Source organism: Corythoichthys intestinalis, chromosome 3 (assembly GCF_030265065.1).
Source record: "Corythoichthys intestinalis isolate RoL2023-P3 chromosome 3, ASM3026506v1, whole genome shotgun sequence".
NCBI classification, from domain to species: domain Eukaryota; kingdom Metazoa; phylum Chordata; class Actinopteri; order Syngnathiformes; family Syngnathidae; genus Corythoichthys; species Corythoichthys intestinalis.
In genome coordinates, this window is record NC_080397.1 from 51282035 (window position 1) to 51336936 (window position 54902).

Here is a 54902-nt window from a genome sequence, read left to right on the forward strand (position 1 = left end):
TCAACGCCGCGAGCCGCCGCCTTTCCAGTTTCACTGTCCCGCTGCCCAGAGTATGGCCCCTCCTTCCGGGTATTCCCCACACGCCGTCGCCTCTACACTGCCCTCTGCTGAGCTCCGAGCCCATGCAGCTAGGGAGAGCCAGGCTCACTGTGGAGGAACGCACACGTAGGCTCGCTGCCCAGCTATGCATCTACTGTGGCCAAGCGGGGCATTTCCTCCACCATTGTCCGGTGCGTCCGGGAAACGGGCAGGCTCACCAGTAGGTGAGGAAATACTGGTGAGTCATGCGTTTAACAATTCCTCAGCTCGGCTCCAGCTCCCCGCCACACTTACTTGGAAAGACCAGTCCTGCAGTGTGAAGGCTTTTGTTGATTTTGTGGTGCTGATGAAAGCTTTATTGATCGCAGGTTGGTGAAACAGCTTGGCGTCGGAACGCGCTCGTTACCTGTCCCGTTAAAGACCATCGCACTCAATGGACAGCTGCTGTTTAGTGTGGGGGAGCAGACCGACCCTGTCCAACTTCTATCGGGTAACCACCGAGAGGTACTCAGTCTATTAGTAATCAATTGCCCTCACACGCCGCTGGTTCTTGGCCTACCCTGGCTCAAGACTCACAGCCCAGCGGTGGATTGGACCCACCCCAAGCTCACTGCATGGAGTGCCTTCTGCCATAAAAATTGTTTATAATCTGCCCTAGCTCCGGTCTATCCTGTCCAGAACACAGACCAGCTAGACTTCTCATCAGTCCCTGAGTGCTACCATGACCTGGGCCTAGTCTTCAGTAAAGACCGTGCAGTGCCCCCCCCCCACCGCCCTTATGACTGTGCCATAGACCTCCTTCCTGGCGCCGCCCTGCCAAAGGAGCGAATTTATAAGATCTCGGAAGCTGAGAGGGAGGTGCTGCAGTCCTATATCACAGAGTCCTTGGCCACAGGTATAATTCGTCTGTCCTCATCCCCGGTCGGCGCCGGCCTCTTCTTTGTGGGGAAGAAGGATGGCACATTGAGGCCCATCATTGATTTCCGTGGCCTCAACAAAATCACCATTAAGACACGTACCCACTCCCCCTGATGGTCTCGGCGTTCACACCCCTCCATGGCGCGCGTATCTTCACAAAGCTCGACCTACGCAGCGCTTATCTGGTCCGTGTCAGAGAGGGAGATGAGTGGAAGACCGCGTTTAACACTCCCCTGGGCCATTTTGAGTATCTCGTCATGCCTTTTGGACTTACTAATGCCCCCGCGGTTTTCCAGAACCTGGTCAATGACGTGCTGAGAGACATGATCAACAGGTTTGTTTTTTTTTATCCTGATGACATCCTGATTTTCTCTCCCAACCTCACAGAGCATGAGCAGCATGTACGCCAGGTGCTCCAAAGACTCCTGGAAAACCGTCTGTTTGCTAAGGCAGAAAAGTGCGAGTTCCACATCCCAGAGACCAAATTCATTGCCAAGGGCGAACTCCGCATGGACCCTGGTAAGCTAACCGTAGTGGTAGAGTGGCCACAGCCCACCGATCGGAAACAACTGTTTCCTCGGGTTCGCAAACTTTTATCGGTGGTTCATCAGGAATTACAGCAGGGTCGCAGAACCACTAACGGCCCTCACATCGACCGCTTCACCGTTTCGCTGGTCTGACTCTGCTGACGCTGCCTTCAGTGACCTTAAGCGACGCTTTACTTCAGCCCCCGTGCTGGCACATCCTGACCTTGCCTTACAGTTCATTGTGGAGGTGGATGCCTCTGAAGTGGCCGTGGGAGCAGTCTTGTCCCAACGACAGACTGGCGATGGCAAGGTGCACCCCTGTGCATTTTTCTCCTGCAGACTAACCCCGCCGAGCAAAACTATAGCATTGGGGACCGTGAGTTGCTGGCGGTTAAACTTGCCCTGGAGGAGTGGCGACACCTGCTGGAGGGAGCTCGCCAGCCTTTCATCGTTTTGACCGATCACAAAAACCTGGAGTACCTCAAGGCCGCCCGGAGGCTCAACCCTCGCCAGGCCAGGTGGGCCATGTTTTTTGAACGTTTTAATTTCTCTCTCCTATATCCCAGGGGCCCGTAATATCAAGCCAGATGCCCTGTCCCGTCAGTTCCTGCCTAGCGAGATCAGGGTGGACCCAGCCCCCATACTCCCTTCCACCTGTTTTCTTGCTGCAGTGGAATGGGAGGTGGAGTCTAAGGTTAAGGAAGCCCTTGGGGAGCACCCGGACCCCCGGCTGGGGTCTCAGGCTAATTTGTTTGTTCCCGCATCAGTCCGGCAACAGGTGCTGGAGTGGGCCCACTCGTCTCGCCTGTTCTGCCACCCGGGTATCCGCAGGACCCTCGCTGTGTTGCGCCAACGGTTCTGGTGGGCCACAATGCCTGAGGACACACGGGCTTTTGTCACGGCTTGCCACGTTTGCGCCCGCAACAAGACCTCGACCAAACCCAGCTCTGGCCTTCTTCGCCCTCTTCCCATCCCTAGCCGCCCGTGGTCCCATATTGCCCTGGACTTTGTCTCTGGAGAGCTGCTGGTCCAGCATGTCTTCCGCCTGCATGGCATCCCGTCTGACATTGTGTCTGATAGGGGTCCCCAATTCACCTCGCAGGTATCACTGGGCTACCAGCCCCCCTTGTTCCCATCCCAAGAGCAGGACATAGCGGTTCCCTCGGTGCAAAGGCACATCAACCGGTGCACCAAGGTTTGGAGACAAGCACGCGCTGCACTAATCCGCTCGTCCGAAAGTTCCCAGGCCCAGTCCAACCACCGCCGTACACCAGCCCCTGTCTACTCTGTGGGGCAGAAGGTATGGCTCTCCTCAAAACACTTGCCACTAAGGGTTAATTCCAGGAAACTGGCCCCACGTTTTGTCAGCCCCTTTGAAGTAGAGAAGGTAGTGAATCCCTGCTCTGTCCGCCTGAAGCTCCCTAGGTCTCTGCGTGTCCATCCCACCTTCCATGTTTCCCAGGTAAAGCCGGTCTCGTCATGCCTGTTGTCCCCCCGGTGCCGACTCCCCCTCCTCCATTGTCAATTGATGGGCACCCGGCCTTCAAAGTGAGACGGCTCTTGGACGTCCGCCGCCGTGGGGTACAATACCTCGTCGACTGGGAGGGCTATGGGCCTGAGGAGCGAAGCTGGATCCCAGCCAGGCAGGTGTTGTGCAGGTCCCTGATACGCAACTTCCATCGTCCCCATCCCGATCGCCTGCCTCGGGCGCCCGTAGGGGGGAGGGGTACTGTTAGGGCTCCTTGATTGCAGGCTGGAGACCAGACAGGCGAAGACGCCGACAGCTGCAAGCCATCGAAATCAGCCGCCTTTATAAGCCAGCTCGTCGTTGCTGCACGTCACCAGACCAAACTTTCAGTAATCCCGTCAGTGAAGTCCAGCATTCAGGTATTTACCACATAAATTCTCACCCGGCTAATCAGACCTGTTGTTCCGTCCCAGGATTCCCCGTGCCTGCTCCCAGAATTGTACCGACGCCTGATTGATCTCCTGTCAACATCTGCCAGCTACACGCCAAGTACACGTGCGGTGCTGCGACGTGTGCTCAAATAAACTTTTGAAAATCACCACAGCCACCCTTGTCTGCTTTGGGGTCCACTTCCCAGCGCTCCCTAACAATGGTATTTTCTCAGCAGATATTTATTTGAACTGTTATTATTATACAGTACTATAACATGTTACATAGCCGCATTAAGCCAGAGATTTTTTTTTTTTTTTTTTTTTAAATCATTGCATTCCGGCAAGAAAAAAGATTTATAGAACTGAAGCCTCATTCGTCTAAAGAGCATGAGTCCCCTTTAATGGAGAAAATAGCTCCTAGTTTGAATAGTTCCTTCATAATTCCTATTGAGGAGTTAAAAGGATCCTATCTCTGGTTTTCCGTGGTCAACCGGTGCCAAATAAAAACTGGGAGGGACGTGAAAATCCACACTTTGGAGTCATTTTGACGGCAGCACTTTATGTCAAATATTAAACTTTTTACAGTGCTTTACAGACGCCATGTTATTGAACAGGCCGGCGTGATCATATACTGTAGAACGGCAAGCTTGAGTCGGATTGGTATAATGGAGTCATGTGATGATTATTGTGACGTCTCAATAGTGAAACTCGTAGAGCTACCGTAGACATTGCTGGCAAAAAAATATATATGTTGAATAAAGTGGGAAAATATAAAGACGGGTGTAGGCCAAAGTAGCGGAGTACGAGTAGCGTTTCTTCTTCACGAATCTACTCAAGTATAAGTACAAAGTATGGCTTAGTAAAACTACTTATCTTATAGAAGTACATTTTTCCTCAAAAAGTTAACTCAAGTAAATGTAATGGAGTAAATATAGTGCAAATCGCTGGATTTATTATTAATTTAACTGTTGTCCTTTCTTATGGAACAACCTCAACCAAACATTTTCTGTAGTTTTACATCAGACGTTTTACAATAAATGGCATGAATTTTGGACTATTTCTCTTTACCCAACTGTTGTAATTCAGCAAGATTCCTGTGATGTCTGATATGAATAGTTCACTTGAAGTCATGCCATAGGACAGGGGTAGGCAAACTATTCCATAAAGGGCCGCAGTGTTTGTGGGTTTTCGTTGCAACCCATCAAGACGACAGATTTTTATCTGTAAAACCATTATTTTTGGCAGCCCTTTTAATTTTCGTCTTAGTCTTTTGGACGATAATACTTATTAGTCTTCGTCATATTTTAGTCATTTCAAATTGTGTTTGTCTTTGTCTTCTTTTACTCGACGTTTACTTAATATTTTCGTCTGTAAAATTTGAAATTTTCACTCAAAAAATAAACAAAAAGGTTTCCATTTCAAATGAACATAGACCGACCTGCACATATTGTAGCATGTAAAATTAAGCATCTATAAATCTATCACGTTATAATACACACTCAGCAGGAAAACAGTACATTATTTTCAATCAGCAGAAAAACAGTACATGATTTTCAATTAATTATACCCACTTAGACGCCACGAACTGTTAGTTAAAAAAAAAAAAAAATTGTCCGCAAGTTCAAGTGGACGTTCGCAGTTAAGCAGTAGCCTAATGCTAACGCGAACGCTATGCTTACGCTACGAGTTACATTTAGTGTGTGATGATCACTCAGCAAAGACCTTTAAAGGCTAAAGTAACACTGCATATTCTCTCTTGCCGAGATAAGACAAATCTAACCATGTCTCTCTCAAAACAAGCAATGGAGAGACACACTAGTGGGTGAGTTGTGTCCTGGAATAGTGTCATATGAGTGACACTATAGCAGACACTGCTAAGATGCAGGCTAACTACACATAAAGTGTCGCACATTTTCATCTAGTCTGACGAAAACTGGCATTTGTGTTATGTTTTAGTTTCCCAAGACACGTTTTTAGCTTGTTATTGTCTTCTCATCATTTTCGTCGACAAAATATTTTCATGATAGTCATCGTTGACGAAAACAACACTGCCCGGACAGCTCATTGGTTAAACTGCCTGTGCTGGATCAGTTGAAACAAAGACCAGGACCCATTGCAGCCCTTAATGACTGGTTTGCCCACCCCTGCATAGGATCTCCACCTGTTTAAGGTCAGGACTTTGAGCAGCCAACTACAAAACACATTTTTTTCTTTCCTCTGAAGCCATTCTGGTTTGATTGCTTATGTGTTTTGGTTAACCATTCTGAGTTTCAACTGTTGACAGTTCTTCTGTAAAATATCTTGATTAACTTGAGATATTTTTCCTTTGAGAATAGCAAGCTCTCGTGACCATTCAGATCACACCCATGCAACATTGCTCCCTGCTTCGTGCTTTACAGTTCGTCATTTTTTAAAACTTTTATTTATTAGTCAACAGTCCATTGTGTGCGGTGGCGGTCCTGGCTACTTTCGCGCCCTGGGCGAACCACCCCATCAGCCCCCCCCACACCGACATCCAAAATACCCCCCCCCCCCCCGCCGACATCAAACACAACAATGTGTTACATTTTTTACGTTATTTCATTAAAATAGTCTATCCCCCGCCCACCTCCTTGCTTTTCCTCTGAGAGTGAGTGAGACTCGTCCTGCTCACTCACTCTGCAGTTGCGAGCAGCTGATCCCCCTCCCGTCTCCCCCTGCCTTCTCTTCTGACACACACGACTCTCAGCAGCAGTTGACATGATAGTAAGGGGCGCCCAGAGGCGTAGCAAGGGTCCCAGGGGGCCCCAGGCAACAAGCAACATGGGGCCCTTTGAGCGTGTGCAAGTAAGGGGGACAGTTGGACTTGGAGCAATAGCATATTTAATAAAAGTATAATAACGCCTCAGTCTCATAGAGTGCTTTTTAGGACACTCATAAGGACATAAAACTACAGTAACATAGTACACTCACAGCTGTCTTGCTTCCTTTTCTCCTCTTCTGCTTTTTTTCTTTTTTCATTTCCAGACGGATAACTTCTCTTCATTTTGCCAATTAAAAAAAGGCCCGATCGCCGCCCACTCTCTCTGAGTCACGTGACATACATATTTGCGCAGTAAAATGAACACGAAGGGGGGGGGGTTCGAGTGCGCGCTGTCATCTTGGCCATAAAAGTGGCGAAAACTAAGCACTTTAAACTCATATGGATGTACATTGAAGCGGGATGCTTGTTAAAGAGTCTTTATTGCTCGAAATACTGTTTGCTCGTGCTACTCTCTGTGAAATCTCGTACTCTCTCTCTTGAACCGGAACGCGCGCGGCTCTTTATAATGTCTAGTCACGTGACTGTGACGCAGCCGGTACCGCGCTCGGCCAATCAGACACACAATTAAAGTGGGTGAATTATGTCAACAAAAGGGTCACCACAACATCATCATTTTAAGATGCTAAACTAACACCTTCCCTCTTAAAGAAAATGTGCAATGCAAATATAATGTAAAGAACGCTCTCCTCGACGCAGCGAGAACGAGTGGGATCAACCAGCCGACGTAACAGGAAAAACACGAAACGTTCGCGCTGATAACCGCTCTAACTTATAAGAACTTTATGGCATGAAGAGGAAATACTTACATTCGTTCATTGACGCACAGATTAATCCTCAAACAGGTGGGGTGGCCCCCTCTGCTTGAAACGCCTATTCTTTTTATTTATTTATTTAAAAACATACAAATAACAAATAATACAAACAACTAGTTCACATAGAATATAACCATGAACATATTTACATCATTATACATACAAAAAAATAGTAAATAAAAATAATAACTCAAGAGGAAATTAATTGCTAAACAATTTTGCATGAGCTTCTATAGACCACACCCACGTGACGTCACAACTCCGCCCTCCTGACTGGTGCCGCCCAATTGTCCGTCAACACATCGTGTTTACCTGTTACGGCTACGTACATTCCTCCTATTTACGGCGTGTTTTTCTGCTCGTTAACATTAATAATCAAAATGGTAAAGGCGTGTGTGGCGGTCTGTTGCAATAACAGAGAAGATAGACGGAGAGACTTGAAGTTCTACCGGATTCCGAGAGACCCGGAGAGGAGAGAGCGAGATGGGCTGCTGCAATTCCACGAGAAAACTGGGCTCCAAACGATTACCACAGATTATGTAGTAGTCATTTTATATCTGGTTAAGATGCATTTAATATATATTTAGAGGGTTTTGGGCTGACAAACACAATTAAGATCATTGCTAGGCTAATCGCCGACAACATACACGTATGTATGTAGTGAGAGTGCTATCGCTAAACCATATAAACATTAAAAGCCCTAGCTCCATTGACAAATGACATGAAATACATTAGACTTGACAGTGGATGTTAGCAAGAACAAAAGATTTTGAATTGAAAATTTCGTAACACACCTTTCCAAGCACAAGATAGATTCCTGCCGAATTTTCGTGGACGAGGACCTGTTTCACCCAACCAGCAACGCAGTATTTATAAGCCTCCAAGCTCTTAAAGTTTTTCAAACTTTCGTGAGAATAGGCTGATTTTGTGTGGACAAGATAGTTGTAAATATCAGGGTAGCTAGCAGATATCAGGCAAATACGGTGAAGACAGCGGGTCGAAAAACATCGATTTAGGCATCAAATATGGATCTGGCGAATGGATAAACTGAAGCTTTTCCACATAACGCCTTTTATGCAACGCATCAAGTGAGTTTACGGCATCCGAAAGCACCGGGTCTTCCATGAAATGCATTATAAATTGCTTGATCAATTGAGACCATTGATAATACAGACACAAAACGACGGACAAGGGGGCGGAACAATACAGCGATCACGTGATTTTGTGACGTCGGTGGATAGGGTCTATACTAGACGAGATTTACTTTTTGACTTACGCCTATTCTCGTTCTCAGAATATGCAGCACTTGTGACGTAGGACAATAACAGGACTGGTTGCTATGGGAACGTACGCAGCGGCATACCGCATACCCAAGGAACCTTGCTAAAAGGAGTATAAAATTGCTACTAAAATCGTTTAGGATTATTTTAGATGTATATATGTTATATTTTTCTCATAGAGTATTCAACGAGGAATACAATAGACCCATTAATAGACTTTCTTGGAAAAATCACCATTTCTTAAAGTAGTCACATGAATAATGAGGTGGCCTGTGAAAACCAATATTACAGTAAACACTATGATTAGAGATCTTAGTGAACCGCTTTTTGCACATACTTACAGTGTCAAAACCAACTGGAGTAGTATACACATGAATACTTTTTGGGACTGATAACAGCATTGATAGATAATCTGCTAAATACTTCCATGGTTTTTGATCACACCCAATACTTTTAGCTTCAACAGTTCGGGGAAGCTGAGTAAGCTAAATTTTTGTGTGCCAAATCTAGTGAACTTCTGGGGGTCCCTGCTGGCTGGGAGCCCTAGGCAAATGCCTGCATATGCCTAATGGGACGCGATGCCTCTGGGGGCGCCGTAGCGCCCACTCTATTAACTTGACGTGGAATTGAGCGATATTAGACTAGAAAACTAGCGGATTTTTTTTTTTTTTTTTTTTCCGTCTCGAGGGTGCTTGTGCGCCCCCAAATAGATTGCGCCCTGGGCGGTTGCCCACATTGCCCATAGCAAAAACCGCCTGTGATTGTGTGTTCTTCCCAACAATTCAACTTTGGTTTCATCTGCCCCCCAATAAACATTTTTCTTAATTAAAAAAAAATGTTGAAACAAGGATTTTCATAACTCGTTAAATAATAATTTGACTTGATTACTTCACAGTCATTGAATAGCATTTGTAACATTTCACATTATAAAAACAAAAAATATGCTATATTCTATAGTCAGTGGACTTTTTTGATGTGCATGTTGGTCCTGTACGTGTCAGTCTGGTAGTAATCTGATTCGATGGGCTCTTTGGAATCATTCAATGTGACGTATACGTTTTCGTTCACTTCGGTGACTTTGTGGACCCTCTGTTTGACACCCTTTGAACGCCAATGAATTCTCAGAGGTTTGACAGTGGGGTTGTCCACAGCTTGATAGAGCCCCTCGCCTTCCGTCAGCGTGATCTTGTACTTGTGCCATGGACACACTATGCACACACGCCCGTTAAACTCCTGATGGGTAAGAGAGAGATCGGGAGCTGAGATATGGTATTGACAACTAGATTATGCAGACATTTATCGCCTTACCTCAATGTCCCCTTGCTCTAAAGCACCGCCTGCATCTGTCAACATAAAACAATGTTACTTAGCTTTTATTTCACTGGATTCATTCGTCACACTGCACAATTCCTAACACATTGCCAACATTCGGAAATCTAAGTTTGCTAAAGAGGGAAATAAACTATATTCACAAGAGAAGATGCTGTAAGGTAACAGAATTTGACAATAGCTGATGAGAAACAAAAACATCTTTGCAGAGGAATTAGCAATTTTATGGCCAAATTAATTGCGAAAACTGATGAGTGAGCTTTGCTGGTGAAATAATCATGTAGGCCTATATGTTTAATGAGGGAATGGAAGATATGCTGCTCAAAAACAAACAAGAAAAAAAAAAAAAAAAAAGGAAAATGCTCACGTAAAGGAAGCTGCTGAAATTGCACTGAATGATATGGAAATATGGTGGTGTGGTTTTAACGTTTAATACGGCAGGTGGTCCCCGGTTACGAACGAGTTCCGTTCATACGCTGTGGACATACCCCGAATTTTGGCGCAAATCGGAAGTAACCCTTTAAATACCCCTGAATACACCTCAAATCTTAAAATAACTATCCAAAAACATGTATTATACGTCATTGTACTGTCCTTGCCAAGACGTTGGAGCTAAGTCCTAGCTAGACAGCGAGCTAAGCTCCGAAACAACTATGTCAGACATCCGTGTGGTTTGCTGACTTTATTCAGCTGCTCATGACATCACAGGGTTTCCCTTACATATATGATATTGTGGCGGCACGCCACACTAAAATAAAAGCCGCAACGCCTTGCAAATGAGATGTTTTTTTTTTTTTTTTTTTTAAATAAATTATTATTTAAAAATTTTTAAGACCGTTTCAAACTAGCAGCAGCTTAGTGAGAAGGGTTCAGCGGCAACCTATTCATTGTGTATTGCAATGTCCGTAATTATGCGAGGCCCCCTTAAAAGTCGAGCTGTGACATAGAGGGAAGCGAGAAGGAGAATGGGTGAGCTGGCGAGAGATAGCGGTCTCTTGTCGCGGCAGCCCGCTTTTATTTTGTAATTGTTTTTCTTTATTATTGTTACCACAATAAAGTGGGTGAGCCAATACAGACTTATCTCCTTCTTCCTCGTATCCGTGGCATTACAGTAGTTTGGATCGGACATTTCGGCGAAAGTGAGCAGTGGACGGCCGTCTTGGACAGAAGGCCAAGTTTGAATGAATTTGCGCCGAGAGCCTTGCTCGATTTCCAACTTCGACAACGAGGGGCAGGCGTACTTAATCTGTGCTAACTGGCTGTTTCGGCCGACGCAATCACGGCTGACGAAACAGTGATAAATGCGCTTTTTACAAGTTTTGCGAGCTCTGGGACACTCCAAAAATGACTGTCATGCCTATCCTTGCTAGGTTAATGGTACCTCAATGTGCGTTTGCGTGTAAATGTAGTTCACAAACAACAACAACAAAAAAACTATTCACCTTCTCACCGTAACTAGTAAAACTCTTTACACGGCTATTAGTTTTCCCCCTACTCCTTGAAATGGCTCCGTTGACAGAAGGACCATTATTGTCGTACTAATGTAGCACGTACTGTATTAGGGCTAAATATATGGAAAAAGGACTATGACAGGGGTCTGCAACCCGCGGCTCAAGAGCCGCGTGCGGCCATTTAGTGCTGCCCCAGTTGTCCCTGGAGTTTTTTCAAAGATTTTTGAGAATAGAAAAAGATGGTGGACGGAAATAGATAGATAGAAATAGATAGATTTAAAATATGGTTTCTGTAGGCGGACAAACATGACACAAACATTCAAATTATTAATATTGTAATTAAGTCAAACTTTAGGTGGCATCATACAACAGAGTAGTCAAATTGTGTGGCAATTTCTATTGGATCCACTGCAGGGAAATAAATATTTAATCATGAAGGCTAACTATGTATTTGAAGCCAACTTAGTCATTTTGACAGTAGGCTAATATCGATACATACAGCCGGTGTTGCTTTCATTATAAGTCTTATACAAGGCAATTTTTTTGCGGCTTCAGATACTCTGTATCAGTTTGCCTTTTTTTTTTTTCAAATACAGCTCTTTCAACATTTTGGGTTGCCGACCCCTGGGTCACTATGAGATGCAAGTCGTACTATTGCTACGAGAAAAAATGTATTATTACATAGGGTAACGTAGCTGTAATGCAGCCCACCACCACAGCTTCAAAAAATCCTAGGGGAAACCCTGCATCAACACTTGCAGAATGAAACTAAAATAAAAACGAAATTAATTCAGGTTCATCTTCAATAACAGCAATTCAAATTTGCGTTTATAACTGCCTTTTGTTACCGCAATAACAATCCACACAAACAATTAGCATGTATCAATTAGCGTCCGCACATCATAAAAAATAACCACATAAACTCGCCCCAGGTACTTAACCACAATTGAAAACGCACAATAAACAACAAAAGGTTTTATATACAGGTGTTGCCTCTGGATTCTTCACAAGCAACTTGCTTGCAGCTGTAAATCTATCGCCTCTCTATCACTCGGCTACGCAACTTCTTTGTGGGAGCAAATGTGCTCTTCCTCATGTGTGCGCTGTTTTTCGTGTGCGCAAATACTTTCTTCTTCATGTGCACATGTGCTCTTACTTGCGGGTAGAAGTACTACCTGCGCTATGCTTCCTGCGCCAAAATAAAAGCATGCATCACAAAACAAAAGTCAACGTGATTAAAAAAAAAATAATAATGACTGGAGACAAAATGGCGGACGTGAAATAAGTGACCTAAAAAATAAGTTATATTTTTCCAAAAGAATTTTTCTTACGGTAACAGCGCATGTCCATGGCGTGGAACTCCCCCTGGTGGTACACCACTAGGACGTCCCGGCATTTATTCACCAATGTGGTAATGCGGCCGCGTCTGATTATGTCGTCACGTTTGCCGACGAAATGAGAGGAAGCTTGGGGACGAAGAGGAAGAGAGGGTGGGTGAAGAGGTGGAGATGATGAAAGCCGAGAGGTCTTCCAAGTCTCATCAGAGGAGGACATGATGGGCACCTGCTATCGTGTTATTCCTGCAAAAGAAAAGAATTACACGGGTTACTCATTCATTTAAAAAGACCCCAAGAGATTGTTTGTAGTGTGCAAAGAGGGAAAACGCGGACTGTGATTTTCAGTGATGTGGGCTTTCTCAATATGAACAACTGGAATGGATTGGATAACAACGCACTGTAGGGGCTCTCTGCCTTACTCTATGAAGTGAGGGGATACCAACAGATTTATGATCATATTTAAAATGCCTGTGACAGCATAAAAAAATCTAAATATAGCATTATTTTGTGAATTAGAATCATATTTTGAGACAATTCGACTATATACAACAATTTGGCAAAGCGCAGATCACAGGAAATTAGTTTTTTAATCTGCCATTTAGCCCCTGCCTGTCATTATAGCGCGCTAGCGTCCCCAGCTGGAGGATGACGTTGGCAGGGTCACGGATTCATCTGATTTAGTATTCAGCCCATTGAAGGGGAATTATTCAAAACGAGGAAAATGTGACGAAGAAAGCAGCAAAATGTCATTGTTTCAATCTCTCAACTCCAATATTTTTACAGGATATTCTTTTTATCCAAGTATTTTTCCCCAATTGCTAAATAAATGGTATGGTCATGACAAATAACAATCTTGTGCTAAATGTAATATGTAATATTCAAAATGCATTTATTCCGTACGACATGGCAAAATTACTCCATGATGATCAAAACTGTCGACTTCTTGCACCTCCCAAAATATATTTTATGCCACCGGAGTTAGTCCGGCTTTTGTCATTTCCCTGCCCCGGCTTCGGAGAGTGTAAACAGACCAAGAGTCGTAACAGCTAGCCGACATGCTAACCCGAACCGAGTGGCGTTTGCAAGTCCTATTCTCGTCTTCGAAGCGAAAAATCTCAAAAAACTCCCCTGGATCATGTCACAAGACAGCGGGGTTGTCGATTGTCTTCACGGATCGGCAAACCCCCGGCGGTGAGTAAGTTACAGTTCGTGGTTCCCCTGCTGCGGGCAGGAGAGCCCATTTGCCGGGGAAGCAGCTGGAGAATGACCGCCAGACAAACCGGCCAGCGTAGGAGTGGCACATAGCTGCCCAAGCCCAACCCGAGGATAGTGGTCTATTGCCGGGCAGACAAAGAGGGCAGATGGGGCTGGAACGTTATGGAGAACCGCACAAGCATGAGCCGAGTATAGCGCTCTCCCGGCAGGCATGCGAAGAGGACCAAGGGGGGTGGGCGACAAACCGCCGGTCGTCGCCCGAGTGGCCTTCTCGGTGGACAAGGAGCAATGTCAGCCACAAAATGAAAGCTACCTCCGTATTAAAATGTGTGCCATGATCCCAGTATTTGACATGATACAATACATGATGTTTACTCACTTCCCTGTAAGCTGATGGTCCCACAGTTGTCGGACTTGTTTTGGCCAATCTCAGGGTGAACGGGAACTTTTTGAAACCCGAAGGGGCTCACACGCCTCTCCCTGGTGCAGCAACAGCACCCTGCAGCACATTTGGCTGGCGTGATGCGAAAAATAAAACAAATTAATCCACAAAATAAACTGAATCCGCAGTCCATCTGCATGCTATAAAGCAATGCTGTATAATGAGATGTTTCGCAGTCCATCTGCATGCTATAAAGCAATGCTGTATTATGAGATGCTGACCCAGGTGACGTCAAATTTGCATTCGTCCTCAACCCAAGAGTGGAGCCGGAAGTCACTCATTTTCATGGCGTGGGATTAAAAAAAATTGAAAAAAACGATCGCTTCCACACACATCCAAGCGGTCCATTTCATTCAGGAGCACAAAATATGTGTGAAATATGAAATAAACATGCTTTTTGCTGTCATAGGCACTTTAAGACAGGCTATATGATTATTGATTAAACTAAAATTCTGGGAACTTCATAATGAATATGTCAGCATTTTTTGTAATATTTTTTTTCTTTAAATATAACAACAACAAATTATTTAGAGGGCCTTAAGAATATTTTTGGGAGCTGGCGCCCCCCCCCCCCCCAATATAGGCCTAATGACGACAATGAAGAGAACGCAACAGACGGATGATCACATGCTGGCAAAAGATGAAAGAAAATAAGGAAAGATGCAAGCCAAGAAATATGTTGGTGCAAGAAGCTTCAAAATGACGACCAGGAAGCGCTAATATGTCAAATATGAGAAGAAAGGAATGCTGCCGAACTGTCAAGAGGCGAAAAGGCAAATATAGCAAAAAATGTTAATGGTTGAAATGGAACCAAAAGCTGAATTCATACAGGACCTAAACCCAATGAGACTCTGATTGTAAGGAGCTTGTTAAAAGCTAACAAACACCATCTGCCAACAGTGTTGTTAATATTACTTTTTTAAGAGTAAGTAGTTACAAATTACTTCTCCCAAAAAGTAATTGAGTTAGTAACAGTTACCTCAAGTATATAGATATGGCGGGAAACACTCAGGTGACTTGAAGTTTCGCTCGGATACTCAAATTTAGCCAACTTTCAAAATTGTCCGATATGCATGTGTGATACTTCAATAGAAAGCTTAAAATCTCCATTTTCTGGGGTAAGAAAAATTTTGAACAGGAGGGCATTAAAAAAAAAATAATAAACAGCAAAACCCTATCTGGAAGTGAGAGCACGCGAGAACAGAAGTACCGATGCCATGACTTTAACGAGATATTATCGTGTACTTACCTTGTTTCGATCCATAAACTCCATGTAGCATGTATCACTAAGTGTCAAGACACAGCTGTGAATGGCCACTGCTGGATTTTTTGAGGGATTTTATGGGTGAAACATGGTAATATAACAAGGGTCGCAACGCAGAAATCGCAGACATCAAGGAGTGGTCGAGATATTCTTTTTCATATATTTACCCTTTTAAATGTTTTTTTTTTTTCAATTTTTCTTTGTTTGGATTGATTATCATCTAACATATCGGAGAAAATGCGACAGTAACAAAACAAATACAATTAAGCGATAGTTATAAAGTAGATATCCGTGACTTTTTTACAAACGCCATTTTTTTCATTGTGACATAATTTGTTTAAAAGTTTAAAATATGTGAGTGAATAATTTTTTTGAGTCGTTTTTTTTTTTAAACGAAATATGAGTCACCAATTAATGATTCTAAGCTAAAAACATTTTTTGAATAATAAATATAATTAATTACCTTCGTTTTATGGCTGGGTTGAAACAAAAGCGGTTATGCGACTTCTGTAAACGGGGGTTTTCAGGGTAAAACGGACAAACTAAAAATAGTTCGGGGGCTTAATGCGCCATGAATCTGCTATGACAGCATATAGACATATTGTTCGATCAAACACAACAGTTGTTTTGTCCTAAAATACAGCAATTTCTTTTAAATAGGAGTGCAAGAGCAGAAACTGCTTTTTCAGTCTTGTCTGTGTTTTCCGCCACATATAATATGTAGGTGAGGCTCTGTATCTCTTTCCTCCTCTATCTTTACTCTAGTAGTATTTTTAATTTTTTTTTAATCACACAAGGGTTATGGATACGTCATTCAAGAAAAGTTTAGGGCAAGTGACCATTTTTGGTAGTAAAAAACAAAGAAATTATTATGTTGTAGCATCTACAAGGACAACGGCCACTTAGTTATGTTAATGCATACTCAACAGGAAGACTATCCATTATTTTCAATGTATTAGGCTCGAGCGTTTACGTCACAGCAGCACGGGATCGTGCGAGATTTGCGACAACGCAACCATTGCGGAAGCACGTCTGCATCACGGGACATTTAAACTTAACGGCAAATACAATTCAACTACGAGTGCCAAAGATGGAAAAATGTAGGGAAAACTTGCCAGTTCGAAACAGAGACAAACTTGTTACCACGGCGAAGGACAGATATGTGAGCAATTTTAAGGATGTGAACAATGTTGACCCTCACGAGCAAGCCGAACACAAATGGAATAAAGATGTCGACAAGCTTCCACCACTACGCGAAATGGACATCATGCTGTATTTAGTGTTTGGTATATGTTACTACACTCATCAGCAATTCCGAAACTACAAATCGCTACAAAGCTACGAACAGTTTTGCTGCGGATGGGTGCAGGATCTTCACTTTATGACCATAGTAAACGGCAACACCATCTTTCTAGCAAAGGTAGGCAATGTGTGTTTACATTAGTCTGTGACCACGGATGTACAAATCTTTTGCTGCATAAAATGTAGCCTGTGTACAAATTCTTTGCCACTCTCTCACGTCAAAATATTACAGCTTTTTCATTCAGCAACGACAGGAATTATGTCTAATGAAGACAATGCACATGTATGCATGCTAGTTGTTTAGCTGTAGCAATAGCTAACAACAGGCCGACTTAGGGCGTAAAGTTACTGAAATTTGCGTAAACAAACGAAATTAACTTACCGGAGTGGAAGTGCATAGAGCAAACTCAGTGTGTAACTGGAGAATCAAACGTTATGCCCTTCCTTCTGATCGAGGCCACCCATGCCATTCTTCGACGTTTGGTAAGTTCAGATATGAGCTTTCCCTCGCCTTTTCTCCATGTAGGGATCCGGAAGAAACTCAATGGTGTTCTGTCGAGCTGTACATTCTCCTTTCTATTCGATCGGTTGTTGCAATTCTTTAGCGCACAATAATTTCCAACCATTTTAAAAGAGCGACCTGTGTTGAAATGCCTCAGTTTATGTTTCTCGCTTCCACAATGGCGATAGCGGCGGAAACCTCGCGAGTGCCACGTCATACGCTCGAGCCTAATTGTATCTACCTGAACGCCACGAAATAAAAAAGTTGCACGAGTTAAGATGACGCTCGCCATGCTAAATGCTAATCCGAGCGAGAACGCGAATGGTATGCTAACGCTCCTAGTCACCTAGCAAATTGTAGTGACGCGCGCCTTCACATCCCCAGTAACGATAACTGCATTGCAAAGATGGGAAAAGAAATAATTACATTACTCACTACTGACCTAAAAAACGCCGTTATTAACAACACTGTCAATGGACAAGAAGTGAGTGGGCGTTGCCGAGTTAGCAAACTCGGTGCCTAGCATGTCTAAATCTGGTTGACCTAAAATCAACGTCTGCTAGATAGTCAACACAATTAGGTTTGTACATTCAATGCGATAGTGCGTATATAAGTCTATGTTTAGTGGCAACATCTCACAAAAAGATACCTTAACTGCAACAGCCGTGGCGTTTTGAAAATAGATTAGCATTAAGTTGCCGGTGTTGTGTGTTACCGCTAAATTGTGCCGTGGTGAAACGCGTCCCAACGCTCCAAATTGTGTATGCCACTTTCATTATCGTCCGTCTGAATATTTTTTTCCACAATAAATAAATTTAAAAAAAGATAACACACACATCACTGGCCACCACAGTTCTGACTTTGTTCGTACACTGAGTACTGTACAGGAATGTATTTTTTTTAACATCGTAATTTGCATCTCCTTAAACTACTTGGCTGATTGATGTAATCTTTTTTATTGGATTATCTTCTTTTTCGCTCGTCTCAAAGACGGGAAAACCGTCGCCATAGAGACCAAATGATTAGAAATAGTTTTTCTTGTCAACACGCATTGTCACAAGGTGGCGATTTTATGTTTCTTTGACTATGTAATGTGCTACCTTTACAATTTCGAAGTCAAAAGGCACGCATATCATAACGTGCCTCTATGTCGTCCAATGCACTTTTCGGACATCACCGGACCTCAAAATCGTGGGAACACTTTTTTATCGGCCTTCTTCCTTCAGTGTGTATGGGTTTTTTACATGAAGCCCACTCAGGTAAGGTTGTTAGTTTATGATTTTTGGTAATTTATGTATTCATGTATTCATACATTGAATTGATTAAGTGTCTGGACTGGGGCCAGAATTGAGTTTGCACCAAAAAAAAAAAATCAATAAATTAAATATTGGGAACAAATTCAATGACAGCATGTATGTTGTTTTGCATTTGTGAAGGAATTAAAATATATTATTAACGTGTCCAAATCTAGGGCAACTTGTGTGGTGATGTCCAATCTAAATGGATATGGAACAGTACCATTGGCAATAAAGTTTAACTTACATAAACAGCGCTATTGATTCTGAAGACCCAAGGCAGACTACAGTGACACAGTACCAAGTGGAAGCCGTAATTTAACTGGACTAATAAAAAAAAAAAAATGAATAAAACAAAAAAACATAGACGAATAAAATCCACAAAGACATGCTGGAATAATTGCAACTGAGGCAAAGAAAGAAAATGGCTTCTCATGATGGACATATAATCAGGGGCGTCGCTAGGTTTTAAGAACAGGAGTTGTACAAGATGTAAGTGAATGTAGCGTACTAGCACAAAACATCACAAACAGCTAACAAAGACTGATAATACACTAATAATACATCAACATATAATCGCTTAGACACATGATCTTTTCGACATCCGACGTAAAATTTGTCTTGCCATTTGTTTCTACATCCGATGATATGCTTGAAATTCGACGATTTATGACAGCTCCACAGTTTCTTCGTTTTCCCCCAAGACCAAGCCCGTCAACGGGGGGGGGGGGCGGGGGCAACTGGGTATGTTGTCCCGAGCCTCAGGACCATAGGGGACCCTGAATGACCTTTAATTTATTTTACTTGACATTCACACATTTCTTTTTTATTTAAATCATTGTCTGATTAAATATTATGTTCTACTCGATATATACTTAGAAACTTTAACAATAAATATTTCAAATATATATTTTTTTCCTTTTTTTAACCCCCCCCCCCCAACAGAGAATGGTTTGACCCCCGCTCTGGCGCACTCAGGTACTATGCATTTTCTTGTCTTTGCCAGTGACTGTAGCTGTAGGAGAGCAAGCTTTCAGTAAAATGAAAATATTAAAAAACACAGGCACAGGATGTTTAGTTATACTGTTTTGTTGCTTAGCAGGCAGGCATCGCACTCTCAGTTATATTGTACTGTAGCCTACATTGGACAATAGATGGAAATTGTTTATGTTGTGTCACATCACATTATGGTCGATTGAATTTAACTGTCCATCTCAAATGAAATAATTTGAAAATTTACAATGTCATTGCTTGCAAAGCGTTAAAGTACTGTGTATGTTGTCGTGACAAGCCGGTGCCAGGCATTGCCCCCGGGCCCCTGCAAGTCTGTTGACAGCCCTGCCCAAGACAAGACACATTGCAGATTTTCTTGTGAGAGAAATCAAAATGGGTTACAAGAATGTTAGTGCAGGTGGTGAAGAAACGGAAAAGGGTGAGGCTTGCCGTGGAAATGATAGAAAAATATGAGCATGGTGTGCGCGTCCGTGAATATCTAGATCTCGAGATCTCTACGGTCCTTCTCCGACCTCCGTTCGCCAGTGATTATAAGTTAAGGTGACAATTATTATGATTGTACGAGGGGTATTCAAACAGTAATGCACCCATTTTTATTATGTACAAACAAATTATAATAGCAACATGCATTATACATCAAAAGAAAGGTACAAGTGTGAGGATTACATTTTTACTTCTCCACATAATCTCCACCTCTCTCAAGAGCTACAGTCCACCTATGAACGAGGGCATGTATACCAGTGTTGTAGAACTCTCTGGTTGATCTCTAAGCCAATTCTTGACAGCAGTTTTCACTTCGTCATTGCCATATCGGTTGCCCCGGAGTCCTTCTTTCTTTGGACCAAAGAGGTCGTCTGACGGTGCCAAATCAGGAGACTATGGTGGATGTGGTATCACAGTCCATCCAAATGAAGTGATGACCTTCATGGTCCTGATGCTTATGTGAGGACGTGCATTGTCATGCTGGAGGAGCACATTTGCCAGGTCCAAGTTGGGCCGAACACGTCAAATTCTTGCTTTGAGCTTCCTAAGAGTCTCAAAGTACACCTCAGAGTTAATGGTTTCCCCCTTCGGTTAAAAAATCCTCAAGGACTACACCTTGAGAATCCCAAAAAACGGTGGCCATAATTTTGCCAGCTGACTTTTGGGCCTTGAACTTTTTGGTCCATGGTGAATTTGGGTGACCCCATTCCATTGATCTCCTTCATGGTCTTCAGTACTGTTTTTAAATGGCTGTACCCATCTTTTTATAGTACTATAGTCTATGGTAATCCTTGTAGACATATTCCAGCAGGTTGTGAATCCTCAGAGGGGTTTCTCCCTCTGCAACAAGGAATTCGATTACAGCTCTTTGTTTCTGACGAGCTTCAAGAGGGGCAGCCATTTTGGAAGCTAGTTTAAGCTTTAAAAATCTGAAAATAAGAAAAACACATATAACAATCGCAAAAATTTGTCTCCTATCATGTTTGTGCCAAATACAAACAAGATTGGTAAAATCCTGTTCGAGCACTGTACTTGAGTGCATTACTTTTTGAATGCCCCAAGTAACATCGCCAAAAAATCGCCAGCTTCGTCAGGTTTTTTATCATTTAGAACTTTTGCAACACAACATGCTTACTGTCCGGCGCAGCCTAACGTGAAAAGTGAAAGTAAAAAGTCCTCACTCACTCTGCCACGTCAGTCACGTGTTCAGGTACACCACGCAAAACACCCATCGCTACATTAGAATCCGATTCGTTACATTGTTAAAGGTATCATTACTATTATTATTGCTATTGTTATAGTATTATTCCTATTTTTATTAATGAATTATTTGTTTTGCTCCGTGTAATTGATATTTGCAATAGTAAGAGCAGTGTTTATTAAGGATTTAGTGTAGGTTTTCGGGCTTTGGAAAGAATTAATGGAATTATAATGCATTCTTATGGGAAAATCCTGCTCGACATACGACCATTTCGACTTACAAATGAGGTCCTGGAACAAATCAACTTAGTACTGTATGTAGATAAATAATAAATAACGGTCGAAACGCATGACGCTACACAAGCATTTTATTATGCTTGTTGTTAACACTCATGTATGGAAATCTGACGTTGGTGGATTGTTTTCCTCTCGGAGATGCCTGTGTAGCAGCCAGCCCGTTTGTTTATAGAATGGGGTTTTGACAGTTGCCGTCATATTTTCGAGATCAAAGCCGGAACGGCGTTCGAGCCCACTTTCCCCCCTGCATTTCTTCTTAATAAAGCTGCAACAACTAATTGATTAATAAATTAGTTGCTAACAAATTTGATAATTGATACAGTTGTAGACTAAAGTTAAGTCAGGAAGGTGTAATAAAATATTATTTTTGACGGAAATAGTAATCCATTTTGTTTTCATTGGTACTTACAACATGCCTAAAACAGCTTCAAGGTAAATTGTGAAGGTAATTGAAAAAAGCGACATTTATCCGATTACTCGATTAAATAATCAATCATCCGATTAATTTATGATGAAAATAATCGTTAGTTGTAGCCCTATTTCAAAGCTTTTCTTAAGAATATACTAATTTATTGCTTAAAATAAGTCTGTAAAACTACTTTTTGATGATAAATCATGAATTTATGGTTGACTTCCCAGATACTGCATGAGGTCTATGGGATCTATTATTGAATGCAGAGTACCTAAGATAAAATGCTTGTAATGGTCCTGTAATGACATGATGTGGTAAGGTTCATGTTAGGAAATGGATTGCTCATGTCTTGCTGTGCTTTGTGTCTAACTAGTTTTGTGATGACACCGTGGTCGACTTTATTAATTGACAGAAGGCACAAAGGAGGGACATCGGCAGGGACACATCACCTTAGCAACGGTACGTGGCCTTGAATCATTTGGATTCACCATCGCTTATGGACAGATGTAGTAAACAATTTGTTATAAAACATAATTTTGCTATAAGTGCTATAGATGCAAGCGAGGAATCGCCATGCCACTCAATTGGTTCATTTTTTTGAACAATCACTAGTAATCAAAGTAAGAGATTTCCTCTCGCCAGGGTCCCTGGAGGTGAGGTGAAGACCATCCAGTCATGTTACTGAGCCTATTTGACTGCCTCAAGTTGGTGGGCCTTCAGCGCCTTCACGAGCGGTAATCATATTATCTTCAGTTTGAACTCAGACCATCTTGCACTCATTCCCCCGTCTACTTTTCAGCTTCATTTCCCAGGGAATACGCCATGCAATCCACCTTTTAGCCCTCACGTCGGAGAACCTGCCCCTCCTGGAGATCCATTCAGCTGAGGACAAAAGGCGACTCTTCAAGCTGCTTCACCTGGTCAGAACACTACAGAAGGAGGGGCTGCCAATTGACGATGGGGCAGACGATCAAGATGTGCCCCGCAAGCGTCCTGCGCAGCACAGCAACCAAAAAGCAGGAAACACCAGGCCAGACATTAGTAAACGATTATTTGCATACTCAGCACCGCCACCCCTGAAAAATGTCACGCACCAGCCCGACAGTCACCAGCAACCGAGACACAGAACTGCATTTAAGAGGCACACGGACAAAGCAAGTCATCCGATGCCTGTTTACGAAGCCAAGAGAAAACCAGGGTACAACTACGGGCTACCTCTCCAGACTGCTTCCACAAAAAAGTGAGTCCTTGTGCAGTCAAATAAATGCTCTATGACCCATATTAAATGTGTGTTTGTGCACTGCAGAAACAAACCTCCTTAAAACTAGTTGAATTCCCTTGTTTTCGGTGTAAATCTACTCAAAATAAGTAAAATGATCTGCCAGTGCTTCAAGTAAATTTTAGTTACTCAGATTTCTTGAAATTGAAAAAATAGCTAGCTGAAAATAAGCTTAACAGGCTTATTTTAAGCAACAAATTAGTATATTTAATCTTTAAAAAATGCTTGGCATTTACTTTGTTTAATGCCTTTGACGGCCATGTTTGTTGATTCTATTGATGCCAATGTACTTGGATTCCATTGACGCATGTTTGAGTCAATGCCATTGACGGCCATGGATGTCAAAATTTCCCAGGACACGCCCCCCAAATGTCCTGATATGACAAGGACACCCCCCCCCAATGTCTCCAAATGACCTTATATGACCAGGACACACCCCCTAAATCAGGGGTCGGGAACCTGTTTGGCCGAGAGAGCCATGAACACCACATATTTATAAAAGTAATTCTGTGAGAGCCATACAATATGTTTAAAACTAAAAATACATGTAATATGTGCATTTTATGTAATTTCAACACTTTGAAAGTACAATAAGTCTCCGAATTCTTTTATAAAAAATAATTAGATAATATTACAAGTTATTTTGATATTTTGTTGTGTCCACATAAAGATTCAACCTATGTTTAAAATGTTTAATCTTATTTCGTTGTGTTTGTGCAAAATACACAAGTTTCAGTCTCAAAAGACTGTTGTACTTACAGTTTTAAACCAGTAGGGGGCAGTGTTGGCTTCTTGGCGTGCATGGGCAATAACTGTCTGCATTTGAGAGCGAATAAGAAAAGAGCCGTCTGTGCAGCAATGCGAGATGGACGTTGTTAAAAGTTTTTTTTTTTCTTGTTTCAGGTGAGAAAAAGAGTATAATTTGACTGTGTATATTAGCGGATTGCTTTATTTTAGGATGGTTGTGATATGTATTGTGTGTTAATATAGTTCAGAAATATGTTGATCTTTAAGTATGTTTATGTATGACTGCAGATGTGTTCGTAATGGCACGCGGACGACGAGTGAATGCTAGTTGTGTCTAAAATGCAGAAGTTAAATGACACCAAAAAAAATGTGTATATTAATTAGGGCTGTCAAACGATTAAAATTTTTAATCGAGTTAATTACAGCTTAAAAATTAATTAATCGCAATTAATCGCAATTCAAACCATCTATAAAATATGCCATATTTTTCTGTAAATTATTGTTGAAATGGAAAGATAAGACACAAGATGGATATATACATTCAACATACGGTACATAAGGACTATTTGTTTATTATAACAATAAATCAACAAGATGGCATTAACATTATTAACATTCTGTTAAAGCGATCCATGGATAGAAAGACTTGTAGTTCTTAATAGAAAAATGTTAGTACAAGTTAGAGAAATTTTATATTAAAACCCCTCTTAATGTTTTCGTTTTAATAAAATTTGTAAAATTTTCAATCAAAAAATAAACTAGTAGCCCGCCATTGTTGATGTCAATAATTACTTACTCAATGCTCATGAATGCCTATAAAATCAGTCGCACCCAAACGCCAGCAGAGGGCGGCAAAACTCCATAAAACACAACAAGTGAGCGTTTCAATGTGTACTGTCATTTAAAACTCTCTGAGCGGGGCATCTGCGTTAATTGCGTCAAATATTTTAACGTGATTAATTTAAAAAATTAACGCCCGTTAACGCGATAATTTTGACAGCCCTAATATTAATATATATAAGAATTAGCATTTTAGAGCGAATAAGAAATGAGCCGTTTGTGTGCAGCAATGCGAGACTGACGTTGTTGTTTTAATCTTGTTTCAGCTGTACAAGAAAAATGGAAATAAAACCAAATTAAATGTATAGCAACAGACTGAAGCATTTCATCTCTGTCTGCACCACGCTACGGATGCATAGCTATTATTTAAACCAACTGCCAGACGCATCATCAGACTTTTGCGTTCTCCACTGCCGCACCTGTCCCGAATATCGCCTGATCACTGGCTTGCCAAAGGAAAAAATGTGAGCGCCTCTCACTGGTTTCTAATTTTAACGCTTCCCCTGTGGCCCTTACGCCCGCCCGTTTTCCCCGAGGTTCTAGCGCCCTCTCATTACATAACAAAACTTTTCTTTTTTTTTTTTAATTGAAGATTTGTCTGCGAGCCAGATGCAGCCGTCAAAAGAGCCATATCTGGCTCGCGAGCCATAGGTTCCTGACCCCTGCCCTCAATGTTCTCAAAAGACCTGATATGACTAGGACACGCCCCCAAATGACCTGATATGACCAGGACGCCCCCCAAATGTCCCCAAATGACCTTATATGACCAGGACACGCTCAGAATTTGTAACTATAATTAATTAGTTTTTTAAAGTAAGATTAACAACACTGGTCCCCAAACAAACCTGGGTGGGGATCTGTATCTCCACACAGCAAAGCCCGAGTTTGTCATTAGGGTTAGGCTTATTATTATTTAATTGGAATTATTTAATATTTTGAACATTTGAACATTTTTTTTCCTGATTTAGGTTAAAAATGATCAACTTTTAGATGTATTGACCTGAAGCAACACTAGGTAACTTTTCAACCTTTATAGAACATTTTCATAACATTAGTGACATGCCAACTGACAACTTGTTGAATGACACATCTTTTATATCTTGAGGGGGTCTGTATTGCTTTCACCGGCACTAATTAACTTTGAGGAGGGTGACAGGAACCCTGCTACACAAAAAAAAATACAAATGTGCTGACTGCTTTACGGCATACGTCACCTCCCCCCGACCCCATTCGTTATAAAGATAGAAGTCAATGCGAACGCTTTCGCGCGAATTCTGTAGAGATGGCAGAGCAAGAAAAGAGACTAACAGTTTTGTCCGAGGAGATAAAAAAAAAGAAAAAGGGAGGCTATTAGGATAAAAGGACACTCAAAGATAAACATTGGCCCGGCTTTCACTTAGCGGGTTGTCAGCGAGCATTGTTTACAATTTACATCATATTCCTGTTGCACATTAACAACAGCAAATAATTTTGTTTTGCAGTTGAAATTTTCAAACATGTTCAAGGGTAGGCGACAAATAACAGTGTTAAATTGCTAGGCTTGTAGATTAAAAACAATGACAAATGTGATGGTGTATACCCATCCCATTTGTTTTACTTTGCCTGCTTGGTAAATGGGCATTCACTTACAGTGTTTGGCGCTTTTCACCTTCAAGACTTTCAAAGCTCTTTGACACTCTTTTGCAGGCAAACCCATGGGCCGAGGATCATCGTTTGTGTGAGAAAAAGACCTCTGACGCTTACTGAAAAAAAGAAGGGTGAAGCAGATGTCGTGATAACACCAAGCGCAGAGTGTGTGATTGTGGAAGAAGGCAAAGAAGCTGTGGATCTCACTCAATACATTCTACAGGTATGACAAACTATGTACTTTAATTCTAAAGCAATGTGATATTTTGATGCCAACATCTGTTTTTAATATGTTTACGTCACATTGTCTTATTTGTTTAATTCTGGCTTTCTTGGTAGCACCCGTTCTACTTTGATCAAGTTTTTGGAGAGTATCATACGAATGAGGAAGTGTATAAGAAAACTGCATATCCCCTGGTGCAGCATATGCTTAATGGGTGAGGTGTCACTTTGCCCATTTCCCCCCATTTATTTATCCTTTAATTATTGCTATTTTTTTAAGAGCGATTCTGAACAATTTGCTAGCATAGACAAATTGTCATGACCCCTTTTTTTTAATTGTGGGATGTTTTCAGTAAATATTTTCTGGCAGTATTTAATTCAGCTCAATTTTATTTTGTTTTATTTTACTGTGTAAACACATCTCTATCTCATTTGTATTTATAGGCAATATTTAATGGTGATAATTAGACAAATTATATATGTGTATATGTAGTGGGAAGGCCACTTGCTTTGCATTTGGCCAGACAGGCGCAGGCAAGACTCACACCATGATGGGTTCCGCTCCTGGGGAAGCAGGTCTATATGTGCTGGCGGTCCATGACATCTTTGCCCACCTCTCAAGAACACACAGCCCATTGTTGGTGTACATCAGCTTCTGTGAGATCTATTGTCGCCAGCTTTATGACCTGCTCAACAACAGGAAAAGGTGCCCCTTGTCTGTACATGGACTTCGTATCTTAAAATGTGATCTTTCATACGTATTGGTCATTTGATGTCAAAAGTGGAAAACAAGAAGTTCTTTAAAGGTCTCTTTCCATCAAAATCTATATTTTTCCATGTACTCCGTAGATCAAAATAGTGGTCAAAAGCTGTTCAGACTGAGAAGCATCTTGTCCTTATTGGATATGAGAACCTCCCGTATGTGGTTTGTTCGTTTTGCCAATTTTTGCAGTCTTACTCAGGGGTGAAAGTGGCTAGAATTTCTTGCCGGAACTCCCCGACGTGAAGGTTGCCACGGAGGCAGAAATTTTGTTTATTTTTTTTCTTTCATTTTTGGCGGGGGGGGGGGGGTTCTTAAACTGCAGAAATGCAAAGAAAACTGCTTTATCACAGTTATTTCAATAACACATACATACCCTGGTATTCATTCAAAATTGTATTTTGCAAAATAAAAGTTAACAAAAACAGCAATAACCCCAACCTCCATCTCCTAATTTTTATTTTCCCTCAGTTCCTCACATTAATGCCAAATGTCAATTTTAACTACTTAAGAACATAGGATGTATATTAAAATTGAAGTTAATGTAAACATTTTTTTTTTGTTTTTGTTAAGATAAAAGTACCATACATTCAGAAAAATACGTAGAAACTACTTATACTGTATTATGCAGAGTGAAATGGAATATATTTTGAAGATCGCGCATTGACTTTTTAAAATCATAAGGAAATGAATAAGTAGCCTAACATAAATGAACAAATAAGTCCAAAGTTCACATTGACAGCTAAAATGTTCTGAACTTCCCCATCAGAGCAAATAAAACTAAATATGATATATAAGCCTCCTCAACTCTTTCGTTGCTCTTAAAGATTTGATCCATTTTATACTGGATTTTATCTTTTTTTTCTGCATCAATTTAACCTTTTTTTTTTTTCCTGTTCCAGAGATGATGATGAAATACATGTGTGGCAGCTTTGGATTTTTTTTTTTTTTTTTTTTTTACATTGCGTTTTGACAGTTGCTGTCATATTTTCGGAATCAAAGCACCGTATCCCGGAACCGCATTCCGGCCCTAAATCTTATACCGGAACTGTGTTCTGGCCCTGAATCTTATACCAGAACTGCGTTCCTGATCGTTCTGGCCCACTTTCACCCCTGGTTTTACTGCAAATGAACATCGGCTTTGGTTATCGGCCCCTCTAACCACTAATAATCTGTATCGATCCTGGAAAAACCCATATCGGACAATCTCTACTGTATGGCAATTTTATTTAATGTCCTCGCCAAGAAGAACAAAGTGAGATCTTGAGGCCTTCCTTGAGGCAGTCTAAAAATAAAACTGATGGAAGGGGACATTGGCGCACAACTCTCTGTTGTCAATTTATTCCATTTGTGAGGTGCATATTTCCATATATTGTACTTAAGGTACAATACTTGATATTTTGGTGTTAGAGGTAGTAGACCTGAGTAATAGATTTTTCTGTCATCCTACAACCCCGAGCAAAAAGTATGGAATCGCCAGTCTCGGACGAGCACTCACTCAGACTTTTTATCATGTAGAACACCAATGTCCAATTGTCCAATGCAGATTCTTGACACTTGACACCTTGTCCAATGCAGATTCTTGACTCTTGAAAAGGTGATAATGCTGGAACTTTTGTTTGGTGCTGTTCCAGTGAGATTTACAAAGATGACTGCCTGAAGTAAACATCAAAATTCCCTCAGTCCTTGATGATATGGGGCTGCATGTCAGGCAAAAGCACTGAACAGATGGCTGTGGTTAAATCTTCAATAAATGCACAAGTTTACATTGAAATTTTAGACAGCTTTCTTATCCTTTCAATTGAAAATATTTTTGTCATTTTCCAAGATGACAATGCATCATGCTACAGAGCTAAAACTGTTAAAGCATTCCTTGGAGACAGATTCATCCAGTCAATGTCATGGCCTGCAAATAGCCCAGATCTCAACCCTATTGAAAACCTGTGGTGATAATGGAAAAAAATGTTCCACAGCATGGCTCCGACCTGCAAGGATCATCTGGCAACTGCAGTCAAAGAGAGTTGGCACCAAATTGATGAAGAATACTCATCAAGTCCATGCCTCAGAGACTGCAAGCTGTCATAAAAGCCCGAGGTGGTGCTACTAAATACTAGAAATGTGTTTTGATTGTTATTTATTTGTTTGTTTCTCATGGTTCCATATTTTTTTCCTCAGAATGGAGTGATTCTATATATATTTTCCTGCACTTGCTTTATAAAAGTAACATTTACTGACCACCACAATGTTTTTTACTCATTTCTTTTAGTGTTTCTGAATGCTAAAGAGTTGCACTTTTGAACGAATTCATTATTTTTTTAAGCTTTTTATCTGAGTTTGTTCTACATGATAAAATGTCTGCGTGAGTGCTCGCCCGAGACTGGTGATTCCATACTTTTTGCTAGGGGTTGTAGCACGTGAGAAGTACTCTTACAGTGTATCACAAAAGTGAGTACACCCCTCGCATTTCTGCAGATATTTAAGTATATCTTTTCATGGGACAACACTGACAAAATGACACTTTAACACAATGAAAAGTAGTCTGTGTGCAGCTTACAGTGGGGCAAATAAGTGTTTAGTCAACCACTAATTGTGCAAGTTCTCCCACTTGAAAATATTAGAGAGGCCTGTAATTGTCAACATGGGTAAACCTCAACCATGAGAGACAGAATGTGCAAAAAAAAACAGAAAATCACAATGTTTGATTTTTAAAGAATTATTCGCAAATCATGGTGGAAAGTAAGTATTTGGTCAATACCAAAAGTTCATCTCAATACTTTGTTATGTACCCTTTGTTGGCAATAACGGAGGCCGTTTTCTGTAACTTCACAAGATTGTCACACACTGTTGCTGGGATTTTGGCCCAGTATAACACCATTTACCATTCCTCCTTGCAGATCTCCTCTAGAGCAGTGATTTTTTGGGGGCTGTCATTGGGCAACACGGACTTTCAACTCCCTCCACAGATTTTCTATGGGGTTGAGATCTCGATACATGGCCCCTTTCATTCTTTCCTTTACACAGATCAGTCATCCGGGTCCCTATGCAGAAAAACAGCCCCAAAGCATGATGTTTCCACCCCCATGCTTCACAGTGGGTATGGTGCAATTCAGTATTCTTTTTCCTCCAAACAGGAGAACCTGTGTTTCTACCAAAAAGTTCGATTTTGGTTTCATCTGACCATAACACATTCTCCCAGCCCTCTTCTTGATCATCCAAATGCTCTCCAGCGAACCGCAGACGGGCCTGGACGTGTACTTTCTTCAGCAGGGGGACACGTCTGGCAGTGCAGGATTTAACTTTGGTAGAAACACAGGTTCTCATGTTTGGAGGAGAAAGAATACTGAATTGCATCCGAAGAACACTGTACCCACTGTGAAGCATGGGGGTGGAAACATCATGCTTTAGGGCTGTTTTTCTGCAAAGGGACCAGGACGACTGATCCATGTAAAGGAAAGAATGAATGGGGCCAAGTATCGAGAGATTTTGAGTGAAAATCTCCTTCCATCAGCAAGGGCATTGAAGATGAGACGTGGCTGGGTCTTTCAGCATTACAATGATCCAAAACACACAGCCAGGACAACAAAGGAGTGGCTTCGTAAGAAGCATTTCAAGGTCCTGGAGTGGCCTAGCCAGTCTCTAGATCTCAACCTCATAGAAAATCTGTGGAGGGAGTTGAAAGTCGGTGTTGCCCAATGACAGCCCCAAAACATCACTGCTCTAGAGGAGATCTGCATAGAGGAATGGGCCAAAATACCAGCAACAGTGGGTGAAAAGCTTGTGAAGAGTTACAGAAAACGTTTGGCCTCTGTTATTGCCAACAAAGGGTACTTAACAAAGTATTGAGATGAACTTTTGGTCTTGACCAAATACTTATTTTCCACCATAATTTGCTAATAAAGTGTTTAAAAATCAAACAATGTGATTTTCTGGGTTTTTTTTTCCCACATTCTTTCTCTCATGGTTGAAGTTTACCCATGTTGACAATTACAGGCCTCTCTAATATTTTCAAGTGGGAGAACTTGCACAATTAGTGGTTGACTAAATACTTATTTTCCCCACCGTATACTTAAATATCTGTAGAAATGCGAGGAGTGTACTCACTTTTGTGATAAACTGTATTTCACTTATTTCAAAGTTTGGTTTAAGAAGTGTGAGACCACAGATAGAATTGTTTTATAATCTTTATGAATGTAACTTCTAATGCTAAACTCTTGTTTAAATCTTTTTGTAGATTGTTTGTGAGGGAGGATGGTCACAACGTGGTGCATATTGCAGGACTTTTTGACGTCAGAGTGGGCTCGATCGACTCACTGCTGAAGGTCAATAACTTCTTCTGACTTTTAAAAGAAAATTGCAGTATTTTGCATATACTGTAGAAAAATGAACAAAATCCTCCCGTCTTTGTCCTTTTTTCTAAAAAAAAAAAAAATGTTTTAAGGTGATTTCACAGGGTTTAACCGCACGCAAAAAAAGGGTCAGCGGTGTCAATCCGCTCTCGTCTCGGTCCCATGCCTTGCTTCAGATTCAGCTCAGATCCCCCAACCAGCAAATCATTGGCAGGTGACGCACTATATTGTCAGCATTTTATCATCATACCTAAAATGTTTGCTCAGGAACCTCAAAATATTTATTCTTATACTGCATATTTTTAAGAATGTGGTTCATCGACTTGGCGGGAAGTGAGCGCGCATCGGACACCACAGCGACTGACTGGCAGACTCGAATGGAGGGAGCTGAGATTAACCAGAGTTTATTAGCTGTAATCTACAGCACTTTTTCATGTACTTCTTATTTAATTGCCAATTTTGCATCAAAATTGAAAACTGGAAATCTCTTTGGGTTAGAGGTCTTTACTCATTATCTGCCTACACAAGAGGCTCTTTTATTCATATTTTTACCAATTTAGATTTGAGGCCATTTCTTTCTGTAGCAATGACTTATTGTGATCCATCAACAAATAACAGAGAAACAGATTGTTTTTAAATGATAATGTACACATAGTGTGACTTTTTGTCCTACTTCTGACTGTCAAACGTTAGGTTAAAGGTAGTGACACATTCGGTTAAATGCGAAGAATAGGCCTACTTACTATTTCCTAATACTAAGTGGCGACACGTTGAATGTTGATTCCAAAACGCAAAAAGCGCTCAGATTCCGACGATCTCCTCGATCCGTCCCCCTTGCGCACCGCTGGACAGCGGCCAAGAAAAGGTCTCACCCTGCTCGTTCTCAGTTCATTCGTTTAATCCAGCAAAAAGTAATCCCCAGTTTGTCATCCAAAGATTTAAACAAAGGAGTAACTGAGAGATAGATGTTAATCCAAATAGGAAGAGAGAGACCAAAAAACTGTTTGGGCTCTATGCTTCGTACTTCTGCCCTAGCGCCATAGGCGGAGTTTAACTTTTGGGGCAGGGGGGGGCACAACATGTTGATGACCCAAAAACGCAGTGTCAGCAATAAAATTAACTTACAAGAATATTTATAATAATAAGTTGACAATGAGCGTTTTTTGTTTCCCATCATTCTTTAGTGGAATTGTAAATCCGACTGCTTAGGCAATACTTTTCGCCAAGATCGTCATCCATTGAATTTGGTACGCGCGCCGGTGCCGTGCCAATGTAGTTATCCCAGTCAAAAATTGTAACCCCTGGGCGGAGCCGTATGGAGGTAGATTTGTGTTTTTATTATTCAATCAAAAAATGTGTTTGAATGCAAAAATAAATTTGAAACTCCAAAAAATGCACATGAAACCTATTTTTCTTTGATGAATTTTTAATTTAATTTAATTTTTATTTTATTTTTTTTGATTGAAGTAAAGTTTTTTTTTTTGGAAGTAATGTTGATTTGTGTTTGGGTCACATTTTGGCTAGGACATTTTTCTCTATTATTCAATTAAAAAATAAGTCGCTTCAAAAAAATATATAGATTTTCATAAACAAAAATCCCTTCAATCAAAAGAAAAATTTCAATCATAGAAAAAGGTTTTTGAATGCGAAAAAATATTTGAGATTGAAAAATTTGTATTTGAACACTTTCATTGAAAAAGTTTTCTTTGATTGAAGCAATCCTTTTTGTGTTTGAGCCATGTTATGATTCGGACATTTGTTTCTAAATCATTCAATCCCCCAAAAAGTTAAAAAAATATTTTGAATCAAAGAAAAAAAATCATTTAAAAATTTTTTTTGGGGTCTAATATATACACTCACCAGCCACTTTATTAGGTACACCATGCTAGTAACGGGTTGGACCCCCTTTTGCCGTCAGAACTGCCTCAATTCTTAGTGGCATAGATTCAACAAGGTGCTGGAAGCATTCCTCAGAGAATCTGGTCCATATTGACATGATGGCATCACACATTTGGTGCAGATTTGTCGGCTGCACATCCATGATGCGAATCTCCCGTTCCACCACATCCCAAAGATGCTCTATTGGATTGAGATCTGGTGACTGTGGAGGCCATTTGAGTACAGTGAACTGATTGTCATGTTCAAGAAACCAGTCTGAGATGATTCCAGCTCTATGACATGGCGCATTATCCTGCTGAAAGTAGCCATCAGAAGTTGGGTACATTGTGGTCATAAAGGGATGGACATGGTCAGCAACAATACTCAGGTGGGCTGTGGCGTTCCAACGATGCTTAATTGGTACCAAGGGGCCCAAAGAGTGCCAAGAAAATATTCCCCACACCATTACACCACCACCACCAGCCTGAACCGTTGATACAAGGCAGGATGGATCCATGGTTTCATGTTGTTGACGCCAAATTCTGACCCTACAATCCGAATGTCGCAGCAGAAATCGAGACTCATCAGACCAGGCAACGTTTTTCCAATCTTCTATTGTCCAATTTCGATGAGCTTGTGCAAATTGTAGCCTGTTTCCTGTTCTTAGCTGAAAGGAGTGGCACCGGACGTGGTCTTCTGCTGCTGTAGCCCATCTGCCTCAAAGTTCGACGTACTGTGCGTTCAGAGATGCTCTTCTGCCTACCTTGGTTGTAAGGGGTGGTTACTTGAGTCACTGTTGCCTTTCTATCAGCTCGAACCAGTCTGGCCATTCTCCTCTGACCTCTGGCATCAACAAGGCATTTCCGCCCATAGAACTGCCGCTCACTGGATATTTTTTCTTTTTCGGACCATTCTCTGTAAACCCTAGAGATGGTTGTGTGCGAAAATCCCAGGAGATCAGCAGTTTCTGAAATACTCAGACCAGCCCTTCTGGCACCAACAACCATGCCACGTTCAAAGTCACTCAAATCACCTTTCTTCCCCATACTGAGGCTCGGTTTGAACTGCAGGAGATTGTCTTAAACCATGTCTACATGCCTAAATGCCGCCATGTGATTGGCTGATTAGAAAGTGTTAAGTGTTAACGAACAGTTGGACAGGTGCACCTAATAAAGTGGCCGGTGAATGTGTATATATATTATATATTATTAAAAATTAAATTATGTGCAAAGCAAATGACTGTCTAATGTGCTCGAAGAATAATTTCGACCCATTATAAAAATGTTTTTTGTTCATTTCATTCATTTTTGTTGCTGTTTTATTGCTTCACAACTTTTATATATATATTTGAAAGTCAATACATGCAATGACACATTTCGCCCACCAAAGGGGCCCTGCCCCCCCCCCCCCCCCCTTAAAATCTGCTTATGCCTTCGCATTTACTGTATATCCTATGACGTGACGTCACAAACCCGTCCCATGAACCAAAAAAACAAATAACAAGCCTTATAGAACCAAAAGAAATTATTCACAGCTAAAATGAATAATTAGCCAAACGTTATTTAGGCTTGTACAGCGTTCGGTAAAAAATGGCGAGTAGGCCTACTTACTATTTCCTAATGCTAAATTCATTTTAATTATTTTTATTGAACCTTATTTCATCTTCTTTTCATTGCTTCAAAATACTTTTGGCGTTTTCCTGTCATAGTTTTTGAGCATTGTGTGTTGTGATAAAAGCAGTGTCGACTACATTAGTAACATAGTATATGTGTACCACTCTCATTTGATATTGTCACTAAAAGCTATGTTTGTAAAAAATTCTGAGTTTAAGTGTTGCTGGTTTTATTTTATTAGAAAGAAAACAAAATTCATGATGCTGAGATAATGAACGAATTTACAGGGTAGGACATTTGGCAGCACAGACTGTAAAATCAGCCTCCGGTAGAAAGTCTCGCATGGGTAGAACATTTTGGCAGAAGACCGGTTAGTTCCAGTGAAAATGGCAATGCATGGTGGTTAAGACTGAAATAAGTGATTGAGTGATTTTGAGGCCATTGAGTGATTTTGAGGCCATTTCATGGCCAATTGCTTAAAATTTGAAAACTTTCTTGCGTTGTCCAATATACACCCTCCCATACCTGTCATGTCATACGTGTCATGATGTATGCCCCTACAAATTGGTGACTAATCTTACAACATTTTATATAGCGTGCAATATGAAACAAAAATAAAACTTTTAAAATAATATGAATTTGTTGATAAATTTGTCACATATAACCTGGTGCAATCAAAGAAGAATCAATATCTTCAGCTACGTCACTACTTCATGGTACTTCAGCTCACAATTCAGTTAGACTTGAAGGTAGTTCATTAGTGTTACCAATTATAAATTAAAAAGGTCAATTGATCAAATTAACTTACCGATGCAATCTTTGAGTCAGGGAACATTTCTTTTGCTAATTCTGAAAAGTGACCAGCAATAGTTGCAGGCAACTTAAAATTATAAAATTATAATTACAGTTACAAATTACTTCTCCTAAAAAGTAATTGAGTTCGTAACTCAGTTACCTGAATGTAAGAGTAATTAGTTACTTGGCAAAGTAACTGGTGTTACCTTTCATGTTTTTTTTTTTTTTCCAAAAAAACCCCAAAAAAAACCATACTAACCTTTGCTATGTTTAGAAGTCATGTAGTGTTGTGAATCAACAGTTAAAAGTTGTTAAAATTGCTCCCGTTTTTCCATTAGTTCCCTTCTGTCTACTTTCGACATGTGAAAGTTTTATAACTGTTTCATCATTTAAAGATCGATTCAAGTCAGGAATTTACCGATTTAGGAGTATTTTAGATAAAAAGTTACTTAGGTTCGCTAGGAAGGTTCACGACAACAGAGTCTTTCTGAGAAGTCTACTGCTTTAAAACGGCGGCTGTTTACCAACGCCGCAGAGTGTCATTTCGCATGTAGTTCTATATGCATGTGATATCTAGTGTAGCGTCAAGTGGGCGTAGATTTTAGGCTGTCTGCTACAGTCAGGAAATATTGGAGCCACCTAGCCTAGCATCGCGTTTGCAACAGCGTCACAACACTCTTCCCTCCTTCCCACTCCTGCTCTTCTGTCTCCGTGTCTCTGACTTTTCTCACGTCATTCAACCAACGTAGTAATGCACATTGTCTCTTAGCTGAAATGGTGACAAAATCCGAACAGAGAAAAAAAGAACGTAATGCACGAAAAACGTACAGATTTTGAACGTACGGCGTGCACATTTAAAAATCAGTGCTCATTTGTACAAATTATGTCGAAACCGTACAACTTGACAGGTATGCCCTCTCACCAGACTAGAATAATGCTAGATAGACACACATTCCAATTATGATAACTGGCAAATCTTGTGTCTGAAGTTCCAAGCAAGTCAAAAGATTCGTCCTTACCCTTTCCATGTAACAGATGCTTCTTTATTGACATCTGTGCTGGTAAAGCAGAGTCCTTGTGTATGCAGAATTCTCCATCCACATTATATGTGTGAAATGCATTTTCTTTGAGCAATGGCATGTAGAAAAAAGACATCAAAAGAAGTTCTAATATATCTTTTATCGTCCCCTCTCCAGCTTAAAGAATGCATCCGCTCCCTTGATCAAGAGCAGCGACACACACCTTTCAGGCAAAGCAAACTCACTCAGGTACTAGGAATATATACAGTACTGTACTCAATAGTTATTTTCAATTCACTATACTTTTCCCCCTATGCTTAGGTCTTAAAAGATTCATTTCTTGGCAACTCCATGACTTGCATGATAGCTAACATTTCACCCGGTCACGTTGCTACAGAGCACACGCTGAACACACTGAGATATGCTGACCGGTAAGTGTTCATAATGGGAAATTATTACTTCCGTCAGCCGATATTGATCAAATTTTCCCAAAGTACACTGCAAAAACACACATCCTAAAAACTAGTTAAATATCCTTGTTTTTAGTGTAACTACTAGAAATAAATGAAATTATCTGCCAGTGCTTCAAGTAAAATTTACTCCGATTTCTTGAAATTAAAAAAAAAAAGCTTAAGAGACATATTTTAATTAATGAAATTAGTATATGGCGGAAAACACAGACAAGGCTGAAAAAGCAGTTTCTGCTCTTGCAACTCTTTTTGAAATAAACTAGGGCTGTCAAACGATTAAATTTTTTAATCGAGTTAATTACGGCTTAAAAATTAATTAATCGTAATTAATCGCAATTCAAACCAACTATAAAATATGCCATATTTTTCTGTAAATTATTGTTGGAATGGAAAGATAAGACACAAGACGGATATATACATTCAACATACGGTACATAAGTACTGTATTTGTTTATTATAACAATAAATCAACAAGAGGGCATTAACATTATTACATTCTCTTAAAGCGATCCATGGATAGAAAGACTTGTAGTTCTTAAAAGATAAATGTCAGTACAAGTTATAGAAATTTTATATTAAAACCCCTCTTAATGTTTTCCTTTTATTAAAATTTGTAAAATTTTCAATCAAAAAATAAACTAGTAGCCCGCCATTGTTGATGTTAATAATTACACCATGCTCACTCATGGTACTAACCCATAAAATCAGTTGGACCCAAACGCCAGCAGAGAGCGCCAAACACCAAAAAACAAGTAACAAGCGGACATTACACTGTACTGTCATTTTAGTCTCTTTAAGTGGGGCATGTGCGTTAATTGCGTCAAATATTTTAACGTGATTAATTGAAAGAAATAATTACCGCCCGTTAAGGCGATAATTTTGACAGCCCTAAAAATAAACTGCTGTATTTTAAGCCAAAAGAACTGTTGTGTTTGATGGAACAATATGTCTATATCAAGGGTGTAATGGTACATGTATTTATATTGAACCGTTTCGGTACGTGGTGCTTGGTTCGTAACGGAGGCGTACCGAACGAGTTTCTGACGTAATGTAACCCTTACTTTTCGAGACTGTGAGTCAATCGTGTTTACAGTTTCTTTGTGTAGATTATATTTACTATGTCGTCTCTACTATAATGAGGACAACCACGGTAGAACAGTACCAAGAAACGTCAACGGCGTAACGTGGCCGACGCGAGAACGCAGTGAAACGCGGGCGTTAAAGTCAATCAGCCAATGCACACCAGTCGCAGTGCAGCCGCGTGTTAGACGAGTCCCAGAAGCGGCTCAACACGACGTACGCGAAAAGAACGGCAAAGTTCATTATTTGACGCGAGACGCGACCCTCCTGCGTCAATACTACTACCGGTAGCTAGGATTGGGCAGACTGGAAGTCACTTGTGTAAAAATACGGTGGATCCGGTCGATTTTCAAACTAATTCGCAATCATAACCCACTTTTGAGTCCATCAGATCTCTTGAGTGGTAGATCGGGACACAGTTGACTTGTCTTTGTTGATTTACTGCTGTCTTCTCTGCTATAATAATAACCAACACGGCCCCGTGTTCAATACGAAACCCTCCTACCACAACAAAACAAGTAGGAACTAATATTCACATAGGAACTAAAGTTATACAACATAAAATATACAATATAAATGAATACATCACATATGTAAAATATAATACATAATAAAATAAATAATAGCCCATTTAAATAAAATAAATTGAAATGAGCAAAAACACCTGTAATTAAATAATAAGAATAATACACAAATCCTGCTTACACAATTAAATTTATTAATATCTGTGTGGCGCTTTAACTTGAGAAAATCCACCAATAAAGCTTTTGATAACCGTTCATAAGAAAAAAAAAGATTAATTGAGGCATTTCATTTGTAAAATACATGTTAAAATCTTTGTCATTGGTATTGCCTTTCTCTTTAGCACAGGACTTCTTTTTTCTTCTTTCATTCAGAAAGAAAGCTGACCAATACGCGGGGTCTGAAAAGCAAATTGTTGTTGGATTATCTTTAAATACCCGCTACTTTTTGAGCAGATTTCTAGCTTTGTATAGCTAGCTTTTGCTATGTTTTCTTACTGTACCGAAAATTAACCGAACCGTGACCTCAAAACCGAGGTACGTACCGTACCGAACCGAGATTTTTGTGTACCGTTACACCCCTAGTCTATATGCTGCCATAGCAGATTCATGGCGCAATAATTCCCCAAACTATTTTTAATTTGTCCATTTTACCCTGGAAACCCTTGTTTAAAGATGTTGCGCAACCACTTTTTTTTCAACCTAGCCGTAAAAAGAAGGTAAGTAATCGTATTTATTATTCGAAATATCTATCATTTTTAGCTTAGAATCATTAATTGATGTATAATATTTAGTTTTTAAAAAATGACTTAAAAAAATTATTCACTCGCATATTTTAAAATTTTAATCAAATTACGTCACAAAGAAAAAAATTTGCGTCTGTAAAAAAGTCAGATATCTACCTCATAACTATCGCTTGATTGTATTTTTTTCGTTACTGTCGCATTTTCCCCAATATTTTAGATAATTGATCCAAAGAAAATTGGAATTTAAAAAAAAACGTTTAAAAAGGTAAATATATGAAAATCTCGACCACTCCTTGATGTCTGCGATTTCTGCATCACGACCCTTGTTATATTACCATGTTTCACCCATAAAATCCCCCAAAAATCCGCCTGTGGCCATTCACAGCTGTGTCTTGACACTCGGTGATACTTGCTATATGGAGTTTTTGGATCGAAAATAGGAAGGTGGTAATCTCTCGTTAAAATCATGCTGTTTAAATTTATTTTTTTTAATGCCCTCCTTTTCAAAATTTTTCTTCCCCCAGAAAATTGAGATTTCAAGCTTTCCAATGATGTATCACACATGCATATAGGACAATTTTGAAATTTGGCCAAATTGGGGGTCTCAGAGTGGAACGTCAAGTCACCTGAGTGTTTTCCGCCATATTTAATCTAAAGATTGTTTGTCAGAAATTAAGAAACTATTTTCCCGTTAATTCTGCCAGTTCCAAATGGCTCAGTTGTACATTCAAGTAAAACAGTACCTAGCTATTTGTTGGATTGGAGGGAGTGAGCAGACTCATTCAGAACATTTAACATCTGCTTTATTTACCACAGTGTGAAAGAGTTAAGGGGTCGTGGCGGAGAATGCACAAACACAGTGCCTTCCAAATGCAACGCCGTTGGGAAGAGTCTCCCTAAGAAGCCGAAGATGGGGCCACCTCGACCTTCTTTTTGCGCTGTTTCATCTACCTCAAGGAAACACACGGGTTGTGACGTCCAGTGTCCTCCACCTAAAAGCAACAGATCCGAGGAAGGAAGAGCCGGTAGAACCAAATCCATGATTGGACCTGCAGAAGCAAGGAACTCACTAGAAAAAGGCGATGGGGGTCACAGTTGTGGCAATGAAAACAGAAGGTTTAACATGTCTACGGATGCGTCAAGTGAGGCACAAAAGGAGTTAACGGAAGGAGATAAAGATGCTGCGATGGTAAATGAGGAGATGCAGCAGCACTTGCGCCACTATCACAGACAGCTTCAGATGTTTGTGCCATTCTCTGTCTCGTTACCTTCCTCCAGCTGCCAATCTATCTCTTCCTCTACCACATCCAGTGGTTGTCTCAAGTTTTCTGACCGTCCGGGTTTGAAAGACGCCCCAGCTGTGTATGACAGTGGGATTGGAGCTAGTGATTCATTCAGAGAAGATGGGACGAAAAAAGTACAGATTAGAAGTTTGTCTAACCTGGAACAGGCCGACACTGCAATGGATGTGGCTGTTGTGTCCTTCAACTCTCAAGAGAATAGAGATGACTCACTTGAAATGGATCCCTCGCTTGACGGGCTGTGGACCGATTGTTTAATGTCGGTCAACAACACCTGTGGATCGCCACCTCTTCATCTACGGAATCAAGAGGTGCAATTCACCCAACCTATCTCATCAGTTTGTGGATTTAAGAGTGGAGCCCAAGCTCCCCAGGAACAGAAAAGCCTAGCTAGACTGTTACAAAATACTCAGGAACACAAAGTAAAGGAAGTACACAAATATCCAGAAGATAAGGCTAAAATGTTTAAGGATGATGCATCAAGCATCTCCCTACAAGCCATTGTACCAACGGTTCAAGAAAATCAGATCAGTAGCCATCAGGAGTCACTTAAACAGGTAATGAATAAAGACAGAGAAGCCAAGTTCCGATCTTCCACTTTTGACACCAAATTAGTAAATAGGTACATCATAAATGAGGATCGCACATATGCAAAACAGTACAAGGAGAAACCCACACATGCAAATGATGAGAGAAGAGAATTCTGCCCCCAAGTGTATGTCCAATCTTGCTCTACTGACCCTCAATGGGACAATAAGTGCACAAGGGAGTCACTCAGACATGCAAGGAGTAAAGACAGGGAATTTTTCATCCGGCCTGCCACTTCTGACATCAAATTAGCAAAAAGGTACATAATAACAGAGGATCGCACATATGCGGAGGATAAGGATGCAGATTTATGTCTCCCAAAGGACTTGCACTCTCCCACTTCTGCTGGCAAACTGGCCAAAAATTATGAAAAGGAACATCTTACGCATGCTAAAAACAAGGATGATGAAAATAACTTCAGGTCTCCAATTTCTGACACTAAAGTGCCCACTAAGTGCACAACGGAGAATCTCACACATACAAAGGATAGTGGAGAAATCTACCTCCCAGTGGACACTTTTGAAACAAAATTGGACAATAAGTACAGAATGATAGGGTGTCTCACACATTCATATAACAAAGACCAAGAATTATGCCTCGTGTCTCCTACTTCAAAATTGGCTGACAAATACAAGAAGAATCTCAGAGGTGCAAAAGATGAGGATACAGACCTCTGCCTTCCAAAAGACCTCTGGAGTCATACTTGTGATACCAATGTTGTGGATCTGACACAGGGGCCCTCCTGTGCATCCAAAACATCCATCTCAGCCACTTTGAATAAGAATGAAACCACTGAACCAAATCTTACAGTTACTCCCGTGCCAAAAACAGAAGACCCCAGTAAACTTTTAGAAACAATCCAAACTGATGGGCATATGGAGTCGAACTCCGAAGACAGGCTCTATGACCCAGAGTTTTCTATAACAACGGATAATGCCAAGTAAGTATAAAAATATCTTAAATTGGTTTCGAAATCCAAAAGTGGTTGTTAGCGATTTCAATACATTAAAATTTGATGAATCGTAATAACACACACCTGTGTTCAAATTAGGGCTGCAGTTATCGAATATTTTAGTAATCGAGTATTCTACTGAAAATTCCATCAAATAATCGAGTAATCAGATAAGATTTTTTTTTTTTAGGTAAAGAGCAATTCTAAATATACCGTATTGGCCCAAATAAACTCACGACGCTAGATGGCGCCAGATATCATTGAAGCGATGTTCTGTCATGACAGATCTCAGCTACTCTCCCCATTCACGACGCTAGATTACGCCAGATATCATTGAAGCGATGTTCTGTCATGACAGATTTCAGCTACTCTCAAGTTTAACCAGTTAGCATTATTTTATTGCAATGTTTTTCCTTATTCAGATTTGTTTCAAGACTACAGTTACAGTTAGACTTCACTTTGATAGTTAATGCAGTTATTGCAGTTTTGTTTTATCACAATAGATTGGTTTATTTAAATTTCAAAAACCAGAAGCCATTCATTTACGAATGTGATTGCACTTTAGTTTACATACATATTTAAATGTTCAGATATTAAGATTTGAATGAGGCAAAATAACATGCTTTTTCTCTGAAATATATTGTTATAATCATTTGTTTCGGATGCACTGATGTGTTCAAAAAGTCTTTTTTCAAACTTGAGTCTTGTAAAAGAGGGGGTCATCTTATAATCAGGGCCGTTTTATATTCTCGCCAATACATTACATGAGAAAATGAGACATTTCACCTAATATTGAGCCATTTTTAGAAATCAGTAGCCTTTTTTATAAACATATCCCAGTAAATTCCCTTTTACACGCGTCATTGCTTTCACGCATGTAGAGATATCTCGAGAATGACGCAGGTTGGACACTTTCACAGACTTGTCAAGTTTTGCCCACTGGCGCTCTGCGGGGAGGGCTGCTAGCGCGATTTTATAACCCGGACATGATGTCGTTTTTGTTCGGCATCATCTGTCACGATGTTGGTCAAATCGTGTTTTGTTACAGAGCGTTCTCGACGTCGTACCTGCAGCAAATTCAAACTCATCAAGACTGTATTTAAGCCCAGGCGATCCGAGAGAAGGGTGCCGAGATATTAACTTGCTGGGCGCCATTCGACACCTTGTACTAGGGGTGTGACAAAATATCGAAATGGTGATATATCGTGATACTTTGTATCCCAAAAGGTTATCGATATGCTCCTGCAAGAAAATCTTCCAGCATAATAGTGTCTAAGGCTGCCTTGACGGTGCTCAACATCTAATCCATTTAGACTGGGAATGTTCGTTCATTCGAAACCAAAGCATTTGCAGTCATTCTTTCAGATTTTCAGGGCATTTATAGGTCACTTGCTGTTAATTTTAGGGCATTTCCAGGTCATTTCCTGTTGAGTTTGAGTCACTGCCTATTCATTTGGGTGATTCCCAGGTCACTTCCTGTTCTGTAACACAAAATGAACAGGAAGTGACCCATAAAATACCCCAAAATCAACAGGAAGTAACTGAAAATCAACAGGTAAATGACCTTAAATGGCCCCAAATTACCTCATTGCCTGGCATTGGCTGCTACTAACGGCCGTAGACATTCAATCCGTTTGAAGTGGAAGGGATGGCAGCGAATGAATGAATGTGAGTCCCATTTTCCGCGATCGTGTGTAATTTTGTATTTAATAAACCCTTGATAGCATCCCTCTGTTGTTTTTTCTGCTTTGAGGTCCAACCTTGTTTCCGCAGTTGGAGACCCTAACATTGGAAACAAAATAAACCACACATTTCCAAAGATATACGATGGACTCTACCGCGGCTCTACGATCCAGTTGCGGTTTAATTTTGTTATGTTTTCATCTTAATTTAGCTATTTGCAGGTTGCTATGTTGATAATTGTGATGTTTGTTTACTGCTTTTCGTCTTATTGCGAAGAAAGAGGAAGTGACGATCAGCCCGCCATGATCTTTACGTCGTCGGCCATCGTGGTGTGACCTGGGAATTTAACGCTTGCTTTCACTTACGCCTCGTCCCAGGAAAGTCCTGGACATTATACTAAAACGCGACCCGTTAAATTTCGGCGTAATCTCTCTAACAGTTGACCCGGGAAATTGCTTTCACATACGAGGACTGCCTGATTTAAATTTTCAGGCATATGTGAAAGGGGCAAATGTCTTTATTTTAGATGTACATTGTTGAAAACAGCCAACAATTGCATCTCAGATATGACTAGGGAAAGAAACAACACATTCACTGCTTTCACTCAAAAAAGATCTTAGAAAAAAAAAACTCTTATTTCTTACCTGAAAATGTCATTAAACTCGATAACACACATCACTTAAAAGTTGGGTGTTTTCGCACGTGTTTTAATTGAATTTCCATTTTTAAGTTCTAGTTAAGTTTTAGTGAGTTTTTGCAGTGTTCAAAATAAAGGTGTGATACCTACTGCATTGGAGCACATTAGGCACCAATGCCACTTGTTGTTTTATCCGTCAATGACTATTGAACTAAAATTGACAGTTAGTCTTTTTATGTTTTTATTTTACACCATCAATCTACAGCCATGTGTTTTTACAGATTAAATAAACCCTGTATGAAAGAGACGATAGCCACGCATTGACAGTAGTCATAATTCATAGAAACCTAGCCCTCTGCAGGGCTAACGTTACGTTAGCAAGATACAGTAACGTTAAATTTTATTTACAGTATTAGCACTACGTTAACTTAATTATACCTTGTCCTGAGTAGTGCCCCGCCGCTCTCGAAGTAAACGGAGTGCCTTCTGTGGAGCTGCCGCATTGAAGACGTGCTGTAGTGTTAGCAAGCGCTGTCTTACTGTGTTCGCATTGGTGTCCAGCTTAAAATGCTCCCACACTTTTGACATTTTCTTCTTTTTCTTGGTGCCTTTCTCTTCGCTTTTGTAGGCTTCTTCGCCTTTACCTTCATATTCATGCATGGTTGAAATCAAATATATCCTTCGCCTTTGTCTTCCTGTACGCACGTGATGTCAGCGCGTCGTGCCCTGCAAAACGCCAAGCTTAGAGGTGGCAAAAGTAAATGATTCCTCAAGGCAGAGAAAATTCCTCGACCAATTTTAAAATCGAATTATTCGAGTAATCGTTTCAGCTGTAATTCAAATTACATTTTTTCATGCTATGTATTTTTGTCCAACTACATTGGGCCTCCAGTCTACCAAATTTACCCAAAAGTGGAAATTTAAAAGACACAAACTTGTGATTAAAACCTTTGATTCTTCCTATTGCCTGTATTTTTTTTTTTTTTTAATCCACTGTGCAACCTTCGAGTTTTTCTTTCTCAACTTTTCGCTCAAGATGGCGTGTCATCCAGGCCCACTTGGAGAAACTGAGAAAGATGGAGCCTTTACTGCAGGAGGAACAAACCCTTCTATGCAAGCAACCTCAAATGGTCAGAGCAGTTCAACTTCTTTTTGCTGTATTGTAAATCTCACTTGACTGTCACAGACTTCTTTTGTCTTTTTTTAATAGGCATTTTTGGATTATGTGGACAAGCTTGAGGAGATCCAGGATCGCAATGCTCAGTATCTGCGCAGCATGAGAACCAAGCTACGATTATATCGTATGACTAGCTCCTTTTCTGAGTCCGACCATAAACAAGGGGAACAATAGTAAACTTGTGGTTTCAATCAAATGAGGTCACAAAGAGTGTTTGCATTCAGTCACTCAGGAATAAAACCCACATGTTTATTTGCTATTTAAGATGTTTGCTTTTCAACTGAGAAAACACAGTAAGTCTGAATTCCTGTATTTTGTGCAGATAATAAAGTCTATTTGTAATTTCAAAGAATTTGGCTTTTTTATTTATTTATTTTTTACATTTAACAGATTTTTTTTTAGGTGAATCCCATTTAATTTGAAACACATCAGAGAATTAATTTCAGACATTACAGATGCTATCATAATCGGTCAATATGACAGAAAGGACCTATTGTTACCATGGTAATATTACATTACATGTAACCTACTCCTTTCGTTGGTGTTAAAATGTCTTGCTGAAGAGGTCAGGTGCAAACTTTGCTCAGGGAAAAGGACACTCCTGCTATACAAAGTCCAAAGGATTGTTACAGCTAGTCCTTTCATTGAATTTTAATGAAGAGTATACAGTTATACACAAATGATATTTTAAGATTACAGAATTAAAATATTTTATTTACAATTACAGAATTAATCACATAGTTTTATCATTTTATAAATGACCATATTTGTTATTTAATTTAATCAGTAGATTATTTTAATACATGAGCAGTTCACATTGAAAGGGGAACTTGTTTTTGTAGCTTTTGATGTTTTTTTTTTTTTTTTTAATCATGCTTGGATGACAATTCGTGTTGAAAATGCTCAGCAAAGGCAGATCTACTAATAAGGCGAAGTAGACGATCGCCTTAGGCCCCCAACCAGCTGCCCTTGCCCCAACGAGCAAGGGCTTGGGCCACCGGAGCCAGCAGCACACCCAACCAGGGGTCGCGTTAACCGAATATTTTCTGTCGTTGACCGGTTTTTTAAAACGGTGACAGAAAAAACTGAAGTCCGTCCGTCATTTTGACAGGTTGCAATTCACACCCCAGACCACAGGGTGGCGAGTGAGCATATTAATTAGCTATTGTCTCTCTTTTGATGCATGATGTCGTTGGCTATTCTGTCAGAATGTAGCATCACCGGGGTCTGACGGCGGCACCGTGATTGACACATCAACGCGAGGTTCTTATTGGTGCACTCGGTGTGCCAGCGCGTCATCCAATTGGTGGACTAGATTGCCGCCTGTGTATAGACCCCAATCGATTGACGTCACAACTCCGCCCCCCCGACTGGAGCCGCCATATTGTGTGTCAGCTCGTCGTGTTTACACATTACCGCTACGTACATGCCTCCTATTACGGCGTGTTTTTCTGCTCGTTAACATTAATAATCAAAATGGTGAAGGCGTGTGTGGCGGTTGGTTGCAGTAACAGAGAAGATAGACGGAGAGACTTGAAGTTCTACCATATTCTGAGAGACCCGAAGAGGAGAGCGAGATGGACTGCTGTAATTCGACAAGAAATCTGGGCACCAAACGATCACCACAGACTATGTAGTAGTCATTTTATATCTGGTAAGATGCATTTAATATATATTTAGAAAATTTTGGGCTGACAACCACAATTAAGATCATTGTGTGACGTTGGTGATTGGGGTCTATATAGATGCCTCTTTTTCTTTGCGGGCGGAGTTGTTGTTTTGTTGGTGTTGTTGGCGGTAAGCAGAGTAAAAAGAGGGAGAGAAATACCACGACTTCCGTGTCTAATTTTTCGCCGCCAAGCAAGCGTTACAATATTAATTAAAAATGAATGAAAACTAAATACTATTGAATATGTCATCATTATCATTTTAAAAATTTAAGTGACAGGTAAAAATAGATTATGACCGGATTTTTATGACCCTGTCAGTCAAAATGACAGACAACGAAAATGTCTAGCGCAAGCTCAGCACCCAACTCTTCGTCATGTATAATTATGTCAGCATACAAAAAAACAAAACAAAAAAGCCCTTTGAATGCTACATTTATATTATCTCCCACACACACGCACTACAATGGACTGTTCCATGACGACGGACTGAGTATCAATCGCTTAGCTTCATTTAGCGCCGTTTAGCTTCGCTTAGCTCCGTTTAGCATCACTTAGCACCGCTAGCTGTTCGTTACCTTCACTTAGCTCTCCCGCGTTTTTCACGCCACTAAGCTTGCTATTTTTACAGCTCACTTGCTACTTTGCACGTCAGCTATCGTTTGTTTCGAACACAAGAGCGAACGTACTCCCAATGAGAGCCAAAGTGCAGTGAGGGAGAAGTTGAGAACAGGCCGCTAATGCCTCTTTTAACCTTCTTCTTCTTCACACTGAACATAAAATACATGACAGCACGCCCTGTGGCGAAACAATGCAGTACAGTTCCAATCAGTCATACAATAACACTCAACAACTGGTTAACAGCATTTGCTAACAAAAAGAAAATTAAATTATTAGTGACACCACAAGCAATGACGAGGAATGTTTTTTTTTTTTACAGAATGTAAAGCTTTCGGTTAGCGGTGTAGCGAAAGTACCTCCGGTGAACATTTCAAAATAAAAGCACGTCATGTTCGTCATATAAATAACGATTTCTGGAGTTAATCCCGCATACTTCAGAACTAATATTATTTTATGTTGAGTAAATACTACAAAATACAGATTCTACACTAAGAATAGCTTTCAAATGACACTTTATGACAAATATGATTGGCAATGAATAATTATTATAATTATTATACTACTAATATATAGTAGTATACTAATAATAATGCTAGATTTTTTTTTAAAGAATTGTTTTGAATAATGTTGGAAAGGCAAAGTCAGTGTTCTGAAGCTGTTTACTTTCCATTCTTTTGCACTAGTAAATGCTATCACCATTTAACCTCATTGTTTATTTGTGATTAATTATTGTTATTTACATGATTATTTGTACTTTGATAAAGAATTTAAGTGTTCCAAAATGGTTTTGGGAATTAATAAGCGTCAACAAAAATTTCATTGCTAAATTAATTTAAAAAAGGAAAATTATTAGATTAGTCGACTAATCGTAAAACTTGTCGGCTGACTAAACAGGAGAAAATTTGTCATTTAGGACAGCCCTAGTGTACCGGAACATATTTCCTCCACACCCTTCTCACCTTTTTAACCCCTGACCCATGAAGAGGGCCCCTGGATATGTTCGCCATATTCCCCAAAATTGCCAAGTCCGCCACTGATGCTCAGAATGTCCTTTTTTGCTCGGACACTCAAACCATAAGCAGATTTTGTATAGGAAAGTCAATTACCTGCAATGAAAAATTCTTAATTTTAAAATATACTGAGTATATGATTTTAAAATTAAGAATTTTCCGCTAAAATAGTGTCTATAAAAGTTGTAAAGCAATAAAACAAAAAACAAAAATGAATTAAATGAACAAAAAAAAAGATATTTTTATAATGGGTCAAAATAATTTTTCGAACAGATTGTGTCTAGCACCTTAGACGGTCATTTGCTTTGCCAAAACCAAAGGCAAGAAGGATATTTGTAATTTTTTTCAAACCTAAACTTTCAAAAGCAACAACAACTACTGAGCAAGAACCAAGGATTGAAAATGTGGGCCATGAAACGCTAGAGACCACCGTCGAAATGATGAGCGGAGTTTCAATTTGCCTCACTAAAAACGCTAATTGTACAACAGAGCCACCACCGGTGTCTTGCCAATGTAGTTACCTCAGTCAAAAATTGTGGCCCCTGGATGTAGTAGCGCACACACACACATTAGTTATGAGTTATGTCGACTTCAATAATTGAAGCCAGAAAAGAACCATACTTATATATTTTGGACATCGACGTTTAATAAACTGGACAAACTCCATACAGGACTTGAATTACAGTAATAACAGTCACTGTCATGGATTGCAGGGCGGGCAGGTGTGTGAGGACCCAAACGCAGGAAAAGTGAAGCGAGGCAAAAAGGGGTGGTGCAAAAAATGATTTAATTAAGGCCGACAGAAAAAACAAAGTACAAACCAAAACTGAGGTGATCCCAAAAACACAGCAGCAAAGAAAACTCAGGTTACTAACAAAAGGCTGGGTATCAAAAAACTTACTTGGAACACGAGGGCTAGGATAGACATCGACTCTGGCACTGACATAGACAATGACGCAACAAGGAGTGACAAGAAACTGGGTCATTATATACGCAGACAAGGGGTAACGAGACGAGGAACAGCTGGGTAACAGGTGGATGCAGATTGCAGGATACACTGGGAAAACACACACAGGTGAGAGCAATGGGTAATCACAGGGACAAGTCACACAAGGAGAAACCAAACACAAAACCTAACAGTACCCCCCCCCAAGGGACGGATCCCAGACGTCCCGAGGAAACAAAAAGTCAGAAGGTTGTTCGGAGGAGGGAGCAACACCAGCCCGTCACGGCCAGTCAGGCGGGCGTCCAGGACGCCAGACGTGGGCCGATCGCACGGGTCGATCGGGAGGGCGCCCGGGGCGCCAGACATTGGGTGACCGCACGGGCAGATCAGGCGGGCGTCCCAGACGAGGTAGTGCTCGGTCGTCCATACCGCCACGTTGTGGCAGGAAACGGGGAGCAGCATCGTCGGGGCGAGGGTCAGGAACAGAGTCTGAGTCGTCGTGCGAACCAGGAACAGAGTCGGGGTCGTCGTGCGAACCAGGAACAGAGTCGGGGTCGTCTGCTGGTGGAACAGGAACAGAGTCGGGGTCGTCTGCTGGCGGGACAGCTTTTGGGTCGTCTGCTGGCGTGACAGCAGCTGAGTCGTCGTCGTCTGCTGGCGGGACAGCTTTTGGGTCGTCTGCTGGCGTGACAGCAGCTGAGTCGTCGTCGTCTGCTGGCGGGACAGCAGCTGAGTCGTCATCGTCTGCTGGCGGGACAGCAGCTGAGTCGTCGTCGTCTGCTGGCGGGACAGCAGCTGAGTCGTCGTCGTCTGCTGGCGGGACAGCAGCTGAGTCGTCGTCGTCTGCTGGCGTGACAGCAGCTGAGTCGTCGTCGTCTGCTGGCGTGACAGCAGCTGAGTCGTCGTCTGCTGGCGGGACAGCAGCTGAGTCGTCGTCGTCTGCTGGCGGGACAGCAGCGGAGTCGTCGTCGTCTGCTGGCGGGACAGCAGCGGAGTCGTCGTCGTCTGCTGGCGGGACAGCAGCGGAGTCGTCGTCGTCTGCTGGCGGGACAGCAGCGGAGTCGTCGTCGTCTGCTGGCGGGACAGCAGCGGAGTCGTCGTCGTCTGCTGGCGGGACAGCAGCGGAGTCGCAGGAGTCTGCTGGCGGGACAGCAGCGGAGTCGCAGGAGTCTGCTGGCGGGACAGCAGCGGAGTCGCAGGAGTCTGCTGGCGGGACAGCAGCGGAGTCGCAGGAGTCTGCTGGCGGGACAGCAGCGGAGTCGCAGGAGTCTGCTGGCGGGACAGCAGCGGAGTCGCAGGAGTCTGCTGGCGGGACAGCAGCGGAGTCGCAGGAGTCTGCTGGCGGGAGCACAAGACAGTGGGGAGTCGGCGCGGGAGCCACTTGACTGCGGGGAGTCGGCGCGGGAGCCACTTGACTGCGGGGAGTCGGCGCGGGAGCCACTTGACTGCGGGGAGTCGGCGCGGGAGCCACTTGACTGCGGGGAGTCGGCGCGGGAGCCACTTGACTGCGGGGAGTCGGCGCGGGAGCCACTTGACTGCGGGGAGTCGGCGCGGGAGCCACTTGACTGCGGGGAGTCGGCGCGGGAGCCACTTGACTGCGGGGAGCCGGCGCGAGAGGCACTTGACTGCGGGGAGCCGGCGCGAGAGGCACTTGACTGCGGGGAGCCGGCGCGAGAGGCACTTGACTGCGGGGAGCCGGCGCGAGAGGCACTTGACTGCGGGGAGCCGGCGCGAGAGGCACTTGACTGCGGGGAGCTGGGTCCACTTTTGGTTGCGTCATTCTGTCATGGATTGCAGGGCGGGCAGGTGTGTGAGGACCCAAACGCAGGAAAAGTGAAGCGAGGCAAAAAGGGGTGGTGCAAAAAATGATTTAATTAAGGCCGACAGAAAAAACAAAGTACAAACCAAAACTGAGGTGATCCCAAAAACACAGCAGCAAAGAAAACTCAGGTTACTAACAAAAGGCTGGGTATCAAAAAACTTACTTGGAACACGAGGGCTAGGATAGACATCGACTCTGGCACTGACATAGACAATGACGCAACAAGGAACAAGAAACTGGGTCACTATATACGCAGACAAGGGGTAACGAGACGAGGAACAGCTGGGTAACACAGGTGGATGCAGATTGCAGGATACACTGGGAAAACACACACAGGTGAGAGCAATGGGTAATCACAGGGACAAGTCACACAAGGAGAAACCAAACACAAAACCTAACAGTCACAGGTCATCCTACAAGTAAAACAGTAAAACATTGGCTTTTCGTACGTTCTGTATGTATGTTACGTTATGCGACAGGAAAAAAATCGTTTTAAAAAATGTTTTGTTTGTTTTGTTTTTAATAGATGGGCCATATTTTAAAACCTCGTAGATAACTTCATCACCAAAACACAGCAATCAAGCAAATCAGTGCAGCGCAGTGGCTGTGCCCAGGTGATACAATTTTTGACGGAGGTAACTGCATTGGCACGACACCGGTGGGGGTTCCATATTCAATGGATGACGATCTTGGCAAAAACTATAGCTGTCCTAAGCTGCCTGATATAGAATTCCCCTCATGATTGATGGGTTTAAAAAAAAAAACCGCTCATTTTCAACTTATTATTATAAATATTCATGTAAGTTAATTTTATTGTTGACACTGCGTTTCGAGGTCATCAACATGTTGTGCCCCCCCTGCTCATAAGCATGGGGGGCCAGGCCCCCCCTTGTGTCTGAAAAGTATCATTGGATGTAATTGACATCCTATATACGTATACAAGTTGTAAAGCAAGAAAACTAACAAAAAATGAATGAAATGAACAAAAAAAGATATTTTTATAATGGGTCAAAATTATTTTTCGAACAGATCATGTGACTAGCACTTTAGACAGTCATTTGCTTTGGATATTATTTTCAATTAAAAAAATAAATAGGGGAGGGCAATTTTATTTTTCAAATGAGTTTTTTCTTTGATTGAAAATATATAAATATTTTTATGATTGAAGCAACTTTTTGGGGGGCTGAATGATTTAGAGACAAATGTGCTACCCATAATATGGCCCAAACACAAAAAGGATTGCTAAAATTAAAAAAAAAACTGTTTTAAATGAAAAATTATGTGTCGAAATGCAAATTTATGAGTCTCAAATATTTTTTCGCGTTCAAAAACTTTTTTTCTATGATTGAAATATTATTTTTGATTGAAGTGATTTTTCTTTTGAAGCAGCTTTTTGGGGGACTGAATGATTTAGACACAAATGTCCTACCCATAATGTGGCCCAAACACAAAAAGGATTGCTAAAATCAAAGAAAACTTTTTTTTAAATGAAAAATTATGTGTTCAAATGCAGATTTATGAGTCTCAAATATTTTTTCGCATTCAAAAACTTTTTTCTATGTTTGAAATATTATTTTTGATTTAAGTGATTTTTCTTTTGAATTTTTTTTTTTTTTTTTTTTTTTTTTTTGAATGAAGCAACTTAAAATAAAGACGCAAATGTCCGAGACAAAATGTGGCCCACACACAAAACAACATTACTTAAATAAAAAAAAAAAAAAAATCAAAAATAGCTTTCAAATGCATTTTTTTTTTATTTCAAATTTATTTTTGCATTCAAACACATTTTTTTCATTGAAGTGACTTGTTTTTTAATTGAAAATATATTTTTTGATTAAAGCAACTTTTTTTTGATTGAAGCAACTTTTTTTTTTTTTTTTGATCGAACAATGAAGACACAAATCTACCTCCATATGGCTCCGCCCAGGGATATACCGGTAATTTTTGACTGAGGTAATTACGTTGGCACGACACCAGCAGGCGTACCATATATTTTGGCGAAAAGTATAGCTGTCCTGCCAGCAGCCTGATTTAGAATTCCCCTCAAGAATGATGGGAAACAAAAAAAAAAAAAAACGCTCATTTTCAACTTATTATTATAAATATTCTTGTAAGTTAATTTTATTGCTGACACTGTGTTTCGGGATCATCAACATGTTGTGCCCCCCCTGCCCCAAAAGTCAAACTCCGCCTATGCCCCTGCGCCACAAGTCAAACTCTGCCTATGCGTGTACAGCTTTTACTGTACGTCAGACATGTCCAAAGTCCGGCCCGGGGGCCAAATGTGGCCCGTGGTCAAATTTCATCCGGCCCCCAGCCTCTGTCATAAAATCAATAACGTCTGGCCCGCACACAGACTTAATAAATCGGTCAGCAGTACTGCTACCAGCATATGAAGTAGCTTACACACTAAATGCTGCTCCTCATTTACCCACTAAAAGGCAGCAGCACTCTAAGCAACATTACCCCGTGTGACCCTTTACTTCCAATTTTCTAAAATGGCGACAATCAACAACAAAAAAGTTGACTGCGACGGCCGACACTTCAAGGTTAGGTGGATGTTGGATGTAAGATATGCTTGATTGTATGACCATTATACTCTACGGATTATACAAGTTTGCTCTCCCACAGCTATTATACACGCTCTCCCAAGCTATTATGAAGAATACAGTTTTAGCCCATAATCATGTGCTTACATTTTTATTACCAGCAATTGCTCACATTCTGCTGATAAA

At 41.0% G+C, this 54902-nt stretch overlaps 2 protein-coding genes across 13 annotated transcripts; one reads left to right on the forward strand and one right to left on the reverse strand.

Moving 5' to 3' along the window:
* Nucleotides 1-6074: 6074 nt before the first annotated feature.
* On the reverse strand, nt 6075-18785 carry LOC130913701 (Rieske domain-containing protein-like). 9 transcript variants are annotated; one of them, XM_057832504.1, is made up of 5 exons: nt 17770-17882; nt 13990-14124; nt 12390-12638; nt 9587-9621; nt 6075-9511 (listed from the first exon to the last, which is right to left on the reverse strand). In XM_057832504.1, exons 3-5 carry the CDS (start codon nt 12610-12612, stop codon nt 9236-9238), a joined length of 534 nt encoding a protein of 177 aa, XP_057688487.1. In that variant the 5' UTR covers nt 12613-12638; nt 13990-14124; nt 17770-17882; the 3' UTR covers nt 6075-9235. The 9 variants fall into 9 exon arrangements, with proteins under 9 accessions (XP_057688487.1, XP_057688486.1, XP_057688490.1 ...); XM_057832503.1 differs by having other exon boundaries at nt 17563-17861; XM_057832507.1 differs by lacking the exon at nt 13990-14124 and adding an exon at nt 15302-15372 and having other exon boundaries at nt 17770-17831.
* LOC130913699 (uncharacterized) lies at nt 17841-46389 on the forward strand. 4 transcript variants are annotated; one of them, XM_057832498.1, is made up of 15 exons: nt 17841-18379; nt 22195-22280; nt 22434-22555; nt 22621-23061; nt 26374-26536; nt 26653-26750; nt 27029-27241; nt 31527-31614; nt 31734-31855; nt 31949-32054; nt 37124-37195; nt 37268-37377; nt 40580-42592; nt 45961-46054; nt 46135-46389. In XM_057832498.1, the coding sequence occupies exons 3-15, from the start codon at nt 22497-22499 to the stop codon at nt 46273-46275; spliced, it is 3720 nt and encodes a 1239-aa protein (XP_057688481.1). In that variant the 5' UTR covers nt 17841-18379; nt 22195-22280; nt 22434-22496; the 3' UTR covers nt 46276-46389. The 4 variants fall into 4 exon arrangements, with proteins under 4 accessions (XP_057688481.1, XP_057688482.1, XP_057688479.1 ...); XM_057832499.1 differs by having other exon boundaries at nt 22464-22555; nt 27029-27178; XM_057832496.1 differs by having other exon boundaries at nt 17842-18379; nt 22464-22555.
* Nucleotides 46390-54902: the final 8513 nt, after the last annotated feature.

Excerpts from the sequence above, each read along its gene's own strand:
- LOC130913701 (XM_057832509.1), bottom strand. The coding sequence starts at position 12,612 with ATGTCCTCCTCTGATGAGACTTGGAAGACCTCTCGGCTTTCATCATCT. Across the intron at positions 9,622-12,389 it reads CATGGACATGCGCTGTTACC|ATGCAGGCGGTGCTTTAGAG; the intron begins GTAAGAAAAATT and ends TTATGTTGACAG. Across the intron at positions 9,512-9,586 it reads TAGAGCAAGGGGACATTGAG|GAGTTTAACGGGCGTGTGTG; the intron begins GTAAGGCGATAA and ends CTTACCCATCAG.
- LOC130913699 (XM_057832498.1), top strand. The coding sequence starts at position 22,497 with ATGTTACTGAGCCTATTTGACTGCCTCAAGTTGGTGGGCCTTCAGCGC. Across the intron at positions 26,751-27,028 it reads GTGCAGCATATGCTTAATGG|TGGGAAGGCCACTTGCTTTG; the intron begins GTGAGGTGTCAC and ends GTGTATATGTAG. Across the intron at positions 42,593-45,960 it reads ATAACAACGGATAATGCCAA|ATGGCGTGTCATCCAGGCCC; the intron begins GTAAGTATAAAA and ends TTTTCGCTCAAG.